The sequence below is a fragment of the Chamaea fasciata genome, unplaced genomic scaffold, assembly GCF_029207755.1.
Source record: "Chamaea fasciata isolate MVZ Bird 193981 ecotype frontalis unplaced genomic scaffold, bChaFas1.0.hap1 SCAF_7, whole genome shotgun sequence".
NCBI lineage: Eukaryota > Metazoa > Chordata > Aves > Passeriformes > Sylviidae > Chamaea > Chamaea fasciata.
Window position 1 is genome coordinate 54,812,321 of NW_027094092.1, and position 51,630 is coordinate 54,863,950.

At 43.1% G+C, this 51,630-nt stretch overlaps 3 protein-coding genes and 1 pseudogene across 7 annotated transcripts; 1 reads left to right on the forward strand and 3 right to left on the reverse strand.

Annotated features, from left to right (window-relative positions):
* The first annotated feature begins 633 nt into the window (after nucleotides 1-633).
* On the forward strand, nucleotides 634-11,773 carry CLBA1 (clathrin binding box of aftiphilin containing 1). Its single transcript, XM_066188958.1, has 6 exons — nucleotides 634-853; nucleotides 1,457-2,141; nucleotides 5,527-5,675; nucleotides 7,104-7,233; nucleotides 8,933-9,046; nucleotides 10,028-11,773. The coding sequence occupies exons 2-6, from the start codon at nucleotides 1,683-1,685 to the stop codon at nucleotides 10,193-10,195; spliced, it is 1,020 nt and encodes a 339-aa protein (XP_066045055.1). The 5' UTR covers nucleotides 634-853; nucleotides 1,457-1,682; the 3' UTR covers nucleotides 10,196-11,773.
* A 3,753-nt stretch (nucleotides 11,774-15,526) lies between these two features.
* Nucleotides 15,527-29,769, reverse strand: LOC136292769 (SERTA domain-containing protein 2-like). Of its 3 annotated transcripts, XM_066188961.1 has the most exons (4): nucleotides 29,665-29,769; nucleotides 27,764-27,862; nucleotides 26,641-26,759; nucleotides 15,527-19,077 (listed from the first exon to the last, which is right to left on the reverse strand). In XM_066188961.1, exon 4 carries the CDS (start codon nucleotides 19,071-19,073, stop codon nucleotides 18,222-18,224), a length of 852 nt encoding a protein of 283 aa, XP_066045058.1. In that variant the 5' UTR covers nucleotides 19,074-19,077; nucleotides 26,641-26,759; nucleotides 27,764-27,862; nucleotides 29,665-29,769; the 3' UTR covers nucleotides 15,527-18,221. The 3 variants fall into 3 exon arrangements, with proteins under 3 accessions (XP_066045058.1, XP_066045059.1, XP_066045057.1); XM_066188962.1 differs by lacking the exon at nucleotides 27,764-27,862; XM_066188960.1 differs by lacking the exon at nucleotides 29,665-29,769 and having other exon boundaries at nucleotides 27,764-29,506.
* Nucleotides 29,770-36,235: 6,466 nt separating this feature from the next.
* Nucleotides 36,236-45,064, reverse strand: CDCA4 (cell division cycle associated 4). Of its 3 annotated transcripts, XM_066188964.1 has the most exons (5): nucleotides 44,978-45,064; nucleotides 41,423-41,503; nucleotides 41,083-41,234; nucleotides 39,271-39,550; nucleotides 36,236-39,111 (listed from the first exon to the last, which is right to left on the reverse strand). In XM_066188964.1, the coding sequence occupies exons 4-5, from the start codon at nucleotides 39,271-39,273 to the stop codon at nucleotides 38,356-38,358; spliced, it is 759 nt and encodes a 252-aa protein (XP_066045061.1). In that variant the 5' UTR covers nucleotides 39,274-39,550; nucleotides 41,083-41,234; nucleotides 41,423-41,503; nucleotides 44,978-45,064; the 3' UTR covers nucleotides 36,236-38,355. The 3 variants fall into 3 exon arrangements, 2 of the variants coding, with proteins under 2 accessions (XP_066045061.1, XP_066045060.1); XM_066188963.1 differs by lacking the exons at nucleotides 39,271-39,550; nucleotides 41,083-41,234 and adding an exon at nucleotides 42,233-42,291 and having other exon boundaries at nucleotides 44,978-45,016; XR_010721956.1 differs by lacking the exons at nucleotides 36,236-39,111; nucleotides 39,271-39,550 and having other exon boundaries at nucleotides 39,557-41,234.
* A 1,722-nt stretch (nucleotides 45,065-46,786) lies between these two features.
* Nucleotides 46,787-48,903, reverse strand: LOC136291900 (SHC SH2 domain-binding protein 1-like; annotated as a pseudogene).
* Nucleotides 48,904-51,630: the final 2,727 nt, after the last annotated feature.

Genomic DNA, 51,630 nt, shown 5'->3' on the forward strand with positions numbered 1-51,630 from the left:
ACCTTGGAGGGCAAAAAAAGAGAGGGAGGCAGAGAGCCGTTGGTCCATTCGTACTATTTCATCCTGAGGTTCTGTTAAAGGGTGGACTGATTGCCACTTTTGTAAAATCCGTATCCTGGAACTCTGCAACCCTGTGCGAATTTTAGCTAGCCTCAAATGAAAGGCAAACAGGAACCACCACCATCAAACCGGTGCGCCCTTAGCCTGCCATGCTACAGCAAAAAAAGTGTGAACACTTCTCTTTTTCTCATCACAATTTGAACCCCAGCCTCTTCCCGGCGGGCAGGACGGCTGTACCCCGAGGGATGCGGGTGCGAACGAAGACGGGGAGGGCGAGGACAGAGAGGCGCCGGTCGAAGCAGAGCGAGGGGAGACAGCGGGCTCTGAGGATGAGCTGAGGCTCCCTGCCCTCCATGGGGCAGAGGGATGGAGAGCTCGGCTACCCCCGGGCTCTGCCGCCCGCCCCGGCCCGCCCCGCACACCTCGGCCCGCCCCTGGCGACCTGAGGGGGCGGCGGCGGCCGGGGAGCGGCGGTGAGGCCGCTCCGGTGAGGCCGCTTCCCTGAGACTGCTCCTGTGGGGCCGCTCCTGTGGGGCCGCTCCGGCGGGGCCGCTCCTGTGGGGCCGCTCCGGCGGGGCCGCTCCCTCCCGGCCCGGTGACATCGCGGGCGGAGCAGCCGCCGTCCCGGGTGAAGCGCCCGCGGCTCCGGACGCGCGTCCCCCGCCCCGTCACTCCGCCGTGCCCCTGCGGGCAGGCGAGGGACCTGCCGCAACCCTGGTCTGTGCCCGGCCCGCCTACGAAGGAAACCCGGGGGAAAAACACACTTTTGGTTCTGTAAAGCACCAAGCGGCAGGTCGGTGAGAAGCGCGTTTAGTGAGTGCTTTTTTAACCCGGCCCCCCCCCCCGCCCCCAAAACAGCTCGGGAAAATGCTTGAGGAGATGGGATTGATCTAACATGATCAATGCAGCGCTGTCTGTGTCATTTACAGATGCCAAACTGAATTTACTAGATCTGCCTCAATTACCTAAATAGTTGGGAATACTATATTTTCGCAGGGTTCTAGCCGTTGGAATGGGGCAGCTCGTGCAGGCAGAAATAGCATTATCTGAGTGTGCATGAGGCGGATGAAATAGTTACAGAAAGTGTTTTTAAAGTGTTGGATGTAGACTGTAGTTTTGATTTGTCTCCAGTATCCTCAGTTAGTACTGAGTTAATAATCCAACAACTTCTGTTATGTATTTGCTGAGTATTGTTCACTACTTTAATGGCTTTCTTGTGGTGTGGGCAGATAGTTCACTGTAAATTTTAAATAATTTTGCCTACAGCAATTTTCAGTGGATAATGCTGGAATGTGTTTATTTTAACCCAAGCATTCTTTCTCCTGCCTTATCAGCTGTCTTTATTCCTACACAGGCCTTATCACAGAGGTATTTATTTATAATCCTTTCTTTGCAGGCTTAATACTCTCCACAGAAAGTGAGGCTGAATAACGTGCACATGCCGAGTACTGGAGGAGAGGCTGAAGGACATCCTGTTTTGTTTCAGCAGTGTTGTTATTCTTTGGGGTGAAATGAAGAATTTGATTTTGTTTTGGAAACGCTCATATTTCTGATGCAACTGAACTTCAGTAACCTTTTTGCAGTACAGATTTCAACAAATTATTTTTTTCTCTTGAACAAAGATGCAGAACTTGTCGGTGGTAGAAAGTCTTGCTAATACAGACGTATCATACTGTGAGCCTCCAAAGGACCTGGCAGCTGAGGCAGGTGGCGTGTCTCTCGATGAAAGTGGCTGCAACTGGAATGAAAGAACAAGTAATGAAGAAATTTTTAATCATGAAGCAATGCGGCAAAGCCTCTCTGTAATGAACAGCAAAGGGAGAAGTTGTGAGGGGTTTTCTGAGAGCAGCTTTAGTACCTCAGAACCCAGTGGTTCCTGGGGTGATTTTGAAGGCTTCAAGGAGCCCTTAGACAAATCAGAGAGATTCAGTCATAGCTTTGACGTTTTGGTGAAGTCAGCAAAACCTTGTGGAGCCGATCCGGACCTGAGCAGCGGAGGCTGCAGCGTTTCTGCTGCCCACGTGTGTGCTGAGCCATCTCCGTGCCGAGGGACGCAGGAGGCTTCGGGCTCTCTGAATGAGGTACGTGTTCACTCACAGCAAACCAAGGGCCAGAAATGTTTGTGTCGCTGCTTCCTCTACACCTCCGGGTTTGTATCTGTCTCCTCTGTCGAGGGTAATGCTGCACATGCAGAGAAACTGTCCAGCTACTTCGCAGCTACCTCAAGTGGAACAAAAGCAACTTCTTTACGGTGTTTGACAAATAACTTAAGCGATCCTGCTGGAGAGCTTTAAAGAATGTAATGCAGTATTTTGCTTCTAGGCACTAGGAATAAGTAGGCACATAGGCAAGTAAGCACGTAGGCACCATGAACTTTGCCCTGAAGGACATGCAGTTGAAAATTTAGACAAGAAAGAGCATAAGAAATGACAAATTGGGAAGGTGGGTGACAAAAGCAGGGTGGACAGAAATTCTGTGAGTTTCCTGCAAACTTACTGAAGTAAAAACCCACATAGCATTGAGTTAGAAATCGACAAAAATAACGTCTTTTGTTATTCAGTATACTCCCTGAATAATGCCAGTAGTTTTTCTGGAATTTTAGACTGATGGTGACACACAAGAAATTAATAGAAATAATATAATTCATTTTTTTAGCATAGGATATAGCATTCACTCTTACAATGTTAGAGCTAAAATTCTGAGTAAATAATGCAATGAATTCTTATCAGCACAAAAAAAAAAAGTTCAGGTAAAGGGTTGTATCTTGTTGGGATAAATGTGTTTCCATGTGGACCAAACATGCAGCAGGAATGGGAAGGAAAGTAACAAAAGGGAAGAAAGAACATAGAAATACAGAAAAAAAATCCCCTTGTTCTTACTGCTTTCATCCTAAATTACAACATTTGAAAAAAGAGAACAATCAGCTAAGACTTCCATGGGGTTAATCTGTAGCAGTAATAGTAGTCTGTTGGGTGAGTTTTAGTATGTGAGAGACTTCTGGAGACAGGATTTCTTGCCCTTTGCCTAGGAATTTTACTTGTTGCAGAGGTATTACTAGGAAAAGCACAAAGATGCAGGTGGGAAAAGCTGTCCACACTGATTAAGCGTAGGTGCACAAAACACCTGGTTATTGGTGTGCACAAACAGAGAATTCAAATTTTTTGTAACGCTGGAAATGGGCGACAAGAAGTCTTCTGTTGGAGAATGTTGTAATGACAAGCTGAAATGGAATATAGCAGGTTGCTTGGTTTCTTTCCAAAAGCACTAGATCTTAATCTTACTGAAGCCTTTTCTTTATTTTGCATTTGTTAAAGGCAGAAGGAAATGTCCAGTACAAGTTAAATAAGTTAACCATGCTTAGTTTCAAGTTGTCTTTCCTCTTCTCCTGGTCAAGAGACAGCCACAGAGCTGCTGGAGATCCTTTGGAGTGTAGAATATATGTGTAGCTTGTCCTTTATCCCTGTAGAAAAAAGGCCAGGTGAGCTGGACGGGACGTCTAGAAATCATCTCAGGTCAGAGGTCTGACCTTCAGTATTTATTGCTTGAGTTAATTAAATGACATCAATTGGGATCAGAACCATGTGTTTAAAGATGGAAAAAATCATTAATTTCCTTGCAGTAGCTGGGTATTTTGCCTACACGGTTAAACACTTAGAGGATTTTTCATGTGCTCTTTAAACATTGGCCTTTGAGAGAGGGACTGGTGCTTGTGTTTAAGCCGTGGGGTATTTTGATATAATAGGATACGGAGGATTTATTCAGAAAGTACTGATGTGAACTTCATACATTGATTTTTTTTTATAATTAATACAAAGCCACAAGATAAATGGAAATATACCTAAATTTTGTTACAGAAACACTCACTGAAATAGACAGTAATAAAGGTAAAAAAGTTTTCTTTATCTGTCTTGGCTAAACTTTAAGTCAGTGACTTGTATGTGTGTTGGACCGAGGCTCTACAGAGATGCTGCAATGGAGGCAGAGCTGTGCTTCCCTCAATGCATTTCCTGGGGCTGCAACTTCCCCCATCTCAAAGCCAAGAAGAGCAGCCTGGTTTTTCCTTGACTCCCATCCCACTTCAGTTTTGGTCCCTATCTGGAAGTTGTTGGTTTTTTTCCTTGACCATGTATGCTTTAGCAAGTGTTACTTCACAGAATTCTGCTTCTCGAGCATCCATCAGGACCTTCCGTGTTGTATCCCTGTTGGAATAATCTACAGATTGATTGAAAGTAATGTGACACTTGGGGCAAGATTCAAAGGAATTTACCCAGGAGTCTTTGAATGTCCCAGCAGTGAATCATCAGGACAGGATTTTAGCAAGGCCTTACTTCAGGAGGGAGCAGCATGGGGAACAAATTCTGTTCCTTGAAGCATGGTCAGAAGTGCAGAAGCCTTCTACCAGCTCTGTTGTTTTTGCCTACTTATCCTTAGATTAAATCTGTACTCTCTCAGTATTCACCCCACTCGTCTGAGTTCAGTGTAATGAGACTGTGGAAATATTTCAGCTGTTTGAACTACAGTTAAATGAAACTATAAAAATATGGAGTATCCATGCTTAGGGTTTTCAGACTAAGTTGTTTGCTGGGCAAGAACCCCAAATTGACTGGTTCCATTCTTGAGTTTTCACACGGTGTTGCTGCTCCTGCATTGCAGTCTCTGGGCAGGGTGGTGAAGTCAAATAATTTGCTTTTATTTGGAAAATTGTAGTAATTCCTTCCTTGAAGGAATAAAAGGATACAGCTTCTGAACCAGATGGCATGCCTCTAGGATAGGATGTAAATTATGCATGTTTTCCCTTGTATATGTATTTCTTAGTTGTCAGATAACCCTGCTCACTTGTGGTTACTTCCACTACTCCTGTCTAGATCTCTCCTGTGCTGTGGTCAGTCCTCCAAATCTCCTCCTCATTGCTGCTTGAGGAGGAACCAGGATTTAAATCTGGCTCTGATTTTTAACATAGGCTGGGAAAAGTCTGGTGCAAATACAAGGATGTAGAAACATCCTCAACCCCAGCTTTTTTGCAGACTCGCACAGTGCCAGTATTTATTGGTAACTGTAGCATTTGGCAGGTGTGTTACATTTGAATTAGGAGTGTTTGAATATCGAGTTAGCAAAGCAAGCTTTTGAACTGATGCCTACATCAGATTTGACCTGGACTGAATCGACTGAGCAGAAGGAGGAGCCATAAGTGTTAAATATGCAAATCTATGACCGAGAAGCTGGGAAGTTAAAGACAAAGGTTCATCCGAAACTCTGGGATTCTTGCTTCCTCTAATTCTAGGTACTCAAAATACTCAAAACACTGAAATATGAGCTCAGTCCCTCTGCTATTAATATAATTATAAATCCTAAAAACAATAAGACAATCTCTAGAATTATTGTAGTCTTTGGACTAGGTCCTTCATGAACTATGGAGATAGCTTGTACAGACGGTATATGTAATAAAAATCTCTTTTTTTTTTCTAGGAAGACAATAGCTATGAGAAGATATTTAAATTGGGCTTTCCAGAAGTCTTTGTACCACAGTCCAGAGAGTGCATAAGAAGCTTAGAGCAAGTTCTTGATGCAAATAATGAAGATGTTTGGATTTCTGAACTTTTGAAGAATCAACTTTGGTAATGAGTTTAGATTAACAGTTTAGAAATAAAAGAAAAAGTTCCTCATCAATTCCACTGTTTGTTTCATAATTTAAAAACCAGTGGTGCAGTTAAAAGTCTTTTTAGTACTATGCTTTTCAGTGTGTAGATCTTAGGAGTTTTGTAGCACATTGTTAAAGGAAATGGATGGTGTTTTAGCTACTGGAAAACAATGGAGGGAATATATCAAAATTACAAATTCCTGCTTAGGGTTTTTCCTGCTGTTGGTGTGCCTTCTTATGACTAAGCCTCTGGAATGCCAGAACCCAACAGGCAGCCTGTTCTTCCTGTTTGCTTGTCCTTTCTTTACAGTACATCCCACTTATTTCTTCATCATTGGAGGCTGCTGCTTCTGCTAACAACTTACGTGCTTTTTTTTTTTCCTCTCCCCTCAGTTTTCCCAGTTGGTAACTTCTTCTCATGTTTAACCAGATGTGCTTCAGAATCTGTGGTGTATCTGGCTTCTTTCCTGGGCTGTGTTAATAGCAATTAGTATCATTAGTCAAGCTCTCTCTTGTGACAGCTGGAACACTTCAAGTTTTGTTATGTGTTTTTTAAGGATCAGCAGCTTCAGAGCACTATTGTAGTTACTGAACAGCATTGGATTTATTTTTTCGTAACTTGGAGACTTTGTGTCTAGAAGGCAGTGTCAGATCATACTTGAGAAATGTCCTAAGACTCAGAAGAAACAAACATAGGTAAAACTTTTAATGTGGGCACCCTTCCAGCCAAGTTCCCCTGCATATGTGTTATATTTTAATCAGTATCAAACTGGAGAAATATAATTATAAAGGGGACTGCACTATTACAGCAGAGTGCCAAGTGAAAACAAAAATTTCCTGAGCTACGGTGATGAGTAACTATGGTCAATGACAAGTGCACATTAAGTAAAGCCCAACTGAAGTTTTATATGTGATGAATGCAGTGTAAGAATCCAAAGTACCACATGGAGGGAACTCTCTCCTTGCTGTTTCAGCAGTGAGTGCCTCTGGCTTGTTTTGTGGGACAGGGGCTGCAGAGGTGAAGTGTGGCCTATGGGATGGAGAAGGACTTGAGAGACAGAAAAGGCAAAGTCCAGGACTCATAGGGCTGAACTCTGCCCACATCTCACAGAAGCAGCTGAACACTGCGAGCTGCTGGCATGTACCAGTCTCTGAACTGTGCTTCTAATGCCCTCCTTATCTGAGGAGCACAAACATACATTTATGGTGACTTACTGCTTCCACTAATTGTCATGCCAGCTCATTAATACATTGGGTTGATAGTTTGGAGAAGTGTAGATAGAGTTTTAAGAGAAGTTGCTTGTTAGATCAAGGTTAGCATACAGCTGTATGTAGTGAAAATAACTGTTGCATATGTGCACTGGAAACCTCAGCTCAAAACCTCAAGTTGTATTTTGTTTCCTAGCATGGATTCTGGAAATATATGGAGAGCACTCAGAGACTTTGATAATACCCCCAGCCTAAGACATCCCTGGAGTAAATCTCATTGCCAAGAAAACCTCTTGAGTGTTCTCGGAATAGATGCAAATCAAAAGGTAATTGAAAAATGGTTTTCCATTGTGCCAGCATAAACACTGGGTTGGGAATCTGATCTTCTCTAAGCTGTACATGCAGATACGTGAGGGATTGGATCTGGGTGGGTCACAAAGGATTTTTTTTTTAACAGGGAGCTTTTTAAGACTAAAGCTTAGTGTTTTCTCATCTTCTTGTCTAAGTAACTAAGAAATTGTGCAGGATCACACTTTGATTGTCTTTACACTGAAGTCTGCCCAATACAGTTTCCCTGTTGTTAGGTGGTACACTCAGCTTTGGAAGAGATGGAGAAGTAGCTTTCAGGTGGTAGAGATGGAGAATCAGCTCCCTGGTGTGTGTGCAGTAGGATTGTTTACTTTTTTGCCCAGAGTGGGAGAAAACTGTTAGCCTCTAATACCTTTCTGTTAAGTGAAATTCAGATCTGAATCAGAGAGGCTGTTACAGTAGTTATTGGATGTTTTTGCTGTGAAGAAACTGAAAGTGTGTTCAACTTCCCCTTTCCTCACATTATTCCTCTGTCTGCCTTTGGGAGGCTTGAGGGAGAGTATGTTTTAAATTGGATTGAAACCAAACGAGCAGTGTTGAAAGACCTCAAATAGAAATATCTCTGTTTGTCAATCTCTTGTTTTGAGAAGATACAGGTGTCAGGGATGGTTCAGAATTCAGTTATTTATGGGATTAATTAGTCACATGTAATTCTCAGAAGTAACTTTCAATTGATTATTTGAATGCTGTACCACAGGGTTGGCAAGGTAATAATTTTATGGGCAGAATTGACTTTTCATGTTAGTTATATACAAACAGAAGGATGGTGCTGAAGGTAGAAACCTATTTTGCTCTTGAAAAAGTCACTTTGTAGAACTGTAATTTAACAGAGAGAATCAGAGACATTTCTCTAACATAGCTAAACTCCCATTCTGTTCCTTTCTTGCCCCCCCAGCATTAAATCAATGCCCAGGCGGCTTAAACTTACATCATTACTTCTTATCTGTTACTGGAAAACTGTATTGCTCTTAACAATACTGATTAAGATGCATTTCTCAGCAATGCTTTGGTGCTGGTTAAGGCTAATTCTAATTGGAAATGGCTTTTTCATTAATTGAAGTCACAGATTCATGTGTGTAGGTGATGCCTTGAGGGGCTACCTGGGACAGAGTTAGAGAATAAAGTAGATATTTATTAAAAGGCCTCCAAAGGATACACCTTGGGCAGATGGATGATGGTGTCCAGTTTTCTCACACAGATATATTTGCATATCAGATGTTAATTGTCCAATTACAACTTCAGGTAATGAAGACACATTCTCCCAGTTTGCTTCTCTCCCCGATTTACTTTTGTTTATACTTTTCAGGCTTGAGACTGTGTTGATGACCTTGGCTCTCAGGCCTCAAAAGGATTGTTTAGTCTGACCAAAATGTGAAGAAAGCTAACTAGCATTCTATACAGAGTTGAGAGTTATACACTAATGCAGTACAGAATCTGAAAAATATAAAAGCTAAAACTTGAGGCATCATTTGTAGAACTGGTTGCGGCATAAAATTGTTTTAATGCAGAGGAGGACACATGATAAAATGCAGCTTCGGAAAGTAAAATTTAGTGGTCTTTATTTGAGGGGAACTTCTCTTTAGGTTTTATGTATTGAAATCAGATAGAAATGCATAAATCAATTAATAAATAAAATGTAAATTATTTTTTTTTTAGGATGTTTCAGAGAACCAGGCTGATATTTTTGAGGAATCAAATGTCAAAGATAATGAGGACTTTAGATTTGATGGATTCAGTGTTAATGACTGCAAAGCATTGATCCAGACCAAGGTAAGGATTGTTCTGGAAGTGAGCGCTTCAGAGAACCACGGAGTGTATTTAACATGTTCCCCCCTGCTGTCCCAGCACCTGTTCTCATGTAATGGTTTAGTCCTGGTACAACTTCTGGATGTGGAGTTGGTTCTTGCTCTTTGAAACCTCTCTGACAGCTTCGGAAAAGATACTTTGGCACTTATTTGTTTCTTGTTACAGCAATGCAAGTTGAAAATTGTGTCATTCTCCATTGCTGTAAAACACCTCAGTCACCTCAGTCTGTTTTTTTAGCAACGTATTTTGAAGAAATATTCTTAACCCAAGATCCCTTTCTCAGTGAAGAATAAAATTGAGCTGTAGCCACTGTGGAGACAGGTAGTTTGAGACACATTTTCATTGCTCTGTTTTATTCTATTTACTGCCTTGGAGAGTGAAGGTGTATAACTGTTCTGGGAAGCTTGTACATAAGAGATGATAGCCTGGAGAATTTCAGAAATAAAACTTACAAGGATTGTCCAGCTTACTCCTTCACAATTCAGTTCTGCTTTCTTCAGTGAGTACATGAAGGGGGGATCACAGTAGTTGAATCAGATAGGAAATGTGTAAAACACAGAAACAGGTTTAGACTAAGGAGAAGTGGTTTGAGGTAGACAAAAGAGGAATAAAAGAAAAAAGAATTTTGGTACAAGGTTAAGGTAAAATGACAATATTTTTCTAGGATAGCCTCATAAGGGAAAGAGCAAACCCTGCAGCTTGGTGTCTCAAAGAAAATTTCATTAAAAAACATATGTTGCTATTTCTATTTTTAAAAAAAGTCAAATAATAAAATGGAACGTTTTCTATTTATCTTCATATTTATGTCTTTTTTCTCTACAAAATAAAAAATAAATTTAAAAAAATTATTTTAATGAAAATTTATAAAAATTAGGTTGGCATATGCAAAGTGATTAACCTCCTGTAGGATGGAAAAAATTAACTAAGTTTTTCTTTTTCACTCAGCTTTCTGTGTCACCAGACTCCAGACATGGTCAGCTTTTCACCTGTAACCTCTTTTTGAAGACAGCATCATCAAATGAAAACACACAGTGTATAACAATCCCAAGGAAGAAGCAGATTTTTGCTACACACAACCTAAAAATGAAATTTTTTAGTAGTGATGTTTTTTGAACTAAATGCAATTTTTAGCTTTTTTTTCCTTTTCTTTGAACTGAATGCAGTTTACCTTCATTTTGTTACTGACTTGGTACTATAGACTACAGACATTCTTTAGGAAAGTGACATATTTCTGTATATGAGGGACCTATGGACACGTTATTAGAAGACATTTCTCCTGTTTAGTTGTGAAGTCAAATTTTGTAATTTTGCTCTGCTAAGTTTTGCTGCAGAGTTGTGTCTCTTACAGTAAATGCTGCAGCTGCAACCACGCTTCAAAATAACCCTGGTGGAGCCTCCTGAACTACTGACCTTTTAGGCCTTAATGCCTCTTCAATCAAAACTCTTCTTTCCCTACCAAAATTTCGATAAGTTTCAGGTGTGTTGTACTGTGCCTTTTGACCATCTCTCCTCATACTTGCTCCAGTTTGGACCAGCTGAGATCAGTTGCTTTGCCACTGCTGAGTGTAATGAGAGGAGACTTCTTCATTTGGGGACTTTCAGTGAGGTTTAGCAGAATAAAAGTGTTTTAATTTCTGTCTGGTGAAGCCTGCTGTGGAGATGGGGGTGGAGGCAGCAAAATGCTTCGTTCTGGCATTGGTTTGTGGCTGAAATAAATCACCTTGTTGAAGCTGATTGTCACAGGATACGTTGGGTTCATTCAGCCACACTTACACCATGCATACTCTGCTTGTAAAAGCTCAGCAGTGTCGCAGTTCAGGATTTGCATAATGGTGTAAAATCCTGCCTTTTAAAAATTTTACAGAAACTGTTGACTGTTGCCCATCTCCCTGCACGCTTGAGTGCCACAGGGGATGCACTTCACTGTCGTTCAGAAGAATCTGTGTTGGTTCCCTGCCAACTGCAACAGCTTTATTTATTCATTGGCAGTAACTTTTACACAAGCTACTGATCTCTGTGCTGCTCTGGCCATTCTGAATATGAAATTTTTATATGACTTTTTGTCTTAAACAGGTGCTAAGCATGGCAACTGATATTTTATGTGTTGAAAGCAGGGAACAGAGTTGGATGTTCCAAAACTAAGTTAGTTAATTATTTAATGATGAGCCTATTCTGTTCTTAGAATTAAGAATACTATAAAGCACTGGCAGACTTCAATCCTTAATCTAGTAAACTGTTCAGCAGTGACATTTCAATTGCTGTAATAACTTCAGAAATGCTTATGATACCTCAGTGCTATTAGCATGGGGTGAACTCTGCCCTGCTTACTCAGTAGATGGAACAGGGCATTTGGAAAAATGCTCTTTTAAAGTGGCTCTGCAGCTTCCCTGGTCCTGGAGGGAGTCCTGCAATGTCCAAACTGGAAACTTCATCTGGATACAAGAGCAGGGTTCACTTTTTCAGTTAATCCTAGATTTGAATTAATTTTCCGTTTCCCTTATATTCTTTCAGAGCTCTTAAAACATGTATTAAATAGACTGTAGTCATAAGCTCACAAAATGTTAAATTGCCAGTAAATGGTGAATGAATAGTTGAGGTTGGTAATAAACATTATTAAAATCAATTATAAGAATAAAATCCCATTTTTATGCTTTCAGACAAGCAGGGGCCTGCAGAGGGGCTTGAGGGGGAACTTGTGGTGTGTGTAACATTCACTGATGCATCAGAGCCCTCTTTTCCTCTGGGCTTTCAAATTTGCCTTTGCTTTTGTGAGCATTGGATGAATGTATCAAAAAATGTTTTGCATTGTCACTCTGGGAGAAGGATGAATATGTCATCTTTCCTTCATATTAGCAGATTTTACAGCCCTGTCCAAGGTACAGAATGGAAAGAAACCCTGCCCTTGTGATTCAGCAGGGAAGCAAACTGCTGGGGTTCCAAAGGTGATGGGCTCCACCTTCCAGGTCTTTCTCTTTCGGCCAGACACTTTGGGCCACCTGAGCCCTCACTGCCTGCGAGCACTGGCTGCAAGAGACAACTGAGGGACCTTTTAACGCCCATTTTCAATCTGAGATGAACAAATTCACCAGTCTGGGGGAAAAGACTAACAAAATTTGAATGGCAAAGGTAATGAATTCAGCTTTAAGGGTGGGGAGTTCTGGCAACCCTCCAGCCCCCAGCAGAATTTGGACATGATCAGTACACTTGGGGGGTACCCACAGAACCAAAACTGGACTCTAACGACTGACAAAAGATCAGGGAGACAAACCAAAGTGTAGCCAACCATTTTTAGGCACATTTCATAGCAAAAACATAGGCTGTCCTTCTGTGGTTCTCCTGGGAAACGAGGGGTGCCGGAAGCGCCTCTGACGTGTCCTGCACACGCAGGGGCCGTGGGTTTCCTTGAGTCATTTCCTCGTTCCTGCTGTCCCTGGCAGCCAGCCCAGGGTGCCAGCACACGCTGTGTCCCCAGAGGCACCGCAGGCACCTCTGAGCTCTGTGAGTGGTGCACACAGGAGACACCACTTTGTGCCTCAGCAGGTTTTCAGCTACGAGTTCCACCCTTTCTCATCTCAGTTACGAGCTCTCAGCTGTGGAATCCTGAGTTTTGATGGACTAAACATGTTACTGTACTCTGTGTTTGCGGAGAGCAAATACCACAGGCTTCTGACATTTGCTTAGGATTTTGGGAAGGTGAAAACGAGAGCAAGGCAGGAGTTCTGGACAGCAGAGCTGGACAGGAATGCATCTTTCTTCTTGCTGGGGTTAGAGGGAAAATGTACCCATGGAACAAAGTTTTACAAAGTTCCAATCAGCAGTGTAATTACTGAAATGCTTCCTTTGTGGAAGGAATGCTGTAAACATTCCTTTGCAAAAAAACACTCCTCAAACCAACTTCATTGTGAAAGACTGAAAATTTTTCAATACATATTCTAAAATGTGGAATTTAATTATTATAATTTTAAAAAGAGTCCAGAAAAGAAAGGGGGACAGTCAGACTCCTGGATGATTTCTAACCATACAACGAGCCCACCATTGGTTGCATATGCAGAAAATGGAGTGAAAAACAAGTAAATCTTGTAAAGATGTACATTTTTTTCAAAACGCAAGGTCATTGCAGGATTTAAAAGCACTCCGGTGTTTCTTTTTAATCATGAAGATGAGCTTTAATAGTTTTTGAAATGGGACTTCTGGAGTACTCCTGCTCCAGTTAAGACAATGAAGGGAATTTGGCTAAAACTGAGCTACCTTCAAATTAATTGTTAACTCCCAAATTTCCTTGTGGATCCAACTTCTAGATTCACTCTGGAAGATTCAAAAGGGAAGTTTCTGCTCCTTCCACTGAAGTATGTCTGAGAACCTCCTAAATTGCCTCCCACAGCACAGCCTGGATGCCAGAGCACAGCCTGCCTGGCTTAGTGCTCTGCTGGGTGGAGTAAGCAGGCCCTGATGAGGGAAAAATGTATGGAATGAAGTTGCAACATTTTTTGCTTTTTTCAATCAAGGCGAGATGCCTGTGAACGCTGGGCAAATCCTGAAATGCCAAAAATCCTCCAGCTTCCCCAAACATCTGCTTTATTAACACACACTTCTACAGAGATACCTCTGCCATCTTCAGAGCTTAATGCCTCACGTCTGAAACTGATTTTGAACAGCTCAAAATTAGTTTTGCTGCTAATTTAGAACTCATCTCCCTCACAGAACTAATGGATAGGTTATTTAATTTTGTGTATTTTACTGTTGCTTGTGCTGGAAAATTAGTCTTTTAAAGTGTCACTTCCAGCACGCAGAGCTGGACAGAGCACTCTGGGGAGCACCCAGACCTCCCCAGCCAGCTCTTAGAAGTAGCACTGCACTGAGCTGTGCTGCTCTGAATGCTTTTAAGCTCAGATCTTTCAGCGTGGCTAAGATCGATGCAAGCATATGAAAACCTACACCAGCTTTGAACAGTCTCAGCCTGCTCTGAAAGCTTCAAAAATATTTTCTTTAAACACTGAATTGCAGCACACCCTCGAGAGGCAGCGTTTTCTGCTGCCACGGGCTCAGGCTCAGCCCTGTGCTGCAGCATCCGTAGCAGCTTCCTCAGGAATGAGTCAGTCCAAGAGCTGATGGCACCATGGTCACACCACCAGATTTCTCTGCAGCTCCTTCTAGACCCGTGCTTTACACACTGTGGTCAGCAGGCTTCATGACAAAGGGAGGAGGAAGTCTGTAAGCAGCAGCCAGTGCAGTCTCATCAGTGAAAGCTGCTGGAGAGTGCTGTGTTATGCCTCAGTCTGTATGATATGAATGTTTTTCTTCCCCTTAAAATGGAGGGAACTTGATGCAATTCTTAAAAAGGCACATAAAGAGGTTTGTCTCTATGTAAACGCTTAAAACAAGAGGGAAAATGGTGATTCTGCCTCAATTTAAATCTTGAAAGTTCATTGCAGAAGGGTCAGGATCTCGTTTTAGAGGTCTGCAACAGGAAGATGGAAACCTCCAAACCTGAAGCTGCTGGTTTGATTTGTACAAGCTGCCTTTCAGTAGCCCAGAGTGGCAAGGCTTTTGGCCAGCCTGACAAACACACAGGTCTGAAGAGCCACCAACTACTACGGGTGTCAAGGACACTTGTATGTGACACTTGCTTTCAGGTACAGCAACCTCTGAAGGGACACCAAGAACTGCAGGGGCTGGGAGCACCTCAGAGGGCACTGGAGACAAAGCCCAGAGGACAGCTCACATGTCACCTGTTCCCAACAGGAATCACCCCACCAGCTGGAAAAATGCTCTGTGGGCAATCCCTTCTTTGGTTACAAAGGGGGTGTCAGGGTGTAGTGCTTTTTAGTGAAAACTTAAGAGCCAGAGCAAAGCTGCGGCTTGGATATTAATAGCTGAAGTAGAGAAAACCCATGGATTGTGGTAAACAAGTGTAACATTATTACAAGATTCCAAATTCCAAATTGCAGACTCAGGCTCCCAAGCTGGGAGGCTGAGATGCTGTGTAAGACAACGACCCCTGAGCAACTGAGGGGCAAACAGGATGAGGATCCCAAACCTTAGTATTAGTAATGGTCTGAATTATTATTATTGTTGTTGCTATAGACATAACTGCCAAGGAATTTCAGTGTTCACAGTCCCCCTTATGGAGACACCCAGCTCAAGCTGTGGTGCTTCCCTAAAGGAATCCATCCTTCAGGGTACGTGAAAACCTCATGTGGAACCCTGTTATGGGGCCTGGCCTATGCAATTTCTGTACAGATTTGTAAGGCGTTTAGTATTTCTAGGGACAAAGGATGAGGGTGAGCAGGCATGTAGAGAAGGAAGAAAAGGTACAAATGCCTAGGGAAAATGTTATGTCCTTGTGAGTGAAAGATCAAAGAAAAGGTGGCAAGGTGCCATAGATTTTTTTTTATGCTTTGTTTTTAAAACAATCACATAGTGAAGGCTCCAAAAGAGAACTGGTTTAAATGCAAAACTGTGGCTTTTATTTCCAAACATACAATAAATAGGTCCACCACAACTAGCCTCTAACTTCATTTTACATGGAAGGATTTTAAAATTAGTTTGTGCATATTTAAAAATTAAACTTCCCTTTGCACATAATTCCAAACATAACCGAACTGCATTACACACCAGCTCATGGTCTTGGCACTGTGACACAAGCAACCAATTAGAAACAGAGCTCTGTAGCCAGGACTTGTACAAAAATTGCATTTTGAATTGTTGATAAAAGATCTACCAACAATTAAGTCTTTTGCTGCAGTATACAAAAAACTTTAGTACAGAAATGTTGAAAAGCAAGTTGTCTTCTCTCCTGTTTCTGTAGAGACTGCAAGGTAAGTGGATTTATTAAGTGTTTACTATTTGCTATATGATACAATTTTCATACCAAAATATCTTTACTGCATAGTAACATTCCATATTTTCAATATGCAAAAGGAGATTAGATGCAGTCTTTTTATTTCATCCCTCATCACTGAATTTAAAGACATTTTTAACCGCATCTCTGTTTCATCACAGTGCAGAAGGCCCTTAATAATTCAAGGATTTATTCAGTCATATTTTTAATACAAAAGTAGAGGCTGAGGAAAAGCCAGAGTAGTCTATACACAATGCACAATCTGTGTACATTCTGAAGCTGTACCTCTTCAAGAACTAGTTATACACTCTTCAAACAAATCCCTTTATCCAGCAATTCAAAATGCTTTAGATCAGAAGTTTTATATTAGAATCAATACAATATATGCATATAAATACATTTATACCCTTCGGTTGCTAAACAACCCAGATGGCTGCGAGGATGTGACCCGACATGGTTCTCCATTGGCGTGGGATACCAAGTTATGTCGGCAGCTAACTGTTAACCAAGAGAGTCACAGTAAAAAAATGGAGATCTCTGCACAAGGTAGGTGTGCCACAGCATCAGTTAAGACTAAAAATACCAGGTGAGACCCTGGCCCCTTCAACAGGGCCAGGATTTCAACTTCTGTGAGATGCAACACACAGGCAACATTTTTTTCCCTCTGCCAACGCTCCGTTCATAAAAAGTCTCAGCAGAACAACAAAAACCCCAAAAATACAACAAACCAAAGCGAAGGTTTTACAACTGCAAGTTTCCAAGACAGGTGCTGCAGCTTTCAAATACAAAGAAAAAGTTTTATAATTAAAAAAGGAGGGAAAAATAAAAACCAAAACCCAAACCAAAAAGCAATGTGCAAGTGTGAAATTCAGAAGGGGATAGCAGGGATCCATCTAGACCTCGGGTCAGGCTGAAACACAGAATCCAAACTGCCTGATGGAAAAACAGTTCTCACTGCAAACCTCATCTCCAGCTGAGCAGGGTGTTTGTGGATCTGCTGCCCCACCCGGGACAGCACCTCCAGGGTTCCAGGTGGCCCCAGTCCCACCGAAGGACAGAGCCACCAGCACTGACCCCCCACAGCCCCACGGTGCTCCTGGGGCTGTCACAGCAGTGGGTGATGTGTCCTCAGTGTCCTCAGCTTGGCTTCTGAAAGGATGCAGAAATGTTGGCTGAGTATCCTCCAAAGGTGCTAGAGGTTTTAAGTTTGAAGCGTTTCTTCCCACAATGCCAGGTATACAAATGTGTATCTTTTTAAATAATATTGCACATAAAAAATCATCTTAAAATTTGTAGTGAAAGCAGGGTTGAAGGACAGTGTTTTCCAAAAGAGAATAAAAAGCTACCTGTACATAGTAAGTTTTAATTTAAAGAACGCCAAGATTATTCAAAATCTAAGCACATAATACTGACAGAAAAATGTTAAATTGCACAATCTACATATAAATTAATTTGTAAATACTTAAAAGTTTTTAAACATTGAATACCCTTGATTTTACAAATCAGCTAGGTCACTGTCAAAGGATCAACTTAATGAGTTAGAAGTACTTTCCCCCAGAAAGAAACAGAAACAAAAAGATTTGCAGTCTCAGATGAAGCACTGGAAAGAGTTAAAGCATTTCAGCTCAGAGGTAGTGCTAAACACATCCAACTAGAAGTCCATTATATTTGAACTATGATGAAATAACGTAGTAAAATGTAGAAAGACTATAAAATTTACAAAAATAAATAGTTCTGAATGCTTTAGAAAATGCAAGAGACTTTGTTGGTAAGTGTCTTGATCTGCTTTTCTGACCAAAAGAAAGCAAAGCGTGTCTCATTTTTAAAATATACCCATCTCTAGTAACATGTCTGCAATCCACACAATCTAACTCTGCAACTTGACAGATGCCAGCTTGGCATAAACTCTGATATTAAAAATAAAGTGGAGGCTTTGTAAAAGATCACCTCATATGAAATTTGCTTTGCATGTAAATTCTTCTGTCAAATTAAAAATTGCACATAAAAAAGTTTATTGAAAGAGGCATGAGGGGTGATGAGGGTATGCGCCCATTGTTCCACATACATCCTGGAAGGAAAATGACGATTGCACAGTTCTGATAAATAATTCTCTTTTTTTTAAAAAAAAATCTGCCACTTTTTCAGTTTATAAGTTTTGGAATTATTTAGAAAATCCTACTATGGACAAATTATTATTTAGTTTGCTTTTTAAAGAATTCTTTACAACTATTCCAGTGGCTTTTATCCTGAAACCAAATGAAAGTGGCAGTTTAAAAGTATCTTTGGGTAAAACAAGTATCAGGATCCAACCAGAATTTCCATGATGTGGTCCAATTCACTCAGATCTGTTCTGCAGATCTGAATGTTGTTTGCTGAAGAAGAATTACAAGACGGGAAGGTTTTCAATGGTTCTTCTGTAGCAAGAGATGGTGATCTGGGCGGCATCAAGGGAGGGCAACAAAAGTCTGAATCATACATTGAAGTGTCAATATCTTCAAAAATGTCATCTATTGCCAAATCCTTCAAGTAACTGGTTGAATTTGAAATCTCAAAGGAACCAAACACACATTCAGCTCCCTTCAAATCCTGTCTATCATCTTCTAGTTTCAGACCAGTATTTTCTGGAAACTTCGGCTGGTCATCTCCAGTAGGAACCAGACAAGTAGGGGGGCTGATATCTTCTACAAAGTCTAAATCCTTCAGAATAGATGAAATAGCAGACGACATGTCATCGTCCGAAACGATCAGCAGGCTGTTTTCAATCGGGTCTTCTACAGACCGCAGGTCACAGCAGTGAGACTCCTGCTGACCAACACCTGAAGGCAACTGAAGGGAAATCCCAGGTGACTCCATCCCTGTGTAGGTGTGAGAAGCAGCAGCAATGCCAGGGCAGATATTCACTGGCTGCTGGCTGCTCTCTTGTCTCATCTCCTCCTGAATCTGCCGCACGGTGTTGGCGATGAGGACGGAGCGGTGCAGGTTGGGCTCCACCAGCATCTTGTACGTCTGTAACTTGGTGAGGCACATGTTGAGCACCAGCTGCCTCTTGAGGGGGTAGGGCAGACTTCGACTGGAATCAAAGGCACTCGAGAGACCAGCCATGTTCTCCTCATAGTCACTCAGCTTGCGCTTTAGACCTCTCCCCAACATGAACCTGGAAGACAAAATTTATGAATTAACCTTGGGCAGGCCCAACAGACAATTCTGAAAACCCTGCAGTGTACAATGTATTGACTTTTGATGTCACAGAACATCAAGAGACAAAGAAATCCTGCACAATTCTACTTCCATTGAAAAGATGCAATTTCCAGCTATACTGTTTCATGGCAATTTCCTTTCTAAATGAGAAACATGGAAGAAACATACTAACTCTTTTTTTTAAAAAAAGCTACATACTTCTAAGTATATCTGACTGCCCACATGAAATAAAATAGATGCCTATATTAAGGATCAAATAACTCTATAGAATATTTCATAATTTCCATTTTAACACTCATTCTTGGGTACAGCAGGTAAGATTTCAAGCTAGTTTTCAACACCCATTTTGATCTCATTAAGGCTTGATCTCATTAAAGTCTTGTTCAGTGTCTCTGAGAACTCTATGTAGGACTGATTCCTCTCTTTCTTTCTTTCTTTGGTGACACAAAATTGTTTTACAGCAAGACCAACAGCAGGGCCTCCCATGGGACCCTTACATCCATTCCACAGCTTGGAAGTTTGCTTAAATGTGGGAGGAAATCTGGCTGGGCCACTGAGCTCACATAGAGACAATGGGTGCTCATGGCTGATGGTTCACAACTGCTACTGACTTCACACTAAGAACATCAGGCAGGAAGCCATCAAACAGCATTTTAAAGGTGACCAATTCAGGTAAAAATAGTTAGGAATAAATTAGAATTTAGTTGCTTTCATCCTGCTTTGTGTGCTCTTGCACGGAAATAAAGTAGGTCTAGAACAATGTGGTACAAAAATTTGTACATACACACATCTAAAATGTAAGTGATCCAAACCAATACTCCTTGGGTACTTTGCAATTACCATCCCAAGTCTAAAGAGTTTTATTAGGGACAACAAGCCCTAAGCAATCACTCATATAAACACAGAAAATGAGTATACTCTGCACAAAAACCACTGGTAAAATCTTAGTTACACACATCCTAAAATGTCCATGAATACAGACACCTCGTTCTCAAACTATTAAAAAAAATTAAGCAATCATAAATCAGACACCAGTGGCAGATTAAGGGCAGATACTTCACGCACAATGATCCAGACCCTGCATGCTGCCGTGGGCCTCCCAACTTCCTTTTCATGTGAGCACTGGATGCTGCCAGCAATAGCTCAGCTGATGGCCGCAGCTGCCAGCTGCTAGCCTGTTGCTAGACTTTTGGGGACAAGGAGAAGGCAGAAGGATAAAGCCTCCTTTACTTTCAGGATTTCTCCAGATTTGCAGGGAGCATGGCGGGGCTGCATGGCTACATCCATCTGCCCAGACAAGGCTGTTGGAGAACTCGGCTCCTCTGGAGGAACAGAAAGCAAGCAAGCAGTGCATCCTCCTCAGCAAGACACGTGAGAGAAAACAGACAGCTGCTACAGGAGTTTAGGTGTCAGACTTCTCAATAGTACACACTTTTTTTTTTTTTTTTAAAAAAAAGAATATATCTGGATGAAATTCAACTTGTCTTAGGACTGCATTTTTACTTAGCAAGGAGTAGTCTGGTCCATCTTCAGTTCATTAACATACTCGCTCTTGAAATAGCAACAAACTTTAATTACTTGCAATTTTACCACTGCTGCGATTTTTTAACTTTGGAACTCTGCTTTTCTCCAAAGTTTTCTGTTAAACTGCCACAGCACCATCTGAATCTCTTTAAAAACCAGAAGGTGTCCGGATTGGTGTGCCTGTTCACCTGGGTCATCTTCCCACACTGATCGTGTTATCACTTTCCCACTCGGGCACCCCATTGGGAGCAAACAGACCCAGCCAGTACCCAGCACTCCGCTACAACAAAATCAGAGCAAATCTGGATACAAAGTTCAGGCACAAAATACAAAAACAAAGTATTCTGGGGAGGCAGCCTGTGTGTCAAGGATCCTCTAACTACCGACAATATTGTCAGTAACTGATCATTTTTGACACAATCCGTGGAAAATCACATTTATGCAGGACAAGTAGACTGTTGCTAAATATACCAACTCTCGTCGTGAAGACAATCATTTATGCAAATCCTAAACTCACAATAAAATTGTGAACTCTCTATTTTAAGTAGCATTTAAATGTTGTGTACTACCTCAGGCATTACCTCATAGCATCACCATAAGAACAAAAATTATACATCAAAACAACTGTTTCTTCACTAAGCACCATCATTCAGGACCCTAGTTGGATTTGTTTGTTTGTTTCTCTCAGTTAGTTAAACAGACCAAAATTTACACGCATAAGGGAATGAAGTTATGACCACGCAGGAAACAACAATTCTGACATTTCATACATCCAGAATACTTGGTCTTGATAATTTACTGCTTTTAGTATCTTTTTTAAATACACATTTATACTTTGTTACATACACAGGACATACCATTCCTATCTCTTTGAATTACATAAAAGATGTTAATTCCTAACATCTCAAAAATGTGCTATTATTTCAATTCTGTAAGCAAGCTTAAAGAGCAAGCAGACTATGATATGCAAGGATGTATAATTTCACAAAAACAACTTAATATGACATCTTTTACTTTTCAATTCATCCAACAGTCTAGTTAGACTAAATACTTCATGCTCATATAGGCAGGCACCCCTCTTTTGATTCCTCAAATTGCCTTCATAAAATTCGTCCCAGAGTATTTTAGAAATATGTAACAATGCTTGGGCACGACAGCACTTGACTGTAAAAATGAAGTGCAAGAAATACTATTTGCTCCAACTTCAAAATGTTCCTACTTAACATACTCCCGACTCTCAAGATGTGTTTTTAAAATAAACAAACACAGTACTACCTTACTTTTAGAAATTCTGTCTAACACTGATTTACTGCCCAACAGGAAGGATCCCCTACTCTCCCTCCAGGAGCTGGACGACTTCAGAGGTTACACAAAAATTTGGAAAAGGCTAATAAAAACCAGAGTACCATTGGTACAGTGGATTTAAAAATGACTAGTGTCATGGTTGCTACAGGAGACATTAAATTTCAGTTCTTGTCAAACACACTCAGCTGCTGACCTACAAAAGACACAAAGCCCCTTTGTTAGCAGCTAATCTACATTTTATCAGGCCTTTTGCTTTACTTTTTAACACAAGAATTTCTGACGGGATCAGATCCTTAACAAACCACTGAGTATTTTCTAAGAAGCCTGTTCTTCCGTAGCACTGCGTATTGACACCTCGTCCCAAACCCAAAATTCAGTCAGATGCTCTCTTTTGCAGCATTAGTTTGCAGCAGAAGATGGTGATGGCATTATTTAATTATGCAGTGCTTATTCCACTTCAATTTTTGGTAGCAGGGCAAACAAGCAGCCGTGCACACACAAACCCCCAGCTGCCTGCTCAAAGCAGCACAATCTGGGCACACTAAAGCAGAGTCTCCAGAAACTGTGCTCTCCTTACTCCAGCTTAATTCCAGGAACCTACTCACATCTCAAAAAATTGGATCAACTAACAGGATTTTGGGAAGTGCCAATCTGATAACTCTGTAGCTTGTAAGTAAATAAACTAAATAAAAATTAAAAGTTTATGCCAACTTCAAATGTGAGGTTGGTACACAGATGTTCAATTATAAAAGTAGCAAGCTCTAAGTCACCCTTTTCTTCAACTAGAAAAGGTTCCACAACAGGATTTTTTTTTTCCATTCAGATGATCTATTTTAGAATCTTTTGTCATGAGAAAAACAGGAACAATGAGGAGCAACACATCTCAACTTTTTTCCTGGCATTTTCTCACCCTCTGTCATTATAGTAATGTGAACTGAGCCACAGGCCGTTTATGGCAGAATGCTTTTTTAATGAAAATAGTTTTTCAGATACAGAGAAAAGGAAGCAAAGTGAACTCAGTATTTGGGAGTACCAAACTCTGTATTCACATCACTGAACTACAATGGAGTCTACACAGAAATTCTGCCCTGACAGCATGTTCCTCAGATCCTTCCAGTCCTCCATGGAGGACATTTCATAGCAACTCCTTCCTGCTAAGATGGGAAGAAGCATCCAAGCACTGTAATCCTACACCATCCCGAGGTCTGAAAAAACTTGGGAGGGAAGAGGCACATCTCTGGCTGGCAAATCCACACAATACCAAACAAACAGGCCCGGTCAGGGTGCAGCTACTCAGAAGAAACATTCCAGGCGACCAAGAGAAATTCACGACCAAGAGAAATTCACATTGCGATGTGTTGTGGACAATACAAGGCCCATGCCACCATTTCAGCTCCATCTGTCACACGGTCTGACAGTGCAGCTGCCACTGACACATGGTTGGGAAGTACAGCTGGGAACACTCTCAAGGAATAATGCAACATGTGAAAACCTTCAATTACTTCTATCTGGGCAAACTACTACTTAACTTTTTTGGAACATGAGGGCGAAGAACTAAAGAGAAACGTTAAACAATATTTAGAACTCAGGACCTCACAGACCTTCAATTTTCAGTAAAGAAGAGCTTCAAAAATAATGAGTGCATCAAACACAACTGCCAGGGTTAGTATGATCTGAACACAAACTTTTCATGCGCAAAACAAGCATGGAATTAAACTACACAACAGTTATTTATTTACCACTAAATATGTTTAAATAGCAAGATCATGAATAAAGTACCTGGCCTTCACTATGCAGGTAAAGATAACTGAATTCATAGTGGTTCCTTTTGGCTTTTCTTTTTAGAGTATTAATCAATCCAAACTTGCTTGATCCTTTCTGTACAGCCACACTGCTGCATTTTTCAGCCCAAGACTGTCTCAAAGTGAAATACTACTTTTTCTTACAGGAAAAAAATACCTGCTTTGCAGGTGTGTAAGCACCTCATGAGTGAAAGCTGCCTGTCCAGTTTACAGTAATGCAGCTTAAGTATTAAAATCAAAATTAGAGACTCCTTGCTACTGTAATTTGGGCAATTCTCTTTCCAAGTCTCCTCTGTCTCGTAACTGTAGAAACCACGTAAGAGTAAAGACAGGCAGAAGTCTCTGTGTGCTGTAGACTTGTGCTAGTGACTGACCAAGGCTGGCTGATATCCTGGTGTTCTGCTCTCCCCTCTCTTCCATGGACACACCTCACAAGCACACATCTATCCGCAGAAGTGCAAAGGAAGACAAACACCCCAACAGCTACAGCTGCCTCCCAGAATTATTCTATGCATGCTGCACACGATGTTTAATGACAATCCTTCCCCTACCCGACACATATTTTTAGGCAACACACCTTCATGAACAGTTTTAATTAAGTGCTGGAGTGGCTATTGGTTTGTACTTCACGTAGAAGAAAGTGCACAAGGAAATGGAAAGGCTGAAGGTGCAGTTAACAGACACAACACAAATCCCTTCCTCCCATCCAGGCTTAGTGCTGATCACTTGGACATGCCTTACATAACAGTGTAAGCTGTCAGAGCACACAGAACATCTCCGATCTGGGGTCCCCAGCAAGTGCTGGAGATCCCCACACACCTTTTCAGCTGTTACCCAGAGAAAGTGAGGGAAGGACTAAACCCCTTAGGAAACACCAAAGGAAAAAGCAGTTTAGACCTGAAGATACTTCCAAATATACAAAAGTGTGTTTAAGCCCATTGCTTCCCCACCCCCTCCTCAGCACTGCCCCAGTTTAGCCAAGATGAGTAACTGCTGGAGAAGGCACAAGTGACTAAAAGTGTGCACACAGGGAGGAGTGCAGTCCTACCAGCTTACTCCCATACCTAAACTCCTATGCAACAACTTCCTCACAAGAGTCAGAAATTACCAGAAAATAGCTGCTCAAAGAAAGCAGACTTAATGTCAACTTTTTGGTCAACAAACCCTGACCTATAACACACCCACGGTCTGGTACAAAGCAACTGGAACACAGAACCAAGATATGCTGCTGTTCAGACTCAAGAAACCCCAACAAAACAACAAACAACCCCAAAAACAAACATACACAACACACCCCAACCCGGAAAACAAAACACTGAAAAACCCCATACCTAAGGATTTCCCCACATTTTGAAAGTAAGACTAGCCTGAATAGCATTCATTAGGTACAGGAAAGGAATGAGAGGAAGACTGAGTTTAGAACAGAATTACTCTGGAATTAATAATGTTCCCACCGTCATTCACTATGTGTGAAGTAGAAAATAAACCTGTAACATACACAAGCGTTTTAGGAGCTGAAATTATGTTTAGGAAGCATTTGGAAGTAAGTTTGACCTTGATTTAAAAGTTAGTTTGAAACCCCCCACAACAACCTGTTTTTGTTATGTCTACTGGGATCTGGATAATTCCTGCACTTAAGGACATCTTTCTAAGTTCCTTACTCCCACTTCAATTCACAAAGCACTGATAAGAGCTTTGCTTTACAAACTATGGCAGCTAAGTTTCAGAGCATGGCATTTCACGCTGGACAAGCAACTCCTGTGTTAGGATCTGTGCCTTCTACAGCTAAAACAAGTGGTTTCCAGTGCTTAGTGGAGAGAAACTTCCATCCCTAAAAAACCCCAAACTAAACTACTGTCACTCTTGTCTGTCACTTGTGGTTCTCATTCCACATTTATTAATAAAGCTCATGTGTATATTTTTAATGAGAGTGTGTTTACCAAGGTTTTTTCAGGGATTTTGTGTGGATTTTTTTTTTTTAAGTGGAAGAAGGGTCTGGAATAATTTAAACTAAGAATCTATACCAATTGGCAAAAGCTAATACATGATCAAGAGCTACTAAACCTAGAAACTCCCACAGTAAAACTAAACTATAATTAAATGAGAACATAAGACTCAAAGGAAACAAGAAGAACCAAACCACTATGGTTCTACCAAAGCATCTCATTGGAGAGACGAAAGATCATTAGAGCTGCAAATGCAATGACAGACCTCTTCACAGCTTGCTCTAGTCAACTGAACAGTTTCAATCCCATATTTGCTTCAAACAGAGATACCAGATGCATTCACCTGCATAACACTGACACACGTTTTAGGGTTACAGTGATCTAAAAGATCTACTACTAAAGGAAGTTATAGCTTGTTAAATATTAAAAATTGGCATGCTCACACTTTAACAGAAAAAAACGGACCATTAACAGTAAAAGCAAACAAGAAAAAAAGCTATTTTCCTGAGAGAGGACTGAGCATTTATCCTTTCAGTAACCAAATCAGAAATCATTGAATTTTCTCTTGTAGTACACAACTTTACTTCAGTATCCAGTCCCACCTTCTCACAACACAAAATGGCAACACTCAATTTTAGCAGCTGAACAGTGGATCTTGCCATAAGACTCAAGTCTTAATTAAGCAATTTCCAAGAAAAATTGATCTTAAGGCAATGTGCTTTATTGAACAGTAGTAATTCCCCCTTATGAAGGAAAAAATAGTAATGGAAATTCAGAATTCTCAAACCAAAGAGTTTTATGTCACTTTATATTATATATCCCATTTTTTAAAGAAATATTTCAGTTTAGCACTCTAATCCACAAATAACATCTGCAGCCTGTTATCAGAACATGCCTGATGCACATTAAGATACAATGGCATAAAATCATACAAGTAGTTACCCTTAGAAAACAGAAAGGAGTCCAGGCAGGAAGATTCTGGATTTTGCATAAAACGTGGTCATCCAAGAGTCTTGAACTATCCCAGAGGCCAAGCCATCCACCGAGGTAGGATGATGCGACTTAAGAGGAAAAAAAAAAAACAAAACCAGAGTATTTAATTACTATGTGGTGTTTTTTTATTTTTTTAAACCAGAAGCATTAAGAACACAATCCAATACAACTTTTAAAATTATTTGTGCTAAATTCTATTAAAGCAGGTAAAAACGGGTAAACCCCCTAAAATTCATGAATACACTCAAATAAGAGGACCTAACAGTTTCACCTCTGAACACATAAAATGTGGAAATTATCTTTCATAAATGAATATTACAGAATGCTGATCCTCTAAGTGTTAGGTTTTAGGATAAGGACTCGCACTACTACTTCCTCAGGTTATTGAACACCAAATTACAATTGTAATCATCTCCAAAATTACATAATCAGGAGAGAGAACACCATGCATGGTGAAGAACTACATATCAGAATTAACCCCTAATGCTTACAGGCTGCAAAAGCAGTTAGATTTTTATTTAATCCTCCAACTTTCCTCTTTTTCAGCATACACAAAAACAGTATGAGAAGATAGTTGACAAGGTGTCCTACGATTGTGTCTAATGTTCAGTGTGGCACCATTTCCATCAAACCCCTGATAGAGCAATATCTGCAGTATGGCTAGAGACCACATGGATTAAATCATGGATTAGCTCAAGGCATTGGAAACTGGGAAATGTGAAAAGGCTGAAGTGACAGTAGACTATGGACTAGGCTAGGAAATGTGGAGGGAATCGCATGATCCATGCTCTTGAGGTCTCACCTCCACCTGGAGAATCAAACTCATGAATTCCAAGGATTAAAGCCCTTGCAGGGGCTAACAGCCTGCAGCCAGGATTGGATGTGACATCCCTGTTTGTGCACATCACACACACAGACACCTGACCCAGCCACGGCAAACCGCCTCACAAATGCACCGCAGGAGCAAGGATCAGTACTATCCAGGTAAACACAGCCCTTGTGATCAAAAATCAAAGAGTTCATACATTATTTCACAAATCTTAAAATAATACAGAGCGAAAGGCAATCTTACATTCAGAGAGACGGGCAAGTAAACGCCTACAGTTCATCTTACATAGCAACTCATAGCCTGATGCTACCAAAGGGCTCCGCCGCTTACAGAACCTCGGAACTGTAAAGATGCAGTAAAACAGCAGTAAAATGCCCGTGACCTAAGCAAGCCAAGTCTAACCCACAGCATCAAACACATTAAATCTCCCTCCTCCTCCTCCTCGAAGCTGACTTCTTTCCCAGTATGATATCTGCACTATCTATAAATAATTAAAAAAAAAAAAACACACAAGAAAGAGACAAATGAAGATTCATAACCTATTTCCTCTGAAACAGCAGAACTTCAGATGGTCACTACTGAGGTTTAATAAGGTGTACTTGTTAGGTCACAGGGAGAGGTGTGCAGTCACTGCATTCTCTACACACCGAATATAAAAACACATGCTTTAGAGTTTTAGGATTTTTTTATGTGAAAACAACTTCACAAAGCTAACAAGCATAGTAAAATTTAGATTTTAGCACCTTAGCTAAAAAACCCCAAACCCAACAAAATTAGAAGCACTGGATAAAAAAAATAGAACTGTTACTTGTGTTTTAGAAGTCCAATATTTTTGCTAGAAGGAGATGAAGGCAAGAAGTTTTCAAATTTAAATTCTTTATTAGATACTTCAAAGGATTCCTGCAGCAGTAACTGTGGACGTTTTGACTTTTGCCCTGTATGATTTCACACTGGGTTGAGTGTCAGGAAGAAGTACAGAACCAAGGTTATTAGGTATAGTTTTTACAATCTGTTAGGGAAAAAAAAACAACTATAAAAGACACAGAGTAGCTGCAAATCACCATGAACTGGATTACTTTTTGTCTTCCCTTCCTGGCAGTATGTGTTTAGGGGTCACTTTAGAATTTTGGGATTACAGCATCATTTCAATGTTAATGGTATTTCCCACATAGCAGTTAGCTGCCTGAACTACGGAATTTTAGCCACATCAAAAATTAAGTGGAAAACTACTGCATAAGGCTCCTACATATGCTTTTAGAAACGAGCATTCCAACACAGTTTGAAAAATTCCAGGCCTAACTAGGGCAGAAATTATTAACAGCACCTATTTGCGAGCTTGATCGGCAATATGCCTAAAGACCAATCTTACGCTCCTCCAGCCCTATTCACCTGCTCGTAGCCCAGACTAACACGCGTTTACTACGCCGAACAAAACCTGCTATTAAAAAGGTAACTGCAGCTTATACATAAGTCGCCACAACCAAGCGGCAGCGAGCAGGAGTACCAGGATGGAACCGCTGGGGTCCGGGGAAAGCCCTTTCCTGCCGCCCTCCCGCAGCCGCTCCCGCGGCTCCTGCCACCATTTGGCCTTTGTGGAAGGAGTGTCGGTGCTTCCTGCGGGCGTCCCGCCCCCCCCGCCCGCGGCCGTGGGCAGCGGTAACCAGAGACAACCTTGGGCTTCCCGAGCTGCGAAAAGTTACACTCCTCCCCCTTCCTCCGCCGGGCTCGCTCAGACCCCGGCCGGGCTAATTATAACTGCGCGAACAACTTCCACCGCCGGCCGCGCTCCGGGCGCTCCCCCCGCGCCCAGCCCGGCTCCCCGGGGCCGCCGTGCCCGCACCCGGCCCCGCTGTGGCCCCGGTCCCAGCTCAGCTCCCCGGGGCCGCCGTCCCTCCGCACCGCACCTCACCACCGCCGGGGCCCGCCGTCCGCTCCACCTGTCCCCGCTGTTCCTCCTCTCCCACCGCACCGCCGGATGCCCCTCCACCCCTCACCGGCAGAGCCCCCCCGCCCCGCCGGGGCTCCCGCCGCCCCCGCCTCGGCCTCCCGCCGTACCCGGCCGTTACCCCACGCCCGCCGCTGCCGTCCCCTGCCCCCGGCTCCCAGCCCCGCGCCCTCCCGCCGCCTCCCGACCGGCGCCCCACCTGGGAGCAGAGGAACCCCGGTCCCTTCGCAGCCGGCCGAGCTCCCTCCCTTCGGCGGGGCTGGGACTCGGGCCGGGAGGAGGCGGAGGCAGCGCCACCCCCGCCGGGCGCCAGCAGCCTCCGCTCCGCCCTTCCCTCCACCCGCCGCTCCCGCCGTGGGGCGCTGCGTGCGCCGCGCGCGCCAGCTGCCCGCCCTCCCATTGGCCGGCGACCCTTTCAACCTGCCCGGCAACCATTTTCTGACTGGCCGGCGAGCCGGGGGGGCGGGGCTACGGCTGGTCCCGCGGCGCCGCCCAATGAGAGAGCCGGGAGAGCCGGGGGGGCGGGGCAGCGCGCCCCCCTCGCCCAATGAGGGCACGGGCGCCGCCGAGTCCCGCGTCCCCCGGCGCGGCGCTCCGGGGGCGGCCCCGCCCGCGCTGCCGGGGATGGCGGAGGGGCCGGGCCGGGCTCGGCTCCGCATCGCGCTGCTCCGCCCGCCGCTGCTGCCGCACTTTGCGCCTTCAAACCACCGCGGAGCCACCGGCCAGCCCGGACCCAATCCCACAACCACCCCCGCCCCTCCCTCCCCCCCCCCTTTTTTTTTTGTATAAACTCGCAGTCCGTCTGTGACCAAAACTACCAAATTTCAGTAAAAGGCACGCCCAGGGCCTCTGCAGAGCAGCGGTCCTACAACGCCCGGTGCCAAGGCTGTTGGGAAACGAGGCGCACACGTCTCCCGACCAGCCCTAGAGCTACGTCAAATATTGCACAATTCTCCCATGAATATTCACTTGATTTTTTTTTTTTTTTCCAAAGATGAGGTGGCTTTAGCCGTGCTCAAACCTCGTATTTGCTTTTCACGGGCATTTGCGTAATGAAGTTACATTGGCACGAGTGTTTGTACAAACCAGATTTCAAAATCTGACACTGAAGTATTTGTAAAGATCGATTTTGATCCTTTGTCAAACCCTGCCATGGGTTTGTTACCTAAAGCATCCCCAAAAAGCTGCTTGATCTAAACTCATCTCTGAAAGAGTCAATCTCTAGGACATGAAAACCAGACAAAACTCAAGGACATTTGCAGAGACGGGTTCCTACAGTGACGGTGAGCACAGAACAAGTTCACACACAAGGTTCCATGTCGGTCTCATAAATACTACAGAAACATTTGCAATTGTCTGGTGGAGATAACACTACAACTTTGATGAAAGATCAGCTGCTTTTTGTGGTTATTCAGCAAAGGAGATTTTTTCTTTTAAACCCTCAGATCCAACAGATTTTAACCCTTGTGTCTTCTGATGGGCACTCATGAAGGGGTAGGAGTGTGCAAGGCCTGACCCAAATGCAGGGGTGAAGGGCAGAGAGAAAGCTGGAGCTGAACTCCGCGGGTCCCTCGCTGAGGATGAGGGGACCATCTCTCCGGGCCACCTCTCTCCTGCAGCGTGGTGCCCCCAAGTTCCTCAGCCACAGCTGTGCTCTGACCTCACTGCTGGGGGTCATGGAGCACAGAAGGGGAGCGAGTGCTGCCATGAGAAGCACTAATGAATCCTTTTTGACACGCTGCCAGAGCTGTGTTGCCTCCCTGCATGGCTGAGGGGTGACACCCCGACCCCCATGGTCCATCTGCTGCGCCAAGTGTGTCAGCACCGAGGGGGAGGAGAGGACCAAATACCTCCCCCAGACCCCTTCCTTCCCACCACACACTGTGGCTTATGTGGAGCAATAACTCTGGGATGTTCAGGATTCTTCTGTCTGCTAAAGTCAGCCAGGGACAACCAGGAGAATTGCACCAGGACCGACCCCTGCCATATGCTGGGGATTATCTCCAAGGAATAGACACAGGATAGGCACACAAAGGTAGCTGGTGCAGAAGGGATGGATCTGGAACATTATGTCGAATATGGAATATCAAGGGGCAGTTTAACTAGCAGTACCTCCAGAGTGTCCCCATAATCTGAGCCAAGATTAGGCTTTGCAGACTTGACCCCTGCTGGCCAAAAGTCTGTGACCTCTGTCTGGGCAGTCCTGCAGCACCAGTATAGTCCTGGACGATTCTCTCTTCCTACAGCTTGAGCCTCTGGTACAGCCATTCTCCTCCAGTCCAGGAGACCTTCCAGAAAGACACCAACACTGGTCACCCTGCTCTCCTCACTCTGTCTTGAGTTATTAATCTAAGGTGGTCAGCTGCTCTGTAAGCAATTTTTGTTCTGTGCAATAGGAAAGGTATAGAATGTACCTTCTATACTGGGTGTTTCTAGAAAGGTCAGTTGTTCCAAGCATGCTCTGACAAGAGCTACAGAAAAAAAGAACCTGAGGTTGTTTAAATGCATGCATCAGATCTTTGGATTTATGGCTTAATACTTGAAGAAGTTAATAGAAAGGACATAAAATGTGGTGATTATTTGGTCATTTTTTTTGCTAGTGTTAACAGTGGGATTCACATAAAACAACTGGAACCTCATTTAGCTTGGCAATATTTAATGTCTCGTGCTAGAGGAGCCATGCTTGTTTCACACAGAATTTAGAGGTCTGAGGTCACATATAAGGTCTTTCTTAAAAAAAACTTCCTTTAAAAGGTCCTTATTTTCTCAAATGTGGTCATGTTCTAGGAGTCTAATGCTCTCCCATTTTGACTTGAGCTAAGCTTGAGGCAGAGGATTGCATATGATTTTTTAATGATTTAAACACGGCCTTTCAGTATGACTATACACGCTGCAGGAGGCCAGGATGCCATTCTCATGAGCAGCATATTTGCTTTTGCAGCAAATCTTGCATAAACCAGGAAAAAACATAACCCTCAAACCAATCAATGTCTCTATATAACTCATCTGAAAGGAAAGCTGGAGGTTGCCACTTCTTCTTACCTTCATACTCGGCATCTATTCAAAAACACGGTTCCAGGAACACAGGAACTACTGAAGACTGCTTTCCTATGGATTTATATCTGTGATTAATTACTCTGTGTCTAAGGGATGAGCTCTAATTGAAGCTGGTCTCATGCCTGGAAACTTATGTCTCTCCCTTATCGAGATTACTGGGTATCAGTACAGAATGCTGTTTTCTTCTGGTATCTCCACACTTGGAAACATTCTAAAAATGTAGTGACGGTGAGATCTGACAGATTTGATTGAAATAAATTAGCTATTCTGAAGTTGAATGGCAAAATGATCCTGTTATGCCATCCTTCCATAGGGAAGTGAGAAAGGCAGAGCACATTGCACTAAAGCCCAGTTAGTTTTACCATCTCTTTTTGGTGGTAAAGCCTCTGTGAACAAACTAATCCTACACTTACTCAAATTTATTAGAAAAAGCTATGACACGAGATGGGTATTATAAAACCTAACAACACCTTACTGAATATTTCTCAGAGCAGGAAATTAGCCACTGTTCTCTTTTGTCAAAAGAATCACAATTTACAAGAAAAAGCACTTTCCCCCTTGTACCTTTCAAACAAAGCAGAAACACAAAAGCAAATTACAGTACGAGCTTCAATTTAAACAATTAACCATTCAACAATTTTGTCTTAAACTTCAGTCAGCTCACTGGACACAAAATAATCCAAACACCCAGTGCTTTCCATATCTACCCTTTCTCTCAGTAATGACTTCAAACACAGAAAAGTGAATTTGTTACAAGTACTGTTTTTTTTTTTTTTTTTTAATGTATTAAACTCTTTTGGTTTTTGAGTTTGTTTCTTATCAACATACCTGCTCTTCCCTTTGGAAGTCCTGTTTTGTATGCTTGCACAAGCCCAGGTTGAAGTTGCATTACTTTTTCTTGATTTCCTCTCCAAATCTTGTCTGTAAATGGAACATGAAAAATAGTATATACAGTTCCTTTGCTGCAGCACACCTCCCACAAGCTCTTTGGGGACTTTCAAATACAGCTTACATGGGGATACAATTTCTGTTTAATTCTGGTTTTCCAAGAAGTCATGTAATCACCTGTGTCTTCAGTTACTCTTCCCTAAACGATGACAGTTGAAATTACTCAAATATTTCCCTGGCATTGCAAAGCGGCCTCTAGCATTAGGTTTTCCTGTTGACATGTTTGTCATGCTTGAATGTTTACCACAATAATTCTTCAGGTCATAAACTACTCATTTTGGGAGAATGTTGGTTAAGCAAATGAATAATTATTGTGGGTTTTTTTAAAGAAAGAGCTCCCAAACTTATGAAAATTATGTCAAATAATAAAAATGTCTGTATTTTTCACTAGCTTTTTTTTTTTTTTTTTAAGGCACTACAAACATCTAAAATAAATCTCTTTCCTGACAAATTATTTGATGGGTTTTTGCCTCTCCATGAAAATTCCTTGGAAAAAAGTAGGAAAACTTAACTGTCAGCTTTGCAGGAGACAACAAAAGAAGTTCAGACAATCCTTGCAAAACCTTGCATTTGATAAGCCATATTGACAAAAATATGTATGTTCCCATAATGTTTATTTCATTTCTTTGAAACTTAGTGGCTTTGTACTCTTAGTATTAGTCACAGAGTGTGAAATAACACTCATTTAAGAACTGATGAGCAAACAAAATTTGTCATCAGCAGTCTCTTTTTCTTTTTGCATATGGGACTATATATCCTAGGCCTGAGATACAAGCATACTTTCACTTTGAACAGAAGTAATTTTTGGAAGAATTTTTGTCTTATCATAGATGTCAGAAAGCAAATGTGTGTTTTTCATTCTAACTTTTTACAGTTTGTTTACTTAAAAGAGAGTATGGCATAAGTTGCAGGACTGTAAAACAGTCACACAAATCAATATTCTGAGACACAAAAAATCCATAATGGTCTGGTAACTACAATATTAAACTATACTCTCAGTCCATTTACAATAATGCCTTTTAAAATGCTTACTAAAGCAGCCCAGACATACCTGACACTTCAAAAAAAGTTAAGGACAGCTTTGAGAACAGGTAATTCCTGGTGAGTCTGAAGGCTCAGCTCACGTGTGAATCCCTAACCTGCTCCAGGCTGAAACCCTTCACTGCTGCACCTCCAAGGCAGTCTGGTCAGGAAAGGTGCTTTTTTTATTCAGAGACCTGAATCTATCTTCATTGACCAAATTTGCCCTTTAGGCAAATATAGCTATGGTCAGACAGTCTTTTGCTAGGCAAACTCCCAGAGCTGCAGCAGAGACATGGGGTTAAAAGAAACAAACAAACACCACACACAGAGAAGCAATAAGCAGACAAGCCATTGTTACAGCAGCCTGGATCCTTGCACTTCTTGCCTTTGCAAAATGCACGAGCTCTGATTTTCTGGCAAGGGAAAAGGAGAAATAAAGCCACAGACACAGAAGAAGGGGACAGATAGTCAGTGTTACCTGCAAAGGAAGCAGATTGGATATTAGCTATGTGCTTGACAGTGCTTTCTTTTGTGTGAGTCTACAGCCCAGTGACACCAGGCAGACCAACTGCCTTGTCTGACACACAGCACTGATGCTGTGCAAGCTTCACGACTCTTCCCTAGGAGTACTAGAGGAAAAAGGCTGCTAGCAGTGGCAGCAAAATCTGTCACAAGCCTTTCTATTTTAAGAGGCTGTTTTTGTTGTTTTTTTTTTTTTTTTTTTTTTTTTAATTTCCCATTTACATGTAGAAATTAAGAAAATCCCCACCAGCAAGTATCATCTCTCACCATTTGTAGCAACAGATCACTAAAGAAATGAAATAGCAGTTAGAAAATAAGCTTCTTTATTGTTGTTATTATTATTATTATCATTATTATCATTATTATAGATATATTTTATATCAGCAGAAGTGAAGTATGAGAAGCTGAATTAGACTGAAACACATTATTAAAGCAATAGGGAGACAAGCTGATTTTACAGACTGGTCTCTGCACAGTCAGACCAGTTGTAGGCACCCATCAGTTCTGCATGGTGACTGTGCAGGTTTCAGCAATACCAATTATTATACCTGCTGAGCCAAGATATTAGGCTTGTAAGAACACATAAGATTTGGCCTAAGTTTTAAGAATGTAATAAAATAGGATGTATATTTCTGTTTAAATGCTTAACTCCACAAATGTCTACTTACCACCTAACACCTTTCCTGTTAAGCCAAATAATCTCTATAAATTGTTGTAACTAGGCACAGCTCCCTCAGTAAAGGAATGCATCCAGCTACATGCTTTTTACAGTAATAAAGTATAGTTATAAATACACACATGTGCATTTGACTTACACAGTTTAACAGGAACAAGTTATACTGATTCTTATCTGTGACATACAGACTGGTGCACACTGAGAAGGTGGGGAAGAACATTTTTAAAATATCTTAACACGAAATTGCTCATTTAATGAAAACAGAGGGTGTGGGGGCAGAGGGGAACAGCCATAATTGCTCAAACCTGTGGTTTTTCAACACATTCAGAGCAGTTTTGGCTAAGCTTCCCAGAGGAACAGAAGATATTTAATTATTCCAATCAATGCTGATGTTCCCTTCACAAAACTCTGAAACTGCCTGGCTCTCTGATTTACCCTAACGCATCTGCTGTCGAGTTCAGTGGTTCACACACAGAAAAGCATAAAGAAAAATTACCTGCAGATTTATGATTTTAGAAGGAATCTCTGATGCTACAACAACCACTACCAAATAAGCCAGCTTTATTTCACTGTGAGACAGAACAGTTTGTATCTATAATTGGATCCTCCTGAATCAGCATGTATTACTGCAATACCTAAGAGTGATGTCTCTTGATTAAGACCATGTAGCATGGGCTTCTCCTTGGTCCATAGCTATATCCTATGGACTGAACTTGCAAGTGCCTATGTGCAATTTTGTCCTTTAACATGAAGTTATTAATTGAAGTTTAAGTCAGAAAGAGAAGCTTAACTACAGCCACTAGAAGTTATCTTATGCCAAATCTAATACAAGGAAACATCTTCCAGTTCACTGAAGACTCACACCAAGTACACGGTTTCAGAAGATGGAGCCGATATACATTCAACAGTTGAATTTGCAAAATTTTGCTAAATGATACGATCTTTCTTCAAAGCAGCTGATTCTAAAGCACATAGGCTCAGTGGTGTCCTTGTTCTTGAAGTGATCCTCAAATGTTCTTAATACCCCTTTGGTACCCCTACCTCCAATCCCCTTTCCAGGTTTGAGAATCTGTGTTGTAGGTAAGGTCACTCACGGGAAGGCAGAGCCTGTCACACACAGCAAGCTTCTCTTTTCTTGTTCAGCAGCTTGCTTGGCTCAGATCTACAGAAAACAACCATGTCACTCACTGACAGATGTCTTCCCCTGGCACAGCCAGAACCAACACATTCCAGAAACCAATCCATATCTTCCCCCTTCCCTGCTAGCTTGGGGGGCTTTTCCCCAGTAGCAGCTTCTGATGGTAAACATTTATTATTTTATAATAAAACCATAGGCTATACTCAAATTACCTCTTTCCCCCAAAAAAGTCTCCTAGGAAGAAGCTTAGTTATATACACTCTAAACCAAATGTGCTGGAAGAAAAGACCACCATCCCATGTTGTATTACATTTTTTGTTATTAAAAAAAAAAGCCAAGAGGAAGCCCTTGGTAAGAGTGGAGCATATTAATTATGACAAGACATCATGACATACCAACCAGTGAGACTTAAAGGCCGCTAATAACATTTTTTGCAGTAATTAGTGCAAGATAGTTATCCCAAATAAACAAATATTTGATGGCAGACTTCAATGATAAACAATTCACTTGATGACATTTACATATAAATACACATAAATAAAAACCTACATTATTTAGGTTTATAGTTAACAAAAAGTATGGTCTGAAATGAATTAAATGTAATTGTGTCTAGCTGGATCAGAGTTCTTCCTATAATGATACTCAAATATGTGGGGTATGAAAAGCATAAATGTACAATTCTCAATTTAGTAAAGTACTACTCTATAAAACAGAATCATGAAAACAGCTCTTACATTTTAATGCAAAGTATAAAATTGTATATTTACATTTACATACATTTTACTGAACTACATTGGGTAGCTCATGGTAAAAAAACATCCCTTTTTGAAAATCTTGCAAAAAATACATCAACTGCAGATATGATCAAAAGTTACTAAGTTAGCAGCTGACATAACATCTGTAGTAAAAAATATACTTTAGGAAAATACCTGGAAAAATCTAAACACCAATAAACACTTTAAAACTATTTTTGAAGTAAAAATTGTAGCAAAACCCAGAAGAAGCTAGCAAGAATAACAAGAACTATTGCATACTGCTCTTTAAGAGCCATGTAGCGACTTAAAAAAGAAGCAGCAGGTGTGGTAGGAGTTTTGTTGTGTAACAAAGTGGAAACTGGAGGAAAATAGGAAACCAGTTTTCCAACTTCTCTGTTTATTACCATTTTTCCGGAAGAAGTATAAAAAGGTAAGAGAATCCCTCTCCCTGAGGATATCCTCCATCAAAGGCTAAAATAAATTGGTAAAAGGAACCCAATTTCAAGAGCCTTGGACCCTCAATATAAAAACATTTACCGTATGTACTTACAGTTCAGTGGACGATAAATCAGATTATTACACTACAAGTTGCAGGTTAACTTTAAGAGTTAACACTATTTTGCAATATGAAGTGCTTCTTAATATATATATCTATATAATATATAGATATTTGTAAAATACTCATGCAGAATTGATAGAACAAACTGTGGAAATTGCTTTCTCAAGTCTTTTCTTCCCATTAACACATCTTTACCTCCTATACATGGAGGTTCAGGATTCAACAAGGATTTCCACAATATGATCAAGGTCATTAAGATCAGATTTACAATTAGAGTTAGAAGCTGTATTTGTTGGAGAAGAAAATGTTTCAAGACTATCACAGTGTCCCATTTTTGTGTTGCTCATCATGCCAGTTAACATAGTATCAAGATCATAATAAGAATTGTCAACTTCTGAAAACAGATCTTCAACAGAATTAGGACTTTTATTCTCCAGTGTCTCAAATATTTGATCTAAAGATTTTTGAAAGTTTCCTTTATTTTCTTGTGGACTCTCCATTTCCCACACGTTGCTCTGCAGGTTTCTTGGTGCTTGCACTGAAGAGGCTGTTGACATAGTTTCTGAATTATCTTGTGCCTGGTCACTCTCAAAGTCTTTATTGAAAGTACTATAGGCTGGAACATGCTTTCCCTCAGCCTGATCCCTGGATGAACGACAGAGGATATCTGTTGAAACAAGACGATCCAGGGATGCCTGCCCTGTGCTCTGTGTGTTTATCATCTGCCAAGTCCCGTCCTGAGTCATTTCCTCTTGGATCTGCCGTACTGTGTTGGCTATAAGGACTGAACGACAGAGGTTGGGCTCCACCAGCATGTGACACAGCTGAAGTTTAACCAAGGACATATCTAAAAGTGACTGCCGCTGGAGATTATAGGAAGGGATAGCCTTAATACCAGCCAGAGTCCCTTCAATATCTTCTTCACCATCAAAACATTTTCTCTTTAATCCTCGCACAAACATTGTGTCCTGTTAAAAAAAGCAAACAAATAATAAAAAAAAAAATGTACAACATAAACAGCTCAAGAAGGAGGAGACAAAAAAAAGTACTAAGAAAGAGAACAGTGAAATTTAATCTTTTATTAAAAAGCAAATTCTTTAAAGATAGAAACATCAGAATTGTCATACCATGTCCTAGAATGGCCAGTGTGGTACAACAGGGGTCAGGAAGATGTGGACCAGGTCCCAAAGGCGACATTCGGGAACCAGGATGCAGTCCACAAGGCATGGCATCGGAGAGGGACAGAGGCAGGGGCTCCCAGCTCCTGGCTCCCATTAAGCTCCACCCTTGATGCAAGTCAGGAGCCGCTGCCTCGCACAGAAGCAAACATCTCCCCGGCTGAATTTCACCTACTGCTCAGGCAGCTTCTCCTCGCTCCTCCAGAGTTTCTACTGGCATGCTTAACCTCTAATTTTGGAAATAAAAATACAACCTGGCACACCATCTTTAAAAGATTTGAACCCTCCAGAACATTAATATGCCTGACAGAGTAACATGAAAACAACAAAACATGGGCAGCATATGTGAAAAGATTCGCTTGTTTTGGCTACAAAGAGTAATATCTAGATTTATTCCATGTAAATGGAGACATTCAGCAGAGGTGCCCAAAGCAGTCCTTCCGGTTCCCTTCATCGGGTGAAGTGTGTAATTCCAGTAAGAACTGGGCAAGTCCAGTAAGGATAGTCAGAGTCATCCTCTGTATGGGCTTCTGTACTCCTTTCCCAGTTGACTGTAAGGTAGCAAATTCCTGTATTTGTAGCTTAGGTTCCGCAGCTAAAAATACACAGGGTGCATGTAGCCTTTTCAGCATTCACACCTAAAATCACTAGCTGAATTCTCCAAGGGGTGCCTCTCAAGTACCAGCCTCAGCTTTCTTCTCAATTGCAAGAATTTTGACAACAGTACCCCATGCAAATATTGCAGCTGGTCCCTTGGAATACAAAGTAACATTTTTTTAAAAAATGTGGAATATATCCCTTCTTTTAGTCTTATAAAAACTGAGCTGCAAATGAAAGATGGTACCTGATCTTTACATTTATGCTTTTTCATTATTTTCCTTCTAAGCCTTCTGTCCTTAGAATTCCTGTTTGCCCACTATTTAGGGATTCTTTTTTTCAAGGTAGTGACCCAAACAAAACAGTTTTTCAACTAAATTCTGATAAAACCAAAATACTTATTGCGGTGCCTTTCTATATAATTTCCCATTTTCTTTGATAAGCCCTCAACTCTGCCTCACTCTTCTGGTTGCTACGGTACATTCCACATATTTTCAAGGAATTCTCTCTCAGCTTTTTCAGAGACACCAAAAATCCACCAAAGGGCAACAACAGTGTTCCTTTTAAAATACATTACATGCTTATCTACTGTGAAAACCTGGGGATAGCACAGTAGCTAGATAAACACTTGGTCTGACTCTGTACAACACTGGTTACATTGCTGTGTAAATCCATGAAATAGCCTTCCTTGGGATTTGCCAACTCCTAAAAGATTTCTTTCCACTGAAGGTACAAAACTCTTTAGAAATCATGATGTGCAGAGACTACAATATAGAATGAAGTTGGTCTTGTAGTCATTTTTCATAACTTCTTAAAAGTTATCCATGGATTAGCTATGTATTAAATACTTTGGACATTTCTTCTAAAATTTTATCCTGAAACCTAACATATGTGCATTACTCCTGTTAAATACAACACGTGTTGTTGCTCAATAGATCCTTTTCCAGATTTTTAGACATTCCTGAAAACTTCCTATCAGAGGATATCCTATTTAATTTTTCCTACACTTGTATGTAATTTCTGAACACACCCTCCCCTCCCATGTGAAACAACCTCTAGAAACATCTTTTGGGACTGTGTATAAATCATGTATGATTGAACTGTCAAACATTAAACACTGTGCAGAAGCTTCTTTTATTTGAAGCTTCTTTTATTTCAACTTACATTCTTGTGATGGGTAATTAAAACTTCAATTGAACGTTAACCTCGTTTTCATCCATCTATAATTTGGCATTTATATGCCTTCTAAGGCACACCAACAGAACAGAACACAGGAGAAAACTTGAACATCTCAATACATCACACAACTTGGGCACCTAGAAGCAGAGGAAAAACATTTATCGATTCTTAAAGGTAAACCTTTCACAGAAATCACTGGCTTCTTTTCTAAAACTTGCTTTTAATCAGTATCTTTCATCATAAAGCCAGTTCTTTGTCATCCTGTTCTCCTGACTGCAGAGAGTACCAGGTTACAGTTTCATTTAAGAAGCAAGAAGTGACTTACCAGGAATTGCGTTTGATGCAGTCCTTCCTCTTCTCCCATGCTACTGAGCAAGAGTCCATACAGTAAAAGTGGCAGCACCACCTGCCAAGTACAGGGAAGCAGGATGTCAGGCAGGGACAGGGGATGCAGAACAAAACAGTTTTGCTTCAGTGTCTCTATCCTGTATGATGTGAGCATCATTCCCACAAACATCAATAGTACTATTAAACCCAATGTACAATTAGAGCACAAATGTGATTTGACCAACAACGCCCCCAAAATCTGCAGCAGGAGGAAAATGCCAGTTTAATTCCAAGTCCTAGGCTATTGCCCTGACCTTTGGACCAGCCTCTCCCTTATGCCTACACCTTTGCCATTTAAAAAGCAAACAAATTTTTTTCATATGAGCATTAAAAGTGTCCAGAAACAAAAGGTAAGGAAAGCAAGTCTTCCTTACTTTTATTACACAACTATGGTTTTCACCTTTGCTGTACAAACCCATGGGTATCTCTGCAGCATCTAGAGAAAATGAGGTGGCACAAACACAAAACTGTAACACAGCAAAACATGAGATAATTTTCCTTTACCAGCACAGAAACTTTATGACTAAGATTTACTTTGCAAGATGACAATAACGAAAGTAATGACAGTAATAAAACTTCTTTAATTATACAGGTTGAGTTTTTAAAACTCATTTAAAGTGTAGTAAGATTTGATATCTCATACACAACTTCACATGCGACAATTCCCTTAACTACTGAAACTAAAAAGAATGCTGTTCCAACAGGCTACAAAAGCTTTTATAACAAACTATGGAAACAATTCAGATACTTTTCTAGACATGTCTGTGCAGTACAAGACAGTTCCGTGTCTGCAACTGAAGTGCATACCTAGAAAAGAAACAAAAAAAGAGGATGCACATGGACATCTTTTCTTATTTTCTGTTTTGTGTAGTAATAAACAATTTTTCAAGATTGCTTGTTTTCAAATGTGGGGGGGAAGAAGATGGCTGACAAAGGACTCGAGGGTGGGAGTGCAGAAAACATGTTTTTCCTCAAGAAGCAGCATACTTGTTAAAATGCTACAATTTTAACAGGGAGTTTTTGGGGGAAAAAAACCCCCACCTTTAACATTCTCAAGCCAAAATCTTTTTACTTGATCCCAGATATTCAAACTAAACGATGTTATGTCATGGAAACTGTATTTCAAGCAACTCATAGTCTCATTTATGGACTGAGCTCACAGCAACTTTAGGAACAGGGTCTTAAGGCACCTGAACTACAACTTCAGTCAGACTCCATATCAAGTCAATGAACTGTTTCTTATTTCTGGCAAACTTTATGACACTATAAAAGTTCAGAAGTTTTTGCTCCCCAAAAAGGTATACTTTTAAAACATTCTGTAAATGAGAAGCGATCTCTTTGAGAGCCTGTCTCTGGTAACTATTGAATCCCAAAATTTCTGCTTTATTGGAGGGTAGGTGACAAGAACATAAACCTAATTTGAAAAAACCCAACCACACAAAACACACCAAACACCCCCGACCCCATAACTACAGGTAAATATGGTGGAGTCATGAGAAAAAGGAATTGGAGTCTTTTCTGATGCTATTAGGTATATCAGACAACTTTAGAGGGACAGACTGTGGCCATTTGCCTTGAAAATCGTGGACAATACAGGAGGGGAGCGCTGCTGTTGGCAAAAGAGCCACTGTCACATCCCAAAACTAAATGACAGATGCTGGCAGACCAGTCCAGTCTGTAATCTATTTACATACTACAGAAGGAAAGTTTTCCCATGCAGTATAATAATGTGTAAAAGCTGCTGCATGTGATTCCAGGTTCTTCCCTAGGGCAATAACCAAACCACGTGGACCTCTGTTAAGTATAAACTTGAAGAACATGCCCATCACAGCAGTCATTTCTTTGGGTTCTATAAACTGGCATAGATGTGTACCTCAGAAACCAAGTTCTCACTAAAAGCATATTAACTTCATAGCTATTATCAGACGCAATTAAAACCTTGCACACAAGTGACCTCCTGTACTTCACTGCATTATCTCCAATAAGCACTCATCTCAAGGGAATGCTAAATTTGAAGCTTAATTAATTAAAATCTAAGTACCTTTTCCTATTGATTTATGTATTAACATACTCACAGCCATTATGTAAACCCTTTTAGTACATCAGAGCAAGGCTGCTGCTGCTTCAGAGTCAAGGTGCTCAAAATCCCCTGGTAATTTCAAGCAGCATCTTTCTCTGTCCAAGAGGCAGCATCTGGACCATCTCCTTTCTTCCTCTGCTACCCCAGTGTCATGAGCCCAAATTCTGTGTGTTCAACTAAACTGCTGTTTGAAACAGCTATGCAGAAAAAAGAATGTTGTCAAGGAGACAACAGCTAGCTGCAGCACAGCGCACTAGGAAAGAGGAGTTTTGTGGCTTTTGCTGTTTTGCTTTTTTTTTTTTAATAACAGCACAGTATTATGGAATTCATTACAAGTTTTGCTTTTAGGATCGACAAAATCCCAGTCTGCTTTACAAATAAGGGGCTTGAAATTTGATCCAATTCTTATTAGAACATCAACTTCTGAACTCCAGGTTCGCACTTAATCCAGACTCATACATAGTGATATGCTGCCAAAGATATAGTTAAGTACTTAAGGGAAAAAGCTGCTTCCCGTTAGTTGGGGTAACAGAGAAGATAGGGAATTTCAGCAGCGCTTATCTTTAGGAGAAAGCAGACAAGACCTCCCTAGGCCAGTGCTGGAGGTTCAGTGAAGCACAGCGCTGCTTTTTGTACAGTGCTGCTGTAAGTACAGTGCTGATGCTTAGCACGGGAAGGCAAGGGGCCGTATCTCCCCTCTACCACTCTAATTCTCTCCACTCCAACACTGGCTTTTCTAAGAACCGTGGGAAGAAACCAAAGCTCTGTGTAACTGGAGAAAAAGACGGACAGAGAACTATTCCTCCTCTTTAACCATGCACGTGTGAGCTCATACGGTGGTGTTGAGGTGTAAGGTGGGATGCAGACACAGCAGAGGGCTGCTACGGCCAGAAACATCGCTATTGGGACTGGAACAAAGGCCCCTATAGAGCACTGGGGTCTGCCCACCCCCGGGGCGTAGGGGGCTGGCAGGCACCTCTCCGGCACTCGGGAGATTTGGGAATGGGTTCTAGCACCCGGGGAAGGGCCGGCTGGGCAGCTGGGGCAGGAGCTCGTGGAAACGCCGGCGGGGCCCAGGAGCGCTGAACGGGGGGAGCCCGCGGAGCCAGGGGGAGAGGCGGGACCGGGGCGGGGAGCGAGGGGGAGCTCCCCAGTGGTGGGAGGGCAGCGGAGTGCCCGGGAGAGGCGCGGACGAAGAGGCAGCGCCGCTGCGAAAGGGACCGAGCGGAGGAGAAGTGCGGAACGGGCCGCCTGTCCCGCCCGCCCCGGCCCCCTCAGCGCTCCCGGCAGTTACTCATCGCCCCGCGCTCCCGCCGCCATTTTGAACCGACCCCGTCCCCTCCACGGGTTCCGCCAGCACCGGCTTCCCGCGGATCCGACCCAGCCCAGCCCGACCCAGCCCACCGTACTCACCGCCTTGCCGCTGCTGTCGCCGGCGCACGCCCGTGCAGGAATCCCCACTCCGCTCCCGCCTCACCGCCCGCTCCGCGCCTGAGGGACGGGCGGAGCCAGCCGGCCCCGCCTCCCCCCGCCCGCCATCTTATTGTCAAACCCCACAAAGGGACCCGCGTCCGCCGGGGGCGGGCCTTCCCCGGAGGCCGCGCCCACCAGGGAGCGGGGGCGGCGGCTATTGGCTGTCCCCAGGCTCGGCAGGAGCCACTCGCCTCTACGATTGGCTCTAACGCCCGCCTGTCCCGCCCCGGGCTCCGCCCCTGAAGGCGGCGGGGTTGCCATGGCAGCCGTGCCCTTCCCCTCGGCCGTGAGAGGCTGAGGGAGGCGGGGGCGGGGGCGAGGCGGGGCCGCCCCGATTTCAAATCGCAGCCAAAGCCTGCGGCGTGTCTGGGCTCCTGGCCACGGGCTCCGGCGGGAGCAGGTTCAGACCTGGCCGCGCTGCAGCCCGCGGGAAGCCGTGGCGGGGGAGGGGAGAGGGAACGTCGGCCTGGGCGCTCCCCGCCGTTAGACTCCACTTCCCTCAGGGCTGAGGAGCTCCGGAGCTGCGCCCCGCGGGGCTGACAGGAGGCCTCAGCGCTGCATTAGCCAGGCCTGTGGCATTTCCTGTTCGAGCCCGGCCGCCCAGCCTCGGGTCTCGCAGTCAGGGCCAGGAACCCGCGTGCTTGGGGCCGGGATGATGCCTCACACCCCGCAGGGAGCCGCTGTCTCAACACGAGTCAGCAGTGAGTGTCCAGGTGGGCAAGAAGGCCAGCGCCATCCTGGCCTCTACCAGCAGCGTACTGTGGCCAGCAGGACCAGGGAAGTGATTGTCCCTCTGTAACTGGGCGCTGGCGAGGCCACACCTCGTGGGCTGTGCCCAGTCCTGGGCCCCTCAGTTCAGGAAGAATATTGAGGAGCTGGAGTGTGTCCAGAGAAGGGAACAGAGCTGGTGAAGGGTTTGGAGCCCAAGTTTTATGAGAGACAGCCGAGACAGCTTATGCGTGTTCAGCCTGGAGAAGGCTCAGGGGGGACCTTAGCATTCTCTACAACTCCTGACAGGAGGGTGCAGCCAGGTGGGGGTTGGGCTCTGCTCCCAGGAAACGAGTGACAGGGAAAGAGAGAACATGGCCTTAAGCTGTGCTGTAGGGAGTTTAGGCTGGACATTAGGAAGAATTTCCTCACAGAAAAGGTGATTAGGCACTGGAATGGGCTGCTTAGGGAGGTGGTGGAGTCACCGTCCCTGGAGGTGCTGAAGGAAGACCGGACATGGCACTTAGTGCCGTGGTCTAGTTGACAAGCTCCCGTTTGGTGACAGGTTGGGCTCGATGGTCTCAGAAGTCTTTTCCAACCTAACTGATTCTGTCCTAAAGCTGCCGCCGCCCTACTGGGCGAAACCCCCTCCCCAAACCTTGCTGGCTGCTGTGACCCCAGCCCGATGCAGCTGCACATCTGCAAGCACTTAGGCCTCCCCAGCGCCTCTCGGTCGCTCTCCCGGCCGAGCAGCTACGTGCCGGCTGCTCCGGGGGAAGGCGGGGCGGCTGGCCCGGGCTGCCGGAGAGCCGCAGAGGCGGCAGCTGCCGCCTCCCGCCCTCGGGGCGCGGCGGGACGGGGAGGGGAAGGAAATGGAGAAAGGGTGGGATAGGCAGCAGGGAGCTGGAAGGATCGGCGAGGCTTGCGGCTGAGGCTCTGTAGGAGAGGCTGGGAAACAGCAGAACCGTGGCGTCATACAGTAAAGCAGGAGGAAATAACGTTTCCATAGCAAAACGAGATCTGCTTTTAGGACAAGACAGTTCACTCAGTCATCTCTTGTCACTTCATCTGGCTCTTTGTAGAAGTAGCCCCAAGTTCATTTGCAATTTTGAAGTTGCCTTCAGTTTGCTCAGAAATGTCAGCTCTCTCATGAAGCTGTGCATTCAGGTAATTGTTCATGCCTGAAGCCTCTACACAGGCTGGCCATCCCCCAACTAGGTGAGCTGTCTGTTCTGGCTGCTGAAGCATCCTTTACATCAGAGACCATCATTGATCTGGCCAGGACCACACCATATCCTTTTATTATGGATCACATTATTGACCATGGTTACCTTGGCAATGTCATAATCACCTAAAAAGTTGCCTATAAGTATTCCCTCCTTGCAGCAGTACATACCGTTGCTCAACAGAGTTCATGCACTACGTGGATATATTTCCACACCTTGGCATCACACAGATCTGAGTTTTTCATTAATAGCTTGGCTGATGTCTGCACTGCTATGCCTCTGGTTTCACATTGTAACACAAAATTTTCCACGGGGGTTTTCTCATGATGGACATTTAAAACCACCTTCACAACTTCATGTTGCACTCACTTCAAACTGGAGATCCTTATATTGGAATCTATACAGTCAAGAAAGATGTCTCCTTTCTTTTATTTTACCACAATATAAAAGCCATAGCCTTTGAGTTCAACTGAATCAGCACTGCAGAACAGACTCTCTAGAACACAGTGACCAGGACAGATGATGTCTGTGTCTGCTTCATAACAGGCATTTACAGCTGTCAGTGGATTCCAGTGAAACTGTATTTCTAGGTCTTTACCACAATCAACTACAAGCCCAGAATCACACCATGTTCTCAGATGTCAGAATGCAACCTCAGTCAAGGCTCAGCACATCACACAAAGTAATCGAAGTCATCCTCCTCCTCCTCCCTGTCCAAGTCCTCCAGATGCACTGGTAGAAAAGCCTGACATGCTCTACAGCTTGTGCTGTCTGGTCAAACTCTCCTGACTCATCACGTACAACCCACAGCTCCCACATTGGTATCTGGTGTCCTTTAAGTTTCAAGGGTTCCAGCTGTCCCATGACTCACACAAGAAAGGCTGAGTTGCACAACTGCTTTCAAAGCTGAGTACTCCATACCAGCCACCCCAACAAGAACCTCGAAGACATTTGTATGCCAGATTTCCTGCTGTTCCCATGGTGCAAAGACCTTGTCCAGGTACTCAGCTGTGAATTGTGTCACCTCTGAAGTGTTGCAGTGTTAAGGAAGAGTTTGGACCTTAGATTCTGAGCCAGAGTCAGTTTCTTTCAGCTCGAGGTGGTGCCTCTGGAGAGGGATCCCAAACAAAGAAATCCCTGGGCCTTTATATCCTCACAGTCTGTGCACCTGATCTTCTTGTGCCCAGTGGTGGTTTCTGGTCTGGAGTCTTTTAACATCTCATGGACTTCTTTCTCCATGTCCCCGTCAGCAGGCCATTAATTGTTCTTATCTTTCATCCTGGGGTCCTTCAGGATCTCAACTCTTATCTGAAGATACCCAGTCTTTCTGTTTACTCCCCTGCTTAGCTGTCCATGCTAACAAAGTTCATTCAAAGTTCCCTGACACCAAGCTTTGAGCAGGACCCACTCAATGCTAAACTGTCAGCAAGTTACAATTAAACTTAACCTTAGACAATTAATTTCTAATATTTTATAAGTAAGCAGTGTAATCCCCAACATGCAGTCAGCCACGATGTAATCCTGCTAATCTCTAAATTTCTCATGAAACAAAAGATGATCAGTGTGAAAAATATCTGGAAAAAGTACATTCCCGTTGTGCACAGTCTCTCCTAAAGCAGTGCCTGGTCTGTCACGATGGTGCCTTAGTCACTCCAGACACTCGGCATATTCCGGGAGCAGATCTAGGCTCTGCCGCCACGGCTGCTCCCGCAGGCCACCGCCTCCCACAGCTGGCTGCAGCAGAGCCTGACCCTCCTCCCACGGCCCCCGGCAGCCCCAGCCCAGCAGGAATTCAAATAGGTATTCCCACAACAAATCCTGCAAGAACCTTTGAGCCTCCGTGGAGGCCCCTTTCGAGGCAGTGTGGGGGTTGTTCCCTGAAGGATCAGAGCTCAGAGGGTTCATTTGCATTGCTCTTTCTAGTGATAGCATCCGTCCGTATAGAGTAAGGTACTTAAGTCCCCTCTCCTTATCCTTTTTACTTTTTTTTTTTCTGTGTAGCTACAGTGAGAGGATGGCAACATTTTTGTTTGTTTCCAAACATTCGAACATTTTTTCCCCCAATAACCTCTCCAGTGAAACTGGAGGATGTCTTATGGCTTAAGAACTACATCATCTGTGTTTCTGATTATACCAGTGAAAGAAAAATTGTGAAAGATTCTCCATCTTTGTTAAAAATCTGAGAAACTAGTGGTCTCATTTGATTATTCTCAACAGAAAGCAACTCTCACATCTCACATATGTGAGAATCAAAACTCGAAAAGTCAAAATGGAAAAATCTGGACAGATCTTTGCAAAACAACGTAGCCTGAAGTATTTACTAGAAGGATAGAAAGTGATGTCTGCAAAACAACGTGACAGGAGAAATGGAAATGAAGAAAGTAACTGCATACAAAGAAAAGGGAAAAAATGAGGGAATCACTGGCCAGGGTCATCAGGAGAGCTTTAAATCAAAAGGTAATTTAGAGCATATACCCAAAGCTTCCAGCCAATTGGGAGGCATTGCACCTAGTAAGAGACTGCAGAGCAGCCTGCCTGCTGAGGAAATGAGTAACATGGGTGTCAGGAAAAATGGTGCAAATCATCTCAGATGGGGAGCTGGGTCACCACTGACACAGCAAGGTCTCCAGAGTGAGTGAAGTCTGAAGGGATTTAAAAGCACGGACAGCCTGTATAAAATATGAATGGGGTGCTCTCTTTGTCTGAAATAGGAGGCACAAAGGCTGGTTTAACAGGAGCAGGCATTGCCTCGACCGTTCCAAGCAGGTCCGAGGTGTAGATCCATCCCTAGCACATGGAGGAGTGATTTGAGCTGCAGCCCCAGCCTCAGAGCAGCAGGGCCGGGTCGAGCGGAGCTGCTGCCCTGAGCTCCCTTCCCTTGGCTGGGCAGCGGACGCCTCGTGCTCATTGGAAGGACGGGCTTGGCTTCAATCCCTGAGAGCTGCGTGTGCTCCAGCCGTGCCGCCTCCCCGAGCGGAGCATCCGCGGCTGCGGGAGCTGTGCCGGCAGCCAGCTCCGGCTCTCTCCATCCCACAACCCGCCTGCTCCGCCGGGAACCCTGCCTGCCTCTTCCTCCAGCGGCGGCTGGTACCGGGTGGTGTGACCTGCCTGCCATGGGCGTTGGAAAGCAGCCACTGCTCCCTCCCGCCCAGCCCCCTTCCTTCCCGTCTGGAGCAAGCCTGTGCTGGGCTGTGCTTGATGCCTCGGGAGCTTTGGCTGCTCCTTTCTCAAAGCTTCTCAGCCCCTGCTGAGCTGGCCAGATTTTCACACATTGGCTGTGACGGGAAGGCTGTTTAGAGCTGGACAATGTTTATAAAACCGCAGAAATTAACAGACACGCAGTGTCCAGGAGCAGGGCTGAAACTACCCTTTTAAAAGAAGAAGAAGAAAAAAAATCAACCCCAAACCCAGCAAAACCAGACATGACTCAGCCCTGAACTGGAAGCTGTGAGCTGTCGCCAGTGCAGTGCTGTGCTCTGGCTAGCGACTCTTTTTGAGGGACAAGGTGTGTTAGCTCAAGCTCTGTGCATTACCAGCACAAACTGCCTGTGGTTTGGAAGGTTTTTGGCTGTGATCCCACTGGTTCAGAACGGGGACAGAGCTTGCTTGCCTCTGCCTGCTAAAGACAACGTGGACTTGTTCTGAGTCTGTATTGTTTCTCTCATAATTACTGTTTGATTAAAGCATTTAAGATATGTTTGTCTTTTTAATTTGGCTCTAGAATAGGGCAGGAGGCCCACTCCTAGTATACATAGTTTCCTCTATGCTCAACCTGGCAAATTCTGATTACTTCTGAGATAGGCAGCATTATGAATCAGTCCTGAGTGCTTCTGCAGACAAGCACATTCCTGCAGCAGAGCTCCCCTAAAAAGTCCAGAGGCAGATGGAAAAACAGCTTAGGAGTAATTAAATGTGGCTGTTCCTTAAGAAACAAGCCTATAGTAGCAGCTCGGCTGGCCCCCATAAGCCAGGTACAAGATGCAACTTCACTGTGTGCAGTCTGCAGTCACAGTGCCCTGAAGGCAAGGAGAAAGTGTTTTTGTGTTGTTGCAGTGTATTAATGCATGGATCACCAAAGGTGGCTGAAAGTTCTGCTCAGCCTTCAGTGAGGGCAATCTTCTCCTTCGCTGCTCTGAGCCTGGATGTTACTCCTACCTGTAGGAGGGGTTAAATATAGAACAGTGGGCAACCGGTGCCTGTAAAACAAACCCAAATTTGTAGTAATCGAGTGAACATTTTCGGGCCAACTGTAGCTTGATGTTGGATGATAATGATGCTGGCATCAAATGTTAGTGGCTTACAAAATGAGAATAGCACAGTCAGAGCACTCATCACCCCAGCTAATCCATGCTCCAGCTAATGCATGTCTGAATATGGCAGTGTTGGCTCAGCTGGGGGTTTGAAAAACTGAACAGTGGTAGGCAGGTGATGGGAGGGGTGTGTGGCTGTCAGCACAACAATAGCAAAGCGTTCTGTTCTTAGGCAGAAATCTGTCTGCCTCAGGCCACCAGCCTCAGGCCTTAGGTTTTATGGCTGTGGGTATCTGATCTATCTACTAGGAGGCCATGGGGATTAGGAGTGGCATGAGCCAAGAAATGAGTTCTTTGTAAGAACTTGTACAGACTGAGATACTGTGTGAGCTAAAAGCAGCACTGCTGC

What these genes read in the sequence shown, in the direction of transcription:
- CLBA1 (XM_066188958.1), top strand. Translation starts at nt 1,683, where the DNA reads ATGCAGAACTTGTCGGTGGTAGAAAGTCTTGCTAATACAGACGTATCA. An exon ending in CTTTTGAAGAATCAACTTTG is followed by an intron (nt 5,676 to 7,103) that starts GTAATGAGTTTA and finishes TTTGTTTCCTAG; the next exon opens with CATGGATTCTGGAAATATAT. An exon ending in GAATAGATGCAAATCAAAAG is followed by an intron (nt 7,234 to 8,932) that starts GTAATTGAAAAA and finishes TTTTTTTTTTAG; the next exon opens with GATGTTTCAGAGAACCAGGC.
- LOC136292769 (XM_066188962.1), bottom strand. Translation starts at nt 19,073, where the DNA reads ATGTTGGGGAGAGGTCTAAAGCGCAAGCTGAGTGACTATGAGGAGAAC.
- CDCA4 (XM_066188963.1), bottom strand. Translation starts at nt 42,289, where the DNA reads ATGCACTTCAGTTGCAGACACGGAACTGTCTTGTACTGCACAGACATG. An exon ending in GCACAGACATGTCTAGAAAA is followed by an intron (nt 41,504 to 42,232) that starts GTATCTGAATTG and finishes TGTACTTGGCAG; the next exon opens with GTGGTGCTGCCACTTTTACT. An exon ending in TGCATCAAACGCAATTCCTG is followed by an intron (nt 39,112 to 41,422) that starts GTAAGTCACTTC and finishes TTTTTTTAACAG; the next exon opens with GACACAATGTTTGTGCGAGG.